The 62,614-nt window shown below is 37.4% G+C and overlaps 1 protein-coding gene across 2 annotated transcripts; it reads left to right on the top strand.

Annotated features, from left to right (window-relative positions):
• The first annotated feature begins 3,797 nt into the window (after nt 1-3,797).
• kdn (knockdown) lies at nt 3,798-50,018 on the top strand. 2 transcript variants are annotated; one of them, XM_067780185.1, is made up of 6 exons: nt 3,798-3,949; nt 4,371-4,464; nt 38,733-38,882; nt 47,751-48,110; nt 48,232-48,690; nt 48,759-50,018. In XM_067780185.1, exons 2-6 carry the CDS (start codon nt 4,420-4,422, stop codon nt 49,128-49,130), a joined length of 1,386 nt encoding a protein of 461 aa, XP_067636286.1. In that variant the 5' UTR covers nt 3,798-3,949; nt 4,371-4,419; the 3' UTR covers nt 49,131-50,018. The 2 variants fall into 2 exon arrangements, with proteins under 2 accessions (XP_067636286.1, XP_067636287.1); XM_067780186.1 differs by lacking the exon at nt 3,798-3,949 and adding an exon at nt 3,997-4,136.
• Nucleotides 50,019-62,614: the final 12,596 nt, after the last annotated feature.

Raw genomic sequence — 62,614 nt, 5'->3', positions numbered from 1 at the left:
GCAAAAGATACTAAAAATTTTACCGCCAGAGTTTTGCCGGTGATAAGAGGCCCACGCAAGTGAACAAAGCTTTAGGGAATTAAGCGAACGACCACAGCTAATATTTTTCGAGTGGCTGAAAGAACTCCATACTGACGAATGTTTCAGTCCAAGTATCTGAACATAGTTTAGGTTGTAAGGTAAATCTAAGGGGTCGAGAACACTGGCAGAGTTTGAATACCACGAGGTGGTGTTTCAAGCGGTGTGTTTTGGATCGATGGACTCGCAAATGGTATATAACTTCTTAATGATACAACTGTGTGTTGTTCCGGTCTGTGAAAAGCAACCATTTGTTCAAATTTATGATTTTTTTCACTTCATTGTTTCACAGAACGAAAATTCCTCTTTGTTATAGTATAACTCTAGTGATAAACATTGTCGATAAAACAAGTGTGATATCTTATACGTCAACTGCCTGACAGGATGTTCAAGATGGCCACTTTTTAGCGTTTTGGCAGCGTTTTGACAGGATGTTCAATATGGCGGCGCATACGGCCGGCTATCTTCAGCGGGTGATAGAAAGAGACCCAGAATGAGACCACGATAGCCAATTAAAAATTAGGTGATCAGTTCTATTTGTAATTTTAACGTCTATGCAGAAGTTATCACACTTGTCTTATCCACAATGGTGATTAGTTTGATTTTAGATTATACAATTCTTGGTGCCTTTTGTGTTTTCTCTTAGCGTTTACTCTTAACGACTGTGCATTGCCCTATTCATGCAGAGTGGCTCAGTATTGTGGAGAATCACAACTGTGTTATTTGCATGGAGAATGGCGGGGTAGGGATTTATAAGAATGCCTGGTGCACATTTTGGGCGTCGGTGTTTGAAATATTCGGAAGCATATCGTTGCTACGCAGAGATTTATTTCATGATAAGAAATCAGTGTCGCCGTTGATTAATATGGTGACACAACGGACCATAAAATAGATAAAGTGAGTTGCTTCCAGCTAGTTGGAGCAGTCGCCACCCAACACGACCGAGATTCTCTAACTTTTACCGTTTCTAAAATCTGGATTTTTAACGTAGACAATTATTGGTTGCATAGTCGATTGAGTGACTCACTGACTTGTGAAGTATTTATTCAATTTGAGAAACAGTGGTATCTATTGTAGTGGAATGTCAAGCAGTGTGGACAGTCAAGCAGCAATTAAGGCAATAATCTCGCATAGCACAGCATCTAAATGCGTGTTAGAGTGTAAGCAGTCTCTGGAGAGAATTGGGGCAGGGAGAAGCATACATCTATATTGGGTCCCAGGGCATATGGGAATAGATGGGAAAGAAAAAGCGGACAAACTAGCTAAAAAGGGCGCATCCCTTGAAGTTTGCTCGGTAGACGTCCCAATTAGATTGGGCGAGATTAAGTGAAGGCGAGAGGTCCACATGATCGGCCAAGCGGGAGAGGCGTGGGTTCAAGCACGGGGCTGTAAAGTGTCGCAGATTATGTGTAGGTCTTACAACCTTAGACTAACACAGTTGCTTCTATCATTAAAAAGAGAGGAATGTAGACTCTTGACGGGTATTCTGACCGGACACTGCCTTCTGGCGTCACATGCCTTTAAATAAGTCTTGGTCAGTGATAGCAGATATAAGAAGTCGGGTTGGAGGAGAAAACGATCGAGCACGTTCTGTGCTCGTGCCCTGCACTTGCCAGGCTAAGATTCCAGCTATTAGGAGTGATACAGCTTTCAGATCTATAAGCCGCAAGTGGATTAAGTCCTAGGAAGCTACTAGTATTTGCCAAGAGGACGGAGTTATTTTATAACATAGGTCCTGGTTTTTGATAGGGTTTGGTCGTTAAAACAAACTTCTGGTAACACTACGGACTCAATCAGTCTACGTGAGGTCCTCATGGACTGGCCAGTTCAACCTAACCTAACCATTGTAGTGGAATGTCAAAGTTTACGAAAAGGTTACGGAGAAATAAAAAAAAATAAATAAAAATCAGCTACCATTTGTTCGCCCAACAAATTTTGTGCAGCATTAAGCAAAGGTAAGTATATTTGATATTATTTATGTAATTTCAAAATTTACAGCCCTTTTTTATAATATTTGTTTTTAAGATTGGCGTCCACCAGTAAAACTTTACGCCACAAACTCAAATACTAAAAAAAAACATCATATAATAATCACATAATGATTTGGGTGTTTAAGTCAGCAAATAAATTTTATCAACTTTCCCGACAGCTTGACTACATCGCCAAAAATCACGATAAATTGTCAATTGTCAGCATCGACAACGATAACAGCAGCGTTTATTTTATCGTGTTTTGGGGTTGACAAAGAGAAGTGAATAGCAAAATTGTTTAAATGGTTGTTAAGCTAAGTTATAGCTGTCGAATGTTGTTTAAAAAGTTTCTGAATAGCGCTACTGAGTTCAAATCTCACGAGAAAAGTTTGTGAAACCTATCATCATTTAAAGAGGAAAGTGAGAAAGTAGAGCAGAATGGCATAAGTATGAGCAGCTTAATAATGGAAGGTTTCCATCCTGGGCAAAGTTCTGTAAAAACGAAAAGAACTGGCCGATACCCAGGGAGTTTTTATACTATGGAGAAAGCAAAAGTATGTCCTTTTAAATGCAGCAATGTATCTTAGCCCACCATGAAAGGTAATGGAATTTATGGCTGGAGAGGTACCATTAGCAATACCGCCATTAATAAGCAATAAAAAGTTTGCCTGCTAAGCTGATAAAGTATCACGGCGCGAAATTGGTAACGCGCCCACATCAGCTTCTTTGCAGAATATGTTGGGACGAGTGTATGTCTCACGATTCGTATTTTAGTGTTATGTGTCCAACCTACAAGAAAGTAGATCTTGCAAACTATAACGGAATCATTCTTCTTAGTATTACCTATAAGGTGCCAACAAGGATATTCTGCGAAACATTGAAGCTAACCGTCAACCGGCTGATTAGACCTTATAAGTATGGCTTCTGATTTGATAAATCTACAACACCAACAAATTCAGCCTAGGAATTCAACAAAGAGTTACTCTTGGCAACAAATGCTACTTAAAGCTGAGTAAGCAATTGAGAAGTAAAGAACTCCATCGGGAAATACAAATCGCTTTGGTAACCGATCCACTATTTGGTACAGAAGCCTGGACTCTAACGAAATCAGAAGAGATAAGTCTAGAAGCATTCGAGAGAGCATTTCTGCGAACGATTTATGGACATTTACGCTTTAGCAATGGCGAGTACAGAATAAGGTTTACTAGTAAACCATAAATTATGCTGGCTGGGTCATGTTAAGCAAATTAATGGAGACACTTCGACCCTCATGATATCCTTAGGAGCACTTATCTGCAGAAGCAAATGAAGTTGGCGGCTTCTTTAAGTTCGTGGGATGAATACTGCTTGGTATTTCAGATTGACACCAGATAGTGGTGCAAAGAAACGAGTGGCGTGCTTTGATGGATGGCTAAAATAATTTGAACATTTAAGGGACAATTAAGTAAATAAGTAGGAGCGAAATCTATCTTATTTCTTTTCATTGTCAAAACATGGAGAATAGGACTTGCGGCGATACTTTTTAACAATCATTTTGTAATTCCATCACAATGCAGTTCAATTATTTTATATATTTTACCCACTTCCGCCTCGAAAAGACAACACTTCCTTCTTGTACTATATTATCGACTGCCAACTTAAATTCCACAAATTCTCAGCGGCGCCAGATCGTTTTCAAATTTCACGCAAATAAATGTGGCAACACCACCGCATGCTAACATTAAAATCAAACACCCCTCTATACCGTAAACCAACAAACTAACATGACATTAGCCAGCGCGTATAGTGGCCGCGCTAATAACACAGATACAAGCAGTTTGTTATTTTCCTAGTCAGTCGTCGTTTGGTCGAACCGTGTAGTCGCTCCGGTCTCCAACAATAGACAGTTCCATTACAAGGCAGTAAGTTTAATCCAAAATGTTTGGTTAATCGAATAATTCAGCCAGTCTGTTTGGTAAATTCAAGTGTGATTCTTGTACCTGTGCTGTGTGCGTGTTTTTTAGAGTGGCAGTGGCGCATCCATAATCCGTTTTCCAACATACATACATAGATATCAATTTAGTTCCGTGAGCGCACATACATACATATGTACGTTTAGTTGTAAGAATTGTGTTTCAGAAAAAAGTATACATATTTGCAAAATTAGAAATTAAGTGAATTTAAGCGCGTGTGCAGTAAATCTATTAATTTTGGGTAGAATTTTGTTTGTAAAATATTTTGGGAGCAAAAATTCGATTTTTAGAGATTTTTTTGTTCCTACCTACACTCATTGGAAAATTATGCTAATCTCTTGTTTTTTTTTTTCTTCTAACTTAAAAAAAGAGTTAAGATTTACACGCCGCTGCTGACGCATTTTAATTGAACGTGAACAATGTCGATGTATCGTATCTCAACGCGTAAGCTGCCCGAGGCGCAGGTGAGTAATACAAAAAAAACCTTATTAAATATTATATAATGCTCAAAACTATAAATATGAGGGGAAAACCATTTAAAATTAAGAAAAGAAAAGATTCAAACTAAAATTAATCAAACGAAAAAAGTCTAGGATGTAAAATCACCCAAACGCTGTTACCAACGTCAACGTCGCTGTCGACGCCGCAGTAGCGCCATAACCCAAGTGTCTTTCATAGCACATGGACGAGTGTTTTGGAAAATATAGGGATGTGTATGTGTGCATATGTGAAATCGTTGTTGTTGGTTTTCTTTTGCTATAACCGCCCTATTGACCTCCAAATAGGTATACGTAAAAGGGAAAAAAATAATTGAAAGTGCATATACGCGATCGGCACCGAAATTTTCATAACCCTACGCATTTGTAAAAAGTACAGAAAGGAAGAAGAAGCAGCAATGACAGTTGTAGTTAACAAAACCACTTTACATAAATGGTAAAAGGAGATTTTTTTGTCATCTTTGAAAGATGTTTTAAGCGCAAAAGTGGTTGAATGGCAGCGCAGTGCCTGTTATTGTGACGTAACAGTGATGAATGGCAGAGCGCGTTGCACTGTGGGGTTTTTTTTTGACGAAGGCTGTGTCAAAAACAATTACCTATGTATGTGCCTACAAGGCAGGCTGATAGAGTAGTAAAAAAAATTGTATCTCTTTAATCCTAAGTCCATCATTAGCATTTTTTCTCTCCACCCCCTTACTTAGATTTTAAGTAATATTTCGTCTTATTCACATACATCTTGTTTACATTCCTGTTGTCGACAAGTTTTGCTTTTATGGGTGTATGACTGTCTACTTTTATAGTTTCGTTCAGTAGTATTTTCAATAGAGAAGTTCAGGATTTTGTGCAAATGGTCTAGCATCATTTTATTTGCAAAAAGTGATGGTATTTTTTTTTCACAAAATACTTATCAATTTGCTACGTAAATTTTATAGATAGCGGCCTTAAACATTTATTTTTGTTGTGTTACATTTAATTTTTTTATATATATTTTTACTTTTATTTGCATTTCATTGCTCTTTTTTCTGTTTTTGTTGTTGTATTTCTGTTTTCTATTTCAAATTTTTGTTATAATTTTTTTAAACGTCATTGAGAAATGCCGCACATGAGGGATAATTTAGGAGGATTCGCTTTGTCTTGCAAACGGTGCACGGATAGCAAAAAATGCACGGATTGTAAAGTTACAACAACAAAATGCACGCAAAAAATTATATGCGATCCGTGCAATTTATAGTATCTCAAAGCTACGTATATTTTTGGCCATCGTATGGTAGGAAATGAAAACCAACCCTGCTTCAACGGTATTCCTCTCATTTTGCTCATGAGGGGTTTTTGTCATATCTTCCTCCATTTATCAGATAGGAACTTCAAATTGTAACAAATGCTTAAAAGTTATGAAATTTGTGTATGATTGTCTTAAAAATTCGTTGAGATCGGTCGTATATATAGTATATATCCCATTAAACCGCTTGGTCAGATAAGAAGCTTTTTGTCATTTCTGCGCCATTGAAACAGGTAGAACCTCAACATTTTACAGGGGCTTACGTATATGGCGTACATTGTTGTCTAAAAAAATCGTCAAGATCTGTCATGTACAACTGTGTTCGAAATAATAGCCGTGGCAAGTAAGTAGGCACCGAAATCGCAATATACGATCCGTGATCGAATGCCGTTTTTCAAATCATAATAGATCCGAAATGGTGGATCGCATTAATGAAATGCGAACTTGGGACAACACGTACTCACTATATCCATAATATAATATTATTTTTTGAAATAGTTGGATATCCTATTTTTACCACCATTCCAGAGCAGGATTTCAAACGAAGAAAAAACAACTGTGTAGGTCCTTTCCAGTTTTATTCTTTATTTAGTTTAATTTACGAATTGTAAAGCTTGCAAGAAGTATAGTTAAGTTTGTAAGTAAAATTAAAGTAAACAACAACTGCGTAGCACAAAAGGTCACGGGACTTCATGAATAGGACAACTGCATCATACCTAAACTTATTTATAAAGGCAGGTAGTATTTCGGCTTATGTTCAGCTAGTTTAGTGTAAGAAAAAATTAATTACTAAAATTTTCATAGGCCATTGATATTATTTCGAACACAGTTTTATATAATATATGTGACCTGGAATCATGAAACACTATTGTGCGAAAACAAGTTTTTGGAAAAAAACGCGTTTAAAGTTTTTGTTTACCTTGACTCTGTGTAGCGGCTGGCTTGTGAACGAATTTTGTTTTTTAAATTTAATTAACTTCCCGATAAGATACAAGCTTGAAACTTGGAATATAGTTCAGAACCCGATGACAATGCAATAATAAGAAAAACTCCGATAGGTGGCGCATGGATCGAAATATTTAAAAAAACATATTTGTGGTCCGATTCGGCTTTAAATGCGATTTGAAAGTTGTTCCATTGGAAAGAGCGTTAAATTTCCTATAAGAATCACTCGAAAAGTGAAGAACGGTATTTTCGCACAATAGGGTCGTTTCATAATTCCAGGTCACATATTATACTACATAGGGTAATAGGGTTTTGTAATTTCGTCCTCATTTCAACAGCTACAAACTTGAACCATTAAATTTCGTTTGCAGATTATCAATCAATTCTTTTAGAATATATGTATAATATAATACGAATATTTGAAATTTGATCAGCCCCATTCATGAAAGGTGGGTATGGCAAGAAGACAGTACCGTCCTTACTTGTTCAGTCTTAAAATAAACCCTTTTCTTTGCCGAACTCGCATTTGAGAAAAAAATCAACTAAGACTTTCAAAGAATTTTGCAACATAATTTTTAAATTTGTTTCACTGTGCGCCAACGCGGGCAGATACCACCGTTGTTAACATTAATAAAAAAAGGGGGCAGATTTAGTTGCAATTGTTGTTTTTATTTATTTAGAATGAATTGTGTAAATATTTGTGTAGTCTGTACTATATTACGATATTGGCGTTATCAAAAGCGCAATTTTATCAATATTTTTTTTTCTTTGTTGTTAAACAAACAAGAAATGGAAAAATTTCATAATCTACGCTCGCTGCAGCACGTACGCATTGACTTTGCGTCGCTCTTTCGTATACAAAGAGTACACTCGCTCACACAGCACAGCAGTGTACAAAGGCTGAAGGTAGAGTTACAGCAACAAACTTCGTTTGATTATGGCGCTTTCTTTGCTAGCGCCAGTTTCGGTTTTCATTTACGTTAATTTCTTATTCTCTAACAAGTGTTAGTATTGATTAATAATGCAACAAAAAATTAAGCGTTAAAATTGTGGGAAATTTGTTTATTTATTACAATACAAAGTGCGCGAGTATCATCTTTATTCTTGTAAAAATCTAATAGCATTGCATGCCCGTGCGTGACTAAGAAGTCAAAAAACAAAAACAACAAAGCGATTAAAGCGAACGCCTTCGTTGACGTCCTATTTTAACAACAGCAATAGATAGCGACGTCTCTGCCGCTGCCTTTAACGTTGGTTGCGTGCAGCGGCGTAATGCTGCTACAGTCAAAGCAAGCAAACAAAGTATCTTAAGGTTACGAAAGTTGTGTAAAAAGAAACATTCTATGCGCGAAGATTACTAAATTTAAATTCTTATAAAATAATTGTTTTTTCTTATCAATAAATTTTATATTTGTCTTATTTTTTGCGCCATGAAAATAAGTATTATTAGACGTACATTAGAGTGGGTCAAATTGTATGGATGATTTTTTTTTCTGTTACAGCAGAAAGTCGTGAAAAACAACCACGAAAGGAGAGAAAAAACATTTTTTTTAAATAATAACATAACATTACTTTTATTTTGAAAAATACTAAAATGGTCTATTCTAAGTAAAAAAATAATTTTTTAAATAAATTACATTAAAATTATAAAAATTGTGTTTTTTTTTTTGCTTATTGAAAATATAGGTTGTTTTTGAAAAATCTTTTCCACTAAAACGAATTCGGAAACAGAAAAACTGCCTGAATGGAAGTTGTTGTAAATGTTCTGAACTTATTTTAGCTGTAAAGAAAAAAAAATTGTCCATAACAAATTTGTTAAAAATGATAATATAGTAGGTATTTAAAAGTTCATTTTAGGCTAACTTCTCATTATTTAAGCCTGATATCTACTAAAATTCAAAAACGCTATAGATATTAATACATATTCTGAAATGTACGTAAAATACCTTTAAAGTAAGCCCAATATGATATTTTTCCTATAATTTTATCAGAAGCTATGAAGATTTTTTGGCGGAACCCTACATTCGTATGGCAAAATATCTATTTTGCAAAAGTGGGGGACTCGAAATCGGACTTAGAGCTATGTTGTATTCAGCAATTTTTCTTAGAATCATCTGTGATTACGTTTTTGCTATACTCCTGATGGAAAAAAATTTGATCCGCTCTAACGTATACATGTACATGCATGTGTGTGTGCTGTCACGCCCATGTTGTTGTTGTTGTTTAGCGATAAGGTTGCTCCCCGAAGGCTTTGGGGAGTGTTATCGATGTGATGGTCCTTTGCCAGATACAGATCCGGTACGCTCCGGTAACACGCCCATTGTTGCCGTTTTTGGTTACTTGTAACCAAATTTGGTTGCCGAAATTTCGTTTGGTTACGTGGTTACCGCTTGCCTATTTTGGTTACCGTTTAAACTTTGATACCTATAAATTATATATTCGGGCGTTATTTTGCAACAAGTAACATGTATAGTGATTTTGATATATTAAGGGAAATTTGATTTAAAATTCGATGGTGTATCCCAGGGATGGGCCTATTTTCGGCTCCTAAATCAGTTTCAGTGCCAGCGAGTGCTAGGTGAGGCGTTTGTGTGTTTTGTTGTGTTAGGGGAGTAAAAAAATACATTGGAAATATCGTACGCTTCATCTCAAATGATATTCATCGCAAGAAGGTTGCGGAAACACTAAAAAAAACTGAAATAAAAATATTCTCTCTCAACCTCGAAAACCAATTTCCAAACTGTGTTGCAATAGTACGGAAACAAAAACATACATTTTTTTGGCAAGAAATACAAAAAACGGAATAACCATAGACTGAAGTCGACTTTATGTTAAGCAGCGCATTATTTACATTCATTTCGCCTTCACATACATTTAATTATATGCAAGCCGATTCATTTTGCAATATATACATAAAAGTATTTAAAAAAGTATTTTTAAAGTAGTAGCATTAGAGGAAGTAGTAGTAGAAAAACGTACTAATGCACGTTTCGTATACAATCGTGGGAAAACGAAACCCTTTTCAGACTTGTTGGCAGTGTTGCCGTGAGCCTAGAAAGAAATGTATCAGTTTACAAATAAAAAAGGTACTAATCGCATAAACAACGACTAATTTTACCAGTTTTATTATACACACAACTGCTTTCATTTATAAATTTCAAATTATGGAGGAATATTCAAATTTCTTCAGCTCACATACATATAACGTTAAATCCACACTGCAAAAATTGTTGGATCATGTGTTGCATGTGTGTTTAATTTACGACGACCATTTTTCTAATTTTAAAACTTGCTTTTTTTATGATTTGAATCATAAAGCAACTTCTAAAATTGCAACTGAAAATTCAGTTCGAGTTGTGAATCACAAAAGTGACATTAAATATTTGTGGCCTTTTTTTTATTTAAGAGCGGTGGCAGCTCTATTTTCCACATATCTTGGTAACTGTTAAATATGTATTAAGCAAGATGATCAAAGTTGTTGATGATGTTTACAAATACTCTCTCTTTATCAATCTTATGTGTGTTTGTATATTATTCTCTTCCTGTGTTCTTCGCCCCACATACCTGCACTTGATCGTCCCTCACCTAGCACTTAAATGTGCAAAGCGTGCTCATACGAGCCGTTTTGCCCATCGCTGTTGTAGCCTCTATGTAAAGCGGCGACACTGCCATCTATAGATATTCGTTATCGCAAATTTAAGTACCGATCCTTGCGAAATTCTTGTCAACGGTGGTTATTATCGGTTTGTTTGGGAAAAAGTTGCATGTTAAAAGAATGGGATTAGGAGAGACCTGTTTTAAGAATATTACGCGATTTGTAATGACGTTATTGTCATTGCCACATAGTTCAGCGGCGACAGAAAGAAAGTTTTCCGACTTAGCCTTAATTAACACGAAGCTAAGAAACAATCTAGATTTTAAAACTATAAACAGCACAATGCCATAAAAAGCGTTGTGTCCAAAAGGAAATGAAAAGAATTACTTATGGTCGGCTAAATATTATTTTTAATCGAGTGTATTTATTATTACTTGTAATTGCATTTGCTTTTGATCTCATGACACATTTAGGTATGTAATTACTTCTAATGTTAAAAAAATTTAATTTCATACTCATGCGCACAGCATGTAACATGATTTTATGTTTTTGTTTTATCAAATTTTAAGTAACTGTTACCATTTTCCACTTTTGGTTACTTTTTGGGAATATTCTGGTTACTAAAAATTTAAATTAGCGGCAACCCTGGTCACGCCACTCACTTTACAAATGCAAATCTCATTGACTTTATCTCATCACTTGACCAAGTTTATCTTTATGTACGGGTCTACGCTGTGTAATTCCTTTGCTTCCTGTAGCGTACCACTTCTCTAAATTGAATTGTGGTTTATTATAAGTAAAATTAATTGATAAGATAATACGCAGACACACACACACACACACACGCTTCTTCATATATATGTGTGTATGTACATACGTGCTGAGTGCAAAGGTGTATATTAGCAAATTTGTTTTTGTTATTTGCCTTTCTTTTGCTGCCCGCTTTGGACTCTTTCTTTGGTGTTGCATAACTGCTGGCCTACTTACTTTTTTCTTTTCTAAATTCCGTCCAAAGTGATTTTCTCTTATTTTCATTGAGCACTCGCTGTTGCCGTTTTGGCTCGTGCGCAGTGACTTGTATGTAAGTATGTAGGTACTACTGACAGCGCTGATTAAAAAAAAAACAACATGTTCGTTCTTTAAAAACTTTCTGCGTTTACTGCTCTATGCCTCTCATTTTTCTTATCTTAATATTTTCGACAATTTAATGAAATCTTGTTATAACGGAAGCTGCGTAGAAAAAGATACCGTTGTTGTTGCTGTGCTAACAGTGCTTCGCCCCATTCAAAAGGTGCGACCACTTACAAATTTTGATCAGTCCTCTAACGGAATTTCAAGGAAACTAGCAGTTTCAACAGGGTTGACCCATGGGGATGCTGGTGTTAGAAGCGTACGTTCCACATTACAACTGAAAAGATGTATGGTGTATGTGGTGGCTGATACTGGACAAGTTAGAGTTTAACCAGTTACAGTATCCAAAAGGAAGTTGACTTATGTCTCCGTTGTTAGTCTAATTTCTTCTTCTGCAAGTGTTGGGTTATGTATATTGAAATCGGCGGTCCAACGGGCGCAACCCAGCGAAGGTGTTTCCGACTCATTGCGGATTAGGCTTAGGGCCTCCTTACGCTTAAGTGGATCAAGGAGCTGAGTAGGCAGATTTTGAAACTTATATTGTTTGCGGAATGTTTCTTTACCTCTCTTAGAAACAGTTGTTTGCTGGGATGTCCAGGTTTGTGCCTGTTCAGGCATTTCATTATGCTAGGCTTTTTTGTCACACTATGTAGATGGTGTTCAGGGGCCATAAGAAGAGACCGTCAACAAAGCCATCAACAAGACGAATGTTCATTTCCAGTGTCAAGCGTAGCAAGTTGAAACTGCAAGTCGTATCGAACAACCTAGGCGAAGTGAAGCAACTACAGATCTTCGATTGAATGTTGCATCGCAGAGGGTAAGACAGTTGAAGCTATTCTAAGGTTACTGAGCGTTCAAAAGGAAAACTAAAAACCTTGTACAATGACGTATTAAAAAAAAGTCCTATCTAGGCGTAAAATAGTGAAGATACTCTAAGATATGTGTGCGCGCAAAAGAACTACTGGTACTATGACAAACTTCGAGCTGTTTCGGCAGCCGCTGTGGTGTGGGTTTAGCGTGCTCCACCTACCACACCGAAGATCCTTAGTTCAAGCCGCAAAGCAGCATGGGAAATTTAGAAACAAGGTTTTCTAAGAGGGATCGCCTCTTGGCAGTGGTTTGGCAAACACTTCGAGTGAATTTCTGCCATACAAAGCTTCTCAGTGGAAACTCATCTGCCTTGCAGATACCGCTCGAAGTCGGCGTGAAATATGTAGATCCCGTGCCGTCAATTTGTAGTCGATCTTAAACCTCTTCGGTGGTTATTGCGCCTTGTACATCTTTATTCAGTAAGTGGTTAAAGACTTTTCGCTCTGTCGAATATAGATCTAGTACGCCTCGGAGCTAGCAGCTCTTTGTACTAGACCGACTATATCGGAAATAATTTCATATCACCACGTCGAACTTTCTAGGTTATGCAAAAAAGTTAAAGCAGGAAAACCTGGACCAATATTTCAGAATCAGCCTTCTCTCTATCACATATATATATGATTCTAGCAGCTGTATTATGCGGAATACTGCTATCGATACACCATTTCGGAGCTATTGTGATAAAAATAAGACCGCATTCGATCACGGATGGTAAGTTACGATTCGGCCCCTAAATCTCTCCAACAACGAACTTATAAATCATATCAGCATATTATATTTAAACATGAAAAGGTTTCTAACGATAGGATTTTCACGATACGTCCAACATTTGAGAATAACTAGAGCAATGTAAAACTTGTCTTGACAACTACAAACTCTCCCTCGTTTAGATTTAGAGACCCTTGAGCAGCAATAGTGCAAATGTGTCTAGAGCAGAGCCGGCCACACAAATACTAAAACAATTGCATAAGTGTGTGTAAAAATTGAGTGACAACTCCACACAGTGTGCTAAAAGAAAATGTGGACTGTGAAGTTCGAAATTAAAAAGGACTCTGGTTATTTGATTTGAAGCTTATCCTAACAATACTTACTTATATTCATATAACTAAGAACGCGGAGGTCGAGCTAGCCAGATAAAACTTTTTTATAAAAGAAGGTATGGTGTTTCTTCAATGCAAAATTTACTTAAAAAATCACTTTTTCATCAAGAAAGAACTATAAAATAAAGTAAATGTAAAGATAGAAATATATATTTTCAAAACATAAAGTTATTCAATAAAAAAAAATGTATAAAAATTAATAAAACTAAGTAGAACATATAAAAAGCTACTTATATTAAATTTTCAATATTTATTAATAATTAATTAATTATTATTAATTATTAATATTTAAATTGTCAATATTAATATGTATGTTCAAAGGAACTTAATAATACTAACTAAAACGTATTAAAAGTCACTTTAACCTTGCAGCATATTGTTTTTATTATGTGCCCAGAAAGTAGCATGGACTTTTCTTTTTGCATTCACTGTTGATTTTAGTGAGTGACCAGCGAAAGCAAATGATCGTGATCACACATCGTTAGTGTCTGTGTGAAAATACGAGCTCAAATTGCACAATGTGCAACTTTTGGCCGGCTCTGGTCTAGAGCATTATCTTGTATTATGTCATAAGGACCAGACCGGCAAATGGACTACATAAAGAAAATAGTGGTTCCCGCCAACTAAGTACCCACCCTAAGCCGTATTGATTGAATGCGACCGGGGCCCGAATCGTAACATACGATCACGGATCGGCAACCATACGAAAGAAAATTACGTGAGACGTCAAACGTATAAACAAAATGGGATTATAACATACGATAGCAAACGGAACGTAATTTATTTTCAATTTACAATAAATTCTACGATCCACATTGGGTTGGATTGTATTTTTAGCTCACAATAGATTTTGAACTGTCAAATTGGTTGCCAAAATATAAAAAATAAAGTAAATAGCTGCGATGGATCAAATTTTATTGTTTTGTTTGAGCTCCAGTAATAGCGAAGGCGATGAAAGGTGGTCCAAAGGCAGTTAAGAGAGTGCAGTAACCCTTTGAACTTATCGAACAAAGCGCAAGCATAATATTTATGTATTATATCTTTGTAACAAAAAATTATTGCAGTTTCTTGAAGAGATTGCGCTTAACTTAAGAAGCTTTTAGTTACTTTATGGAGAAGTTAAATTTAAAGCAAGCCGATACCAAAAGCGGGTGTCTTGCCATGAATTCCGCCAATATTCCCTCTTGGATTGGATTAAGCTTGTTTAATTTCGACCTTTGTTAATAATAAGAGTTTGAAATTTGTTATTATATTTTACTTGGTCATCTATTTTAACAATTTTCTTACATTTTCATTGAAATTTGTGTGTATACGATCGCCTGAAAGTGGAACGGAACGTGTACGTTCAGCCACTCGTCACGTATGTTGCGATACAAAATTACGATCGAAGTAGTACGTCCACGTATGTCATAATCCGAAAATCATATTTTTACGTGACGAGTTATACGATCACGGATGTTACGATTTGGCCCCCTGTTTACATTAACCAGCTGGCAGCTAATGAAAAGCTTTTAATTAATACAAATTCAATACAAACGATAATAAAAATATATAAATATAAAATGCTTTTATTTGTATATTGACGTCATTGAGAAAATATTAAATAATTTCTTTGTTGCGTTGCACGCGCCAACGATTTTTTCTAATTACAATGCATTTCTAGCGTCTGTATGTAATGAAAAAAAAAAAAATGTTTTTGCATTTACTATATAAATGCCACGCAGATGTGCTAAAGTGCTTAGGAGTTTATTTTATTTTTTATTTTTTTTTTAAATGCCGTTACTGGCGCCAACAACAAAACCAGCAATTCATAATAATTTTAAGCTTATGTCAAAGTAAATTTACCGAAGCGAAATATTTCACGAAGCAAATTATTAGGCGCAATCGCATGTGGCGAGCTACAACAACAAAACATCAGTTAAAATGTCACGCGTGACAAAATAATTGCAAGTTATCAATTATATCGTGACAGCGCTTGGCACATTGAACTGACAATTCTTTAAAATTAGAGAATTGAAAAATTATTTAGAATTAAATTCAGAACAATAGAAAAAAGAAACAAAATTCAATAATAAAAAATAGAATAACCAGGCAAATAAAAGGTAATAAGGAAATCAAAATAAAATGAAATGGAATAAAAAAACTACATATTTTTATTTAAAAAATATATATATATATTTTACATATAAGTAAAATTAGCAATAAATTTTAATTAAAGTAAATTAAGTAATAAGATACAATTAAACAAAATATAAACAAATAAATAAATTCGAATTAGAAAAGTCAAATTAAAAAAAGATTTAATCATAAAAAACCAAATACATACATATATGCAATAAAATAGCCTAAATTTTTATTGAAATAAAAAAATTTTAATATTTAAAATATTAAAACGATAAAATTAAAATATCAAGAAGACAGTTAAAAACAAAAATAAAATTAAATAAGATTTAACAAAAATAAAAAAAATTGTAAAAAATAAATTCAATAAATTACATTAATTTCAAAAAGGTTTAAAAATTAATTGATAAACAAAATTTTTTAAATATATTAAATTAAATATATTTATTTAAAAAAATAAAAAAATAATTAAAATCGTTACACTACTTTTAAAAGTTAGTAAAGAGCTTTAAAGAAAAGAAAGTTGGAACAAAAATTAACAACGGACGCCTTGCAAATAAACGCTTTCGTATAAAAAACATTGTCAATGATCAAGTTCTGTTGAACGGGCCTAAAAATATTCCACACAGTTTGATATTTAAAGATATAATATTAAATTTAGTATACATACACATGTACCTGATTGGGTATAAAAAAAATAGCTACAAAAAGGTAATAAATACTAAGAGACAAATTACAAAGCGTGCAGGGGTATTAAAATGCCTTTACACCAGTATGAATGTAGGAGATTTGGTGTTCAAACTCGCAACCAACGCCGTGTGCAAATTTCTTAATTTTTCTCGAATGTCAATAACAAAAAAAGTTTAATAAACCAATAAAAAAAATATTATAAATACATTTTTGTTAAAATAAATATGTATGTATCAAAAAGTGAAAAGTAAAATAAAATGTAAAAACCTTGAGAATTAAATTAAAAACTAAAGCTTCAAAATAATAATAAATTAAAAATGTTAAATTAAATAAAAATTCAATGCCTAAAAAAGTAAAATAAAAGATCGCGGGTTTGAATCGAGCTCAAGGCCTAACAATAATTATGTTATCATTATTATTGTTATTGTAACGAATTTACTGCAATTCCCCTTATTTGCAATCTTCTGCTAACGTTCGAATCACTAAACTCCACTATTCAATAATGCAAAATGGCCTTTATTAAAGTACTTTCAAAATAACACTACTATTGCTCGCCAGATAGCGTCTTAAATCAAACTGATTGTCGCGCCTCTACTGTTGCTGCATTTTATACTCTGTGATTTCCTCGTTGCGTCTTCTAGGCGCTTCCAGAATTTACTTAGTTACTGCTATAAAATTATAACTACAGATGCACGTGTATAGCTTCTCATATGCGCGTGTATTTGTGAGCAACACTTCCACAATTGTAATTGCATACTATTGGGACCATCTCAGATAAGATATCTGCGTGTATTTTTGCGTCTCTTCTCCGCTGCGTGTACGTACATACGTGTAGACATAATGATTGATTTATTGATGTGCATACAAGTCACTGCTTAGCATCGCCTTAGAGATGATAGTATCCCTTAATGTCGCTAATATTCGTCACATTATGATACATTTTTTCTTAATTGAAAAAATTTTTATTTAGAATGGAAGAAAGAAAAAATTTAGACAACTGCCAAAGCTCGTTGTATAGATCCATTTCGGGAACTGCTAAATTCCTTCATCGGCAACGTTTAGGCGCCGCTGCTATAACCATTCAGTTATCAAAGCGGTTGTTTGTTTTCATTATTTCTACTTCTATTCGGTTCTTGCCAATTGATATTCACAGCACTGCGACATCTGTTGCAGAATAGATGTGAAAATTGGACTTGTTTCATGGCAATGTTGCCATAGTGTCATATTTTATTGACAATTATAACAACAAAAATTGTAAAGTAAAAATACTTGACGCGATTTACATCCGAGTCGATCTAGGCCGAGCTTCTCTAACAATTTAATACAGTTTGGTCTCAATTGCCTTGCTTCTCAATTACTTATTGTTTCCCTAGTGTGTGCCTTTGTGAGTCCATAGTAGGACCATAGAATGCTACTAAAGCACCCTGCTCCCACTTTAACGTCATTAAATTTTTATCCATCCGTTAACCAGACCTCTGAGTATAGGGATACGCTGTTTCTCAAAGAGTTCGGTCCACAATGGACACCTCAAAAATCAGTGAATTCTGAGCGTGGGAGCCATTTCATCATTTGCAATATGGTTGGAATTTCCCATCAATTTCCTCATTACGTTCATAGGCCCCGCCATGTTTTCACTCTTTAGCTCAGAAGCATTAGTGCAGCAAGTGCTGCCTCTTTCTCTATGAGAATACGGAAGGGAATTATTCCCACCAATGCACTAAGTGCATCAGCAGGGGACGTTCTCATCGCCTTAGAAATGACTTTTGCGTTGTGAAATTGGTAGTCTGTCTTGTGTTTCTATAAAAGCGATACCCGATTTTAATAGTACGAAATCGGTTTTTTTTTTATTCAATGCGTAAATAAAATTCGTCCTGTGAAGCCGTCTCTAATTATACTACCACCACTGTACATAAACCTTGCAAATTAAATGATTTATGAATTAATAACGAGTACTGCCAATTATTCTATTAAAGTGACGGGATAAAAAGACTAAAATCGGTTGATGCGTGTAGACAGCAAAAAACTGGCTGGTGTTTTATTACCTGCTGACTAAGGCCTGGTTTTCAGTACAAGATAAACTCAGTTTGTCAGTTAAACTACGCCTAAACTTGTTTTGCAGGAATTTAGTCTGATTTAACTGAAATTTAGGCTGAGCCGGCCGCATAATTTTTTATAAAGCAAAAAGTGCTGTTACCTAAGTTCTCTAATTGGACTCAAATGTAAGATTTCAATACTACACTATTTTCACGAAAATTAAATAAAACATGTACAATTTATTTTTAATTAATAACACTTCATTACGGCTACCAACCAAAGATTTATTTCTCACAATAAATAGCTTTTGGTTTTGGTGCTACCACCTTGAAGAAGATTTTTTCTCAATCGCACCTCAACTCCATATCCAATGTAGAATATCAACTGGAAAAATGTAATGGTTATTAATTTGAAAGCTAAGCATTTCTCAAAACGTCTCAGAGATAGAGAAAAATTACATTTAATAAGTTTTAGAAAGTTTCTCACAGGTTGCATAGTGATTGGAGAATGATGTTAGATATCAGCTCCAGAACTAGATACATATATATATCTCTAAGGCTGGAGACATATTTTTGTTTTATGTTTGTTGAGTAAACAAAGTCCAGCTGTTTGCCGTATCTACAAATTATCTAGATAATAGAAAACTAATAGCCATCATCTGCCATCATCCGGTGGCAAAATCCTGAGCCAGATAAATAACTTTGCATGTAAATGCAACAACAACGATTTGAGTCAGATAAATCCAGATAGAAGTCTGGTTCAATTTGTGAGCCAGATAATTTGTTAATTACTTCTTTTTAGTTTGGCAACGCTGCCTTTAATAAACCTTCTTTTTCAAAAGTAGATGTCGCCGCTTAGCCTTTCGCCGTATGAGTTAAATGAAAAACAGCGGCGGCATCTGCCTATCACATTTCACATGTGCGAAAATTTCACGACATCTGCTTCTCAAGTCTCTCAATGATCCAGAGCATTCCCGTGAGAATTGAGCGTGAGCCGGAGCTGTAAAACTCACTGGAAGACGGCAATCATATTTTTGTACATGTGAATTGTGATAGGCAGGTGTCGCCGTTGTATTTCATTTACCGCTAAAGGTCAAGAAGCGACATCTATTTTTGAAAAAGTAGGGTTTATTAAAGGCTGCGTTGCCAAACTAAAGATAAGAAATTAACAAATTATCTGACTCACAAATTGAACTAGACTTCTATCTGGATTTATCTGGCTCAAATCGTTGTTGTTACATTAACATTCAAAATTATTTATGTGGCTCAGGATTTTTGCGACGGGATGATGGCTAATGTTGCCTTACACAAAGCCTACAGCAAAGGTCGCCTTAAACTGTGACTGAAAAACTGCGCTGTCTGCTTAACTAGAGTTTAAATATGATTAGAATTTAAGCAATCTTAGTTTAAGCTCAGCGTACCCAACTATTGAAAACCAGGCCTAAAATAATTTTGTTTTCTGTGTCTTGAGATTTTGGTTGTTTGTTTTGTATTTACAGGAGTAAATGCCGCGGCACAATGAAAATTTTCATATACATAGATGCGTTTAACACAAGCTTATGCATTACATTACGCCACAATCAACAAATACTGAAAGACTTGGCAATTGAAGTTTTCGCCTTGCGCATTCACATACAAAATTTCGCGAAGCACTGTATAAACATTCTCCCTATACAACAAAAATATTTGCTAACATAATTTGTGTCGTATTCATTGCAGTTTTAATTGTTAATTTAATGTTAGAAAAGTTACCAAGGAGTAGGAAAAATAACTTCACTTGCAAAGTGTGCCAGCACCCTTAGCCAAAGCAAATGTCAAATTCTTTTTCTTATGCTTTGCTTGTAACACAATTTGAGAGTTGGCAACTTTTTCACATCAGATGGCGCCAGTATCAGTCGATCTGTCGTTCGCTTTAAGAATACGCGCAAACAACACATCATACATAAGCTTGTGTTAAAGTCATCTATATGAAAAACTACTTATGTGACGGAGCTATAAGCTTAGACCAAATCACATCGGTAGCAACCAGTCATAAGACGCGCGTAAATGAGCGCCTGCGTTAACTGAATTGGATTTGAGAGCATTGGCGTGACCTTTAATTAATCTTTTCCATTAATATTTATGTAGTATTACAATTAGCTTATTTGAAATTTTAATACAATTTTTAAATGAATATTTGCATAAAAGTGTAATGTCTTTGTAGAAAAAAATTATGTAAACAATAAAATGGTTTACATGCAGCGGTCAATCACTTGGCGCAGTTCAGTGAACCGTTACATAAAGAGACAGCAATAAAATAATTTTATTATTTACATAATTTTATTATTTAAAAATTAAATAAATCAATTTGAGTGCAAATTACGTAATCAATTACTTTAAAATTTAATCAACCAATAATTGAGCACAAAATATCTTTCCTACTTGGCTTGAAGTGAAAAATTACTACAAAAAGCCGGTAACTTCTTTTTATGTTTTTATCTAACTTTTTTGCTCACTCAGATTCCTTGTATATTCACGAAATAACTATGTATGTTTTATTGATTTTTCGCCAAAATGCGAAAAATAACAACAATAATATTATATGCAGTGTATTTAGCGCAACAACATTGTCGCTGTTACGTAACCGTGACGTATGAAGGAATACAATTTAGAACTTTTTTTGTTTGTTGATTTTTCATTGTCGCTAATAAGAAAATGGGCACATAAAGGAAAAAAAAAAAATAAGTAAATAAACAAAACAAGCAATTCAAAGTGTATTTACTATCTAAACATTTTCGTTAGCGCATTTGTCATGTGATTTCAACGGTTTAGTGTTATTTCTTTGCTGCTTTATTTGAACATTAACTTTTTTGTAGCTATCACAGGCAGGCTGTGTTTTTATTTTATTATTTTTATTATTTTTTTTCTTTTTTAAATTATATGAAGGTAATATTTATAACTGACGTGTTTTGTTGCATAACAAAGTATGTCAGTTATTCATGCTTAGCGTTATCTGGGGCCAATTGGGAGCACGAAGAGAACTCAAATCTTCTCCATAACTCAGTGGAGGTCCCCCGCACTCTAGCGTCTATGCGGACACGTTCTGGGCGAAGCATCTTTAGCCATTCGTATAACAAAAAATGCTTGCGGTAGGGCACTACAAAAGGGATCATAAGCTTCCGAAAAATGTGCCTTTCACATACAAAAAACGTTCGACAGTGTCCAAAATCAAGACAGTTATGTGAGAGGTTTATACAGTCTGGCTTTAGTATGTCGAGCAAGGACCCTATCTACTGAGTCCAAGCTATTATTTGTTGACAAAAGTTATTCTCCATCTTGCTTTGGCCCTTAACACTAGTTTCTAATTATACTAAGGCTCGGTTTTTCAGTACAAGTTCAACTCAGTTTGTCAGGTAAACTACGTTTAAACATATTCTGGAGTTTTTCAGTCTACTTTAACTGAAGTTTAAGCTGAGCTTAAGTCGCCGATCTGGCAGGGTTAAACTCAAGTTAACCTATTAGTTTATTTACGTTCGTCCTCAATGGCAACAAATATTCTCACAAAGCATTTGGGTTTGAGTAACGTTAGAGCTAGTAGTTATTGTATTAACGATAAAGACACTCCCCGAAGATGCTCAAAGTATCCAGTCCGAAGTTGAGTCAAAGTAACGCGAGTCTCCCTGAGAAGTCTGGTTTCCTCTTCTCTAGGAAATGAGTATTCGACTTTGATAACGGAGTTCATATTTAAGGAAATGGAAACGAGGCAAACAAAAAAAAATTTGAGAAGAAACTTGGCCTATAACTTCTTATTCTACCGCGGAAATTTTTTTTTTAAATAATATAATATTTATTAAATTTATTTCAATGTAGATACAATCCACTAAAATAAAATAATGGAAAAGTAAAGTAGAAATGCTAGGAAAATTAAGAAATACAAACGAGGCTACGCCAACGCAACTGTTTTTGGACTCTCGCAGCTGGCCGAGTGCCACATTTGTTCTATTTTCTATTTTTAATATTAAACATACCATGCGACATAAATAACTTTCGTTTCAATATTTCGTAAACGCACAGTGGTATAGAACGCAATAAAATTGTTTGATTTGTTGGGCGTTGGGTGCTAGCAAACAAATATTTGAAGAAATCAAATAAATGCAAAATAGTTCTGCTGTTATGTAAATTAAAAATATCTTAAATAAAAACATAAAAAAAAATTGTTCTCATTGTCCTCTATTCAACTTTTGTCGTTAGAGGATAGAGGAAAGAAAAATGTAGCAAACAAAATGCACTTGTCATTCACATCTGTTGACCTTCACCGATGGCTAAATTAGCTGCCAACTATGACGTTTCTTTTACAAGGCATCGGTGAGTGACATCAAGAAAGACCATGAACTGAGAGAATGAGAAAAATATAAACCGCAAAGCTAGGTTGAGATTGCCAAGAAATTAGCGAAGTAAACGTAAACAATAATGAATAGATAATTATGTTGGAATCAAGAACCTCTAACTTCTACATCAAGTTCAGGCGGGTCGAAAATTTCAATTTCATCCAATATGGAATAAATTTTTCCACATGATTAACTGCAAACTAGAAACCAGCCAAAATCCATGTCACAATTTAAACACACTATACCGTTTATTAGTCTTTACACATTTATTAGTGTTTTTCCATATCGTGAAAACGAGGTGTGCAAAGTCACATGATATCGGTAATGAATATGAACTCGCAAGACTAATTTAGGGTATTTCAACAAAATGCGAGTTATCTTTATAGTATTCAAACAAAAAAACAAAACATGTATACAGTATGGCTGTCTTAAGACAGCTCTAACGTTCGTTATAATTAATGATCATTGTCACAAAGTAATTTTTCATATCATTCATGCTATTCGGTCTTTCACGCTTATCAACTGTTGTTAAAAAACAAAATCACATATTTTCAAGGCCATTTTATAGATTGCCTAAAATAAGCAAGTAAGCAGAGGTTACGGATGTAATCGAGCCGCTAAATAATAGAAGCAGGCGGACAGTCTGGCCAGAGAGCAGCAACGACGCGACCCATCGGTCCCGAGCCGTTCCTGCCAGTAGGCCCGGAGGAATTTAGGGGGCATTTATTAGTAGAAGGGAAAGAGGGAAGAACACTGGCACAATATGCCAGGCCTGAGACAATCTAAGTTACTGTTAGGGGGTTACAGCGCAACTCGATATAGGGCATTAATAGGCCTCTTGAAAGATTACCTAAGAATCCTAACAGCTATTCTTACAGGACATTGTAGGCTGAACATCCACATGCGGAAGCTGGACATACTATCGAACAACATATGCCGATTTTGTGACCGATCGGCGGAGGCGGCGGATCATATCCTCCCGGAATGTGACACAATCTCAAGACGCAGGGCTAAGTTTATGGGCACACCATGGCCAGAGCATTCTCACATTAAATCCCTCAAGCCAGTTGAACTGCTAGGGTTCATCAGAGATGCCGGCTTGGATGAGGTGCTGCGAAGCAGCTGAGGGCACAATAGACCAATGGTCGCAGTGTGATCCTCAATTAATTATCTATCTATCTAATAGAAGCAGTATTGCAGTAGTGCTACTTTATTGAGGGAATGTTTTTGATACTCAAGCATATAATGTGCTGCAATAGCGCACTCAATTTTTGTTGCTTTTGATTTGCTAGTGATGATAAATAGATTAGGCATCGTAAGGTCACCAAAATCCTGAGACAGATAAACAATTTTGCATGTAAATGCAACAACAACGATTTGAGGCAGATAAATCCAGATAGAAGTCTGGTTCAATTCGTCAACCAGATAATTTGTTTATTTCTTGTTTTTAGTTTGGGAACACAGTCTTTAATAAACCCAAATTTTTCAAAAATAGATGTCCTCCTTGGCTTTTAGCCTTATGTATTAAATGAAAAAACAGCCACATCTGCCTATCACAACTCATATGTACAAAAATATTATGAACTCTACTTCTTAAGTTTCCCAGTAATGCAGAGCATTCTCGTAAGAATTGAGCGTGATATAGAGTTAGAAAACTCACTTGATGATGGCTATTGTCAAGCTTTTATACAACGAGCGCACGATGTTGCCGCAGCTGTTCAGAATTTAAGAAGAAAGCGATTCTCTGTCATATAAAGTAATAGCCGAGCTACAATGAAGTTTTTCATATAGACGCGTTCAACGCAATCGTATGCATGATGAGTAGATTGCACGTATTTTTATGGAGAAATGCCGATCGAGCGACATTAGCGCCATCTGACATGAACAAGTAGCCACCTCTCAACTTATGTTGCAATCAAACATAAGAAGAATTCGACAGTGATTTCACACTTTGCAAGTGAAATACTTTTTCCCACTCGCTGGTACTTTTCTAACATTTTTCACAACTAAAAACGGCATTCTAACAAATGAATAGGAGACAAAATAAGTGTTTCTCGAAATTTTGTATGTGAATGGGCAACGAGAAATAATCTTCACTTGCTATGTCTGAAGTTCCTCTATATTTACATACGCAACATCCTCCGTGATTGTGCCGATGTAACTGGCATGCATACGACTACGTTGAACGAATCTATATGAAAAAGTTCATTATGACTCGGCCATAACACTACTTTAGCTCAGCGTTAGGTTTCAGCAGCCGGGTCATGGCTTGATGAAATCTCTAAAGCAACCACGAGGCCGCATGCAGCCTTAAACGAATTGCATTCGATATCTTCAAGCCCGGTGCTATCTAGGGTCGCAAAAAAATTCGTGGGAAAGTTTTTCTAAGTCTAGTTTTACGTGTGGAAAAACAATGCAAAGTTGTTATTTCTCTTTGTATGCTAACTTATACACTTGGTGCAATATAATTTATTTAGCAATATCTACACGCAAGAGAACATATTAAGCCCTGCGAAGCCTGCATGCTATTTACGTCGTTTTTTTTTATTATATTCCACTTCTGAATTAACCGAAAACTTCAAAATGCCATTTCATCTAATATTCCAGCAGCCAGCCACCTGTTTGTCTTCAGAGTTTGGGCTTCATTTCACAACTTCATTGTAAATAAAAGCAATTAGTTAAAGAGAATATTCAAGACACAAACTTACGATATAATTTTCATTGTTATGCATTTCACTTTACTAATAAGCATCTGTCGATTTGTTTAAAATACTTGTTTCAGGTTCTTTTTATAATTATGCGCTTAAGTGGTGCTATTAAGGGAGCAAATATGTAAAACCACAGTAGAAAATTATACATGTATACATATCAGCGTGTCAAATATTCAGAACGCAAACTATACCTACATATGTATGCACCGGTGTCATTTTGTTGCTTGCTATTTTTTTTAGTTTTTCCTTTCATACTATTTAGCAAATCCATACAAATGCATTTCAATGAAGTTGTCAATGCGCTTTCTGTTGCCTACATACGAGTACAACCGTCGAAGCGTAAATTTACTTGATTTACAAAGAACGCATTACATTAAATGTAAGAAAAATAATAAATTCGATATTGTCACCTGAGCACCGACATACGCGTTCATATTACAAACGTTTAAAGCCAAATTAAACTTCCTTAACCCTAACGCCATAGTCGTAACCATACCCATATCCATAACCATCTCAATGTGATCGATTAATGGTGCCTTAACCTAACAATCGTGAAAATTTCATAAAAATGAAGAAAACGAAAAAAATTACAAACATATTCCACAAAAAATAAGTCTCTTAGTCATAACGTATCCAAAACAATGAAGAAAAACTAAAAAAAGTTATTAAATTCACCAACTCAAATATATTTAGGTTATGGATATGGCGAGAAACCAAAAACAAATTGATTGGTTATGGCGTTAGCGTTATGGTATGGCACCATTAATCAATTACATTCCTTTCCATAAGGTAGGTTCGATCAGCTGATTTATCTGGTTATGGCTTTATGGTTATAAGTCACCATTAATTCGCCCTTTACATGGCGGAGGTTGCTTTATGGTGGCATTTGCTTTCCTTTTAAATGATATGTATGCTGTCAAGCGGCAAAACTATCAAATATGTAAATATTTTTGCACATTGACGCCTCATAAAGAATATGCTATCTAACATGCGACCCTTGGCATAAATCACTTAATTTTGATTATTCTGTAACCATGAGATGATGTTGCCTGATTTTTTTTTATTTAGTCTAGAGCAACCAAAAGTTTAGCGGTAATTGATATGATTGTGTGCTTTGTGCATTTTTTATTGAGCTCAACTTAATACTTTTTACTCGCCGTTATTAATATTTCATAAGCTATTCACTTGCCTTGATATCAGATTTTTTATGGTAATTTATGGGATTACAAAATATTTGCGAGAATAGGGGACAATTGTTCTATATTTTAAGCAGCGGATTAGAAGTGAGTGCTACGGTGAATTCTTTTAGGCTGTCAGTCTTGCAAGATATTCTCAAGTAGTTTAGTCAGATTTTCATTTGCAACGTGCAGCTCCAACATGTTGTTTAATAAGCTTTATTAGCGAAGATATACTAAATACATATGTACATGTTAGTCTTATAATTTGCTAAGTAGAGCATCCTAAGTGACACTTTATGAGGGCAGCGTAACTTCTTACCCTATTTTCGAACATGCATACATCCTTCGGTTAAATCGAGGCTTCTTCTGAAAATTTTCTTTGAAATCGCTTCGTCATTGTTAACATTAAGTTCAGGCTTTGTAGGAATTCTTTGTGGTTCAGAACGTTTTCACTCACCTAACCATGGAAGCCTTTCAGCGATACACGTCTAAATAAGAACCAAAAATGTTCCGTAAAATTATCTATCTAAATCGTCGTTCACACACAAAAAATTTTGTTGCTAATTATCGGCAACTTTTATTTTGAAGCTCCCTATCAAATTTACAGCCTCTTGTGCACGGCGAATTTGTTGGATTCGCCTTGCGCCGAGCACAAGTAAGTCGGTGGACGTCGTTTCCCTCGTCAACACATCTTTGCCATGTAACCATTGTGCATGATAACTAAGTGTGATATCTTCTGCATAGACGTCAAAATTTCAAAGTGATTGGATCACCTGATTTGTAATTGACTATCGCTGTCTCATTCTATATCTCTTTCTATCACCCGCTGAAGATAGGCGCCGCCATATTGAACACTCTGTCAAAACGCTAAAAAGTAGCCATATTGAACATCCTGTCAGGCAGTTGACAGATAAGATATCACACTTAGTCATCATTCACAATGCATGTAACGAGCTTCAGCAACACAAATATTTCTGTGTAAACAGCGTCTGATCATCAGCAGTTGCCTGACACCATGATGGAATCATGGAAGGTGGCGCATTGCGCATGTAAACATTATTTTATGGGCAATTTTTACGTCATTTTCCTTTAGCTCTTGTTTTTTCTCTCTTTCTTTTATTCGCTGAAGCAGTCAAGTGTGACGTAGATGCGCAGAACGAAACAATTTTGAACTCGTGAACGCACAATCTTCTGTGCATTTGTGCCTAACACAAATCACACACACAAGATTGCGCATTGCGCATGTAAACAAAAAATCAGCTGTTTTTTATGGGCAATTTTTACGTAATTTTCCTTTAGCTCTTGTTTTTTTCTCTCTTTCTTTCATTCTCTCAAGCAGTCAAGTGTGACGCGCTGAAAGAAATCGTGCTAGTAAAATCAACAAATCGGTTCTGTTGTTCTTGACTTAACGGAGATTCGGTGAAATTGATCGAATTATGGTTAATTCGACCGAGTTCTTGTCAAGCGAACAAATTAGTTTAGTCATTTCAACAGAAGAGAAATTGTCGCTCTTAAGCTAACAAAATTCTGTAAAATTGACAGATTCCTAATCAATCTAACTGATTTTTTTGTTAACACAACTGATCTCACTGGTCATTTCAACAGCGATCAACAGTCAATACATGAGCAAATTTCAAAGAGAATTTTACGCTCACTGCGCTCTCTACTTTGTACTTATGTATTCTGTGTACTATATGTATGCACATATTTACGTATGTATATGGCGGCCGCCGTGGTGTGATGGTAGCGTGCTCCGCCTACCACACCGAAGACCCTGGGTTCACACTCCGGGCAAAGCAACATAAAAATTTTAGAAATAAGGTTTGCCAATTAGAAGAAAATTTGTTTAAGCCGGTCGCCCTTGGCACTGTTCGGCAAGCACTCCGAGTGTATTTCTGCCATGAAAAGATCTCAGTGAAAACTCATCTGCCTTGCAAATGTCGCAACATAGGTACTTTCGTACAAATCTGTCGCAACAACTTTTTTGTTCATTTGACTACTAAAACGGTCAATTACGAAGCAACGATTTGTGCGCAATCGATTCAACATCTTGTTGCGATGGATAAAAATTGACAGAAATTTCGGTTGAATTGACCAGTATTTCGGTTGATTTTACCAGTTTCTTTCTTTCAGTGCGTAGATACGCAGAACGTAGCAATTTTGAACTAGTGAATGCGCAATCTTCTGTGTGTGATTTGTGGTTGCCTGATAAACAGATAAGGCTGTGTTTACACTTTAGCGAAAATCACTCTTTTTAATTCGCGAAAAATGTGTTCTTGATTTAAAATATAAAATTTATTTTATTACAAAGATCATTTATTTTTAAACTAGATAGCCATGATAATGATCTAATCTCTTCTCAAAAACTGTTTTATAATGATTTCCTATTCATTCTAAATCTTTTCATGTGATCATGCGAGTGTTTTAATTGAAATCGCATGTTCAATTTGTCAATCATTTTATGTGCCGAACTTTGAAAGCAATAGAAAAAAATGCAGGAAAAAATAACCGCATGAGCATCTTTTGATAAAAAAAAAATGCACGACGCAACAAATGCATAACTTTAGTACGAACATTACACGAAATCTGCTTGATTAGTAAGATCGGCGCTGATGCCTGTTTAAATCGTATTTATTGAACTGCATGTAAACAAGCATTCGCTTATCCCCATCACCACAATTTAGTGCGTGTCAGAGCGTTGTGTTTTGCTGCTCATTTTTCCCGCGCTCATACGTTTTCGTGTTTTTAGCGTCAAAAGTTCAAGTTCATGTTTATAGCTACATATTTGTAAGTCATGTTTAATGGCGTTCGAAGTTTGTATTATTGTTTTGCCAGTATTTGCTTAATCGCTTTGAATTTAAACTTGAGGGAACGGCAAAACAAGGCGATCATGTTTTTGTTTTAATAAATATAATTGCATTATTCACGGCATTTCCCATTAGTTAGCGATTCAAGTAATACAGTACGAAAATTAATTACAGCGATGTTGTTGAGTTCACTTTACTTTTAATTTTGTTTCTGTTATTTTACTTTTGCCTTGCTTGCGTCTTTCAAATCCTCTTACAACCAGTTTTTAATGCACATCACGCATCCGCAAGCTGTGGCTCCATCCACTTCTAAGGCCGCGGAAAAAACCTTAGAGCCTCAAACTGTAACTTCTGAAACTGTAACTTCTCATTCTGTGACTTCTTATTCAGTAGCACCGGCTAAGAAGCTGGTTGTAGTCCCGCTCAAAACATCTATTTTTGTATCTCGCTTTGACAAAGACACTTCCGTTGAGGATATCAAGTCTTATGTCACTTCGAAAATTAAGGCTGACGGCATGACTTTAAGAAAATTTAAATTTAATTACGAAAGGAACATTTCTTCATTTAGAATTGATGTCTACTCAGAAGATTTTGATAAACTTTTGGACAGCGCATTTTGGCCGCCAGGGGCTTTTGTTCGCGAATTTGTGCATAAGACTATTGAGATGACTCAAAATGTAGCAAAAATTCCTCCTCAAAGTTCCGATCCAAAAAACTTAATTTAATATCTTTCTTAAGCATTTACTATCAAAACGTTAGAGCCTTAAATACTAAATTAACTGACTTATATTTGAAAACCATTCACTGTAACTATAATATTATTGCTTTTACCGAAACATGGCTGAAACCCAATGTTTTAAATTCCGAAATTTTTTGTGGTGAGTATCAGACCTATAGAAATGATCGCTTAAATAGGACCGGAGGTGGTGTCTTGCTAGCTGTACATTCTTCAATTCCATCTGAAGATGTTAATTTAGCCGAAGTTGATTCCATCGAGTTTAAATGCATCCGAATCTTACTAGACTGGGGTCATATTTACTTAGCCGTTTGCTATATTCCACCGTCTTCTGATCTATCAGTGTATATGCACCATATTTCACTGTTACAATCAGTCAATTCGATGATAAAGTCCACGGCCTCAATGATTGTTTTAGGCGACTTTAACCTGCCACATATATCTTGGAATACCGTTGATCACAATATTGTCCCCGTATCATCCAAGATGCATAACAATGACTTTTTGGATGGAATTACTGATCTTTGCCTTAATCAGATCAACTTCTTTCCAAATAAGTATGGAAAATTCTTAGACTTAGCATTTGTTGACGACATATCTAAATTCTCTATAAATCGGTGTGAACCTCTTGTTTTGCCAGAAGACGCTTACCATCCTTCTCTTGAGATAACTTACGAAATCATAAGCAACGAAGTCGGCTGCACTAACAAAACATGTGTCTCTACCAGATGCTTTGATTTTTCCAAAACTAATTTCTACAATTTAAATAAAGAGCTTTCTGAGATAACTTGGCCTCGATATAAAGAGGATGTAGGGGAAAACGTTTTACATTTTAATAAAACCATTTATACTTTATTTGAAAAACATGTGCCCAAACGCAAATGCTCGTACATTGAACCAGTGCAAGCCTGGTTTACTAAAGATTTAAAAGCTTTAAAAAATAAGAAATCACGTTTATACATATTATATAAGAGAACCGGTTTACATTCTCATTATGCACAGTACGCTATTTTCCGTCATAAGTATTTTGAACTTAATAAAAAGTGTTATAAAGCTTACATATGTAAAATTAAAAGAAACATTATTTGCCACCCGAAGTATTTTTATGATTTCGTAAATTCTAAACGCAGAACTAACGGATTTCCTTCTGCCATGAAGTTTAGAAATAGCATTTCCAGCGACGATCAAGAGATTGCAAACTTCTTCGCTCAATTCTTTCACTCTAATTACTCTGCTGTGGTTGATTCATCACCTACAAGTTATCCGTATGAGCTCCATTCTAGTAACTCAATATATGCCCCACATTGGCTGCCTGAAGATGTTCTACTACATCTAAAGACCCTAAAAGAAGCCTTCAAATACGGTCCCGATTTGATCCCAACATGTTTTCTTAAAAAATGTGCGGAATACATTTACCAGCCCCTTACTGATCTGTTTAACCTCTCTTTAAAAAATGGCATTTTCCCGACGGCTTGGAAGGAATCTTTTCTTATCCCACTCCATAAAAAAGGAAGCAAGTCGTCTATTGAAAACTATCGTGGAATAGCAAAGCTCTCCGCTATCCCTAAGCTTTTCGAAGCAATCGTTACTAATCACCTTACATTTTCGATTTCTACATTGATAGATAGTTCTCAGCATGGCTTTTGTAGAGCCAAATCAACCACAACCAATTTGCTTGAATTTACAACTCACGTCTTTAATGGGTTTAGAAACAATCATCATACCGACGTTATATACACTGATTTCAGCAAAGCATTCGACAAAGTACGCCACTCATTACTTGTTTATAAACTCGAATTGCTTGGTTTTCAACCTGGCCTAACTCGCTGGATCTCCTCCTATCTTTGCGGTAGAACTCAAAGAGTAATTTTTAAAAAAATTTGTTCGAATGTCATCGATGTTCCCTCCGGTGTGCCTCAGGGCAGACATCTCGGTCCTATTCTGTTTTTGATCTTTATAAACGATGTTTCCACAACTATAAAATATTCTAAAATTTTAATGTATGCCGACGACGTAAAACTTTTTAAGTCATACGCGTCGGTTGAAGAACGTTCTGTACTCCAGGCGGATTTAAATCGTTTAGTTACTTGGTGTAATGCGAATTTTATGCCTCTCAACATGGAAAAATGTAAATCCATGTGTTTTTCACGTGGGAACATACAACCAGCTTCCTACACAATTAATGGCCAAACTCTGGAAAGCGTTTATGTTTTTGTCGACTTGGGAGTTACAATGAATTGCAAACTTAGTTTCAACCCTCATATTAATGCCACAGTCAATAAAGCGAGAGGAGTTTTAGCATTTGTGAAAAGATGGGCAAAGGAATTTAGTGATCCTTACGTTACAAAAACCCTTTTTACATCATTGGTGAGGCCGATATTAGAATATGGATCGATAATTTGGAATCCGCGTTATCAAGTTCATGTGGATAGACTAGAATCAATTCAAAAACAGTTTTTACTTTTCGCCTTTAGAAATCTTCAATGGGACTCTCCGTATAATCTTCCTCCTTACACTAATCGATTAAAACTAATAAATCTTCCTACCCTTGCAAGTCGTAGAGAAATGCTAGGTGTACTATTTATGGCTAGACTTTTAAATGGATCGATTTCAAGCCCATTTCTATTGAACGAAGTAAACTTGAATGTTCCATGCCGAGTTTCAAGGCATTATAAACCTATAATTCTTAAACAATGCAGAAGCAATTTCCAACTACACGAACCTTTTCTATGTTTGTGTGAAGATTATAACTCTCACTCGAGAATAATTGATGTTTCGGACTCGCTCTTTGCCATAAAAAAGACGGTTCTATCTTCTCTTAATAATTAAAAAATTATATTTATACTTTTAGTCTATTGTATTTTGTGAATCTATATTTCTCAGCTGATGAGTTTCTCTGTAGCTGAGCGGTTTTGGATCTCGGCGCTTAAGAAGCCACTGCCTCTCAAAGACTCGGTAACAAAAAAATTATAAGTAACACATAAATAAGAATTAGGTTACAAAAAAAAAAATAAAACAAACAAAAAAAAACAAAACAAAAAAAATAAAAACAAAAAAAGTATGTATGAATTAAAAAAAAAAAAAAAACAGGATTAGCCTGGTTTCATCGGGCCACTTGAGGGCAGTGCGCTGCCACAACGTCCGAGTTAAAAAAAAAAAAACAGCTTTTAAATGTAAAAACCGCGCCAAAAGTAAACTCGCTGAAAAAAATTCCATTCCAAAGCTACGCGTTCACTGTCACGGTCAATCATAAGCCTAGCGCTACATTGAAGTTTAGCATTTAATTAAATTTATTGACCCACTGCCGCTTGGTGACAAAAATGCCAACGAAGTCAACTGGCGTATACAAGCATTTCTACGCTTGACAGATGAATCTTAATTAACGCTTCGCATCACCATGCAGCTATTGTCTTGTTCACCGTTGCTGTTGGACTATTACCGATCCAGACAGCGCTGTGATGTCGTCATCGGTTACATGATGATTGTCAGCTCACAGCAGCCGTAATCTCACCCTCTATTGCTGGTTTTATTACTCTTCAATTCAATGTTCCGCACGTACTATTTTTTTGCTGCTGCGGCGAGCTCGTGCAAACGATCTTTGTCGTAAATAGCATGAGTTCGATCTTTCCATGGTGCAACGATACAAGGTGACAGCATGGAACAGCTGATTATAAACTTTTTTTATTTGATTTGATACATCAACTTCCAGTGCAGTACGATTTTGACATTTGTCCATCCAATTTACAAAAACAAGTACATGGAATTTTTATTTATGTTTGTAGGTATGTTACCATGCTGCCACCTTGTATCATTCCGCTATGTATCTTTCCTTTTTTTTTTTGTTTTTTCGTTATACCCTTGTATGTATTTTGCATATTCCATCTACTTGTGTATATTAAATTATCAGCAAAGGGATCACATTATGAATGTGCTTGCATTGAAAACGAGCGTCTTGCAATAAGACCAACACGTTTAAAGTGAGCGTACTTAATTGCTCTCTGATTGATTTGTTGTCTGCCGGAATCAAATGTCTTGGAAGCGATCAATTACAAAGAATGCCGACGGTTTGAGAAAAATAGCAAAAAATAGAAAATGCTTTTTAACATACATTTTGGCTAATAGTTTTTAAGTTGAACTGCGTAGTACGCTTAGCACCCTTTTAGGCATCTCTGCCATATACTAATTTTCTCCAGAATGAAAAGTCCCTGGAATAGTTTGGCAGAAACTTCTTTGGTTCTAATCATCGTAAGGACTTGGTTTCACATGCAACTGAATAAAGTTCTTACTTTCTTGGCATTCAGTATTAACAGCCTCATTCTCATTGTAAATTTTACCAAGTAGCGCAACTAACAGCTGATCGGTGAAAATTCGCACATTCACACGCACAGTTCTCGACTCAGTTTCAAAAAAAAACTTTAGATTATTTAATTCAAATTTTAAAGTGAGATAATCCTTACAAATTTATGTATATAGAATATATATGGCGTTTTTGTTGTTATTAAAACAATAGTTTTATTTATATTAAAGCTTTTATCATTTTTTTTTTAACTTTGAAAAATCTCCGAACACCATTCCTTCATTATATGACATTCGACTGCCTAGTCCACTGCCTTCCACTCTATTCGCAACATAACCTCTACTTAAGCTGCCAAACTATATAGTAAACAATGCTCATTCTGTTTGGCGAACGAGACGCTTAATGAACGATACCTGAAATGGCGATATCCTCTTGTAGTGGTACTCTAACAAGCCAACCTAATATAAACGCACGCAAGTGATTTTCTGTCAAAAATGGCGCATGCACATACAACTTGTATGAGAGCAACCCAAATTGAATTTGCTGCGTGAAAACCTAACTCGATTTCCAATTTTTGTTCTGCGTGACATTTAGATTTGACGTTTGCACACATGCTTTACATTGTCGCAACGCGGTATTAGACGGTCCATACATGACACAAAAGCCATGCGCAAATATAAAACGACGGAATTTTTGCAAATGAAAATTTTGACATACACGGCTCAAAAACACTGCGCAATATTCATTTTTAATGTAGCTCAACAAATGAAACATGTGTTTTAATTGTATAAAAAAGGCACTAATTGTATAAAAAAAACACTATTTATTTTCCACAGTGCTAGTAATTCACAGTATAAGTCGAAAAACTCGCACCAGAAGCGTTTATTTTCCATAGTATTTATAATTTTTATATTTTAGTTGCAAGACCAGCTCAACTCATTGCAGCACTGCGCAATATTCATTTTTCAACTAGCTCAACAAATGAAACGTTTTCTAATTGTATAAAAAATTAATATGTATTATTGAATTTGTGTGAATTCCTGTTGCAAGCTAAGATGGTCCTTACGCCTTCGATATTAACATTTTTAAGCAACAATTACTGATATTATATTATCAGAAACAACGGGTAAAATGTGTAACATTCACCACACACGAAGAAAAAAGCATGTGCAATATTTGCAGACATGCGTAAATATCAAAATCGTTTTGATTTTAGCGCAGTTCTCTGCGCAAATAGCGCAACCAGTGCACACACCGGGCAAATCCTTGTGCAAATTGGTAATTGGCACAAGGATACTTGAGCCGTGTAATTGGCGTATTAGGGCAAAAAAAACCGGTTGTTTGCGTGCGCTAAAGAAACGCAGTGCGGTTTTATTAGGTTGGCTTGTAAAGCTTGCGTTTTCGTTTAACGTCTAGCTTTACGGTATTCGTCAACAGCACGAAAGCAATTCTCAAATTTTGTGTTCGTCCTTTGTTTATGATATTTTGTATTCGCTTTCACAGCAGCTGTTCATGATAGAGAATGCCTAGATCATAGTACAGGTTTACAAGTATGATATGTATGAGAAGGAAACAATTCCTTTCTCTTTCTAACACACTGCAGTTTGACACTTCGGTCAGTGTCAAACTATCGCGGAACTCAGTGGAACCTGCGTGGAACTTGCGTTTGACACTGAACGAAGTGTCAAAATTACCGGGGTTGCTGTCGTGGAAAGCGACACAGGGAAACAAAAAATGGAGGGGAATATCAGATATGGGTTGCTGTGATGGTAAATTTTTTGGAACCAATTTAGTATGAAAATGTAGTACACCATTATGGGTCCTACAGAAAATTATACAAAAGTCTGGAATTGGGGTATCTGAGAACGCGTAGTTATTCCAGCATTAAGAATACAAACACGGGTGCTAAGTTTTTCTACCCGTTCAAAAGTGAAAACCATGGTCGACTGCAATAACCCGTCCAAAAATGTGGAAAGAGACATAAAAAGACGCGTTTTGTTCTGTTGTCACTAGTCCAAAGAGAAAAAGTATTCGAATTATTGCAAGCGAGGCAAAAACGCGTCTATTAATACCTCCCCCGACGGGTTTGGTCGTGTTTTAGCAATCGTCCCCGGTAATAAAGTAACACAATTTGTTAATTAAAATTGTCCAAAATATATGGATATTAAAGAGAGATGTAATTAAGTGCTTGTTTGAAAGTAAATAAGTATATTTCTTTGTAATATAACAATAAAAATTTTAAGCAGTTTTCGATAGCAGCTACTAAACTTTTTTTGGTCCTAAGAAGTACAACAGTGCCAAATAGCATCCACAAAAAAACCAACAACAACAAGCATTTTATCAGGTGAGCGTGGCTGTGTATGTGCGTGCTGCTACATATCCTACTTGTAGACCTGTACTATGACCTAAATTACGTAAGTCGTCTGATAACGCTTTGAATTTCGTTCTGGCTATCGTATAGCTAATCGTGCTACGAACAGGCGAACAACGATGGTTTTGAACACGATAGCGTCAAAAGTAATGATGCTGCAAATCTTCTTTGTCTCTTAAAGCAGTTCAAAAGGTGACTTTGCCCTAAAAAAACTTTCAATATTTGTCATTTCGCTGGGAAATTAATGTCGGATAAACATAGAACGTTTGGCCCTGTGCTTGTCTTTGATAGCGTCATAAGTTAACAATATCTCAACTTTTTGCTTCGTAATAAATTGTACTCAACTGGTTGGGTACTGTGATCTATGACTTCATCTTTACAGATGACTTTGCTCTTCTCTAGAGTGATTGTTGCAGGGTGATATTTTGTGTGTATTTATGCAAGCACGCATCTCTATAACCTCAAGTGGGGACCTGTTCGCATGCATTCGTACTTTTTTCGAATTTTTGCGCGCTCGTCTGTGAATTATAGAAAAGCGTGAATAACTACATTTTGAGATATAACCCAGTCTGCACTTAGTTAGGTATATGTAAGATCACCCCGCCCATCATACCGAGATTTGGTTCGCTTGTGAGCGCTATTCCATTATGTTCTAATAGTTTTTCTATTATCAATAAGCTACTAAGCAGCTAAATAAAAGTTAACGCAATCAGCGTATCTTATCAGCGTAAGCTTAAAAGCAATGATGACATCGGCAGTGGTTAAATAACTAGCTACAGAACATGTTATACCGAAAAGCGGAGACCCACACCTCTGTTGGCCATAGTGTATAACCTATAGCTGAATCGATTGCGGTGAATAGTGGACACACACGCTTTGTAGAGATAATAGATAGAGGTAGTGTAGAGGTGAAACATAGACACATATTTCAGTTGCATCTGAGTATAATGCGTATTGAAATTTAAGAGTACTAATTTTCTGCGTAGGAATTTCAAAAGTGTAGATAAAGTTTAACGCTTAGCAGTCCATATAATGTTTAAGCGTATATGTATGTAGATAAAAAAAACACACAGCTGTTATATCTGGAAGATTCTGCCAGATTTGCGTCCACCTAAAAATTTTACGATAATTCTTTTTGAGGGAGTTGAAGAGAGTATTTCAGGGGTAATTGAACATACGAATTGTATGAAAAAGTTGTACATTTCTTGAAGACGTGGGGCTAGTACGCATTGTTGGTATAAGTATTGCCTGCAACAGGAAAGGTCCTGGGTCCAGGTAACGCAAATAGCAAACTTCAAAATACTTTAGAAGAAGTCACGGGATCCCCACTCGGCAAACACTTCCGAGTGTATAACTGCTATGAAAAGCTTATCAAAAAAATTAATCTGCCTTGCAGCTGCCGTTCAAAGTTGACATACAACTTCTAGATCCGGTCCCGCCAATTTTTTAAAATAACAATAACAGTAGCACAACAAAAATTAGAAGAGAACTTACTTAATTGGCGCTTAACAGTTTTAACGGTTATGGCCGTCTAACAAGGCGAGCCAGTCACTCCTTCTCTCTGCCAACCGGCGCCAATTGGTCACACCAAGGGAGTTTAAATCGTTTTCCATCTGGTCCTTCCAGCGGAGTGGGGGCCGCCCTCTACCTCTGCTTCCATAGGCGTGTTCCGATAGAAACACTTTCTTGTAGCGTCATCTTTCATTCGCATAACATGGCTTAGCCAACGCAGCCGCTGCGTTTTAATTCGCTGGACTATGTTGATGGCTGCGTATAGTTCATCGTTAAATCTTCTTCGGTACTCGCCATCGCCAACGCGTACAGGAGAGAAGCTCGGCCTAAATATCCTCCGAGGTAAGTATATCGCGCTTTGTATTTATTTATTTTATAAGCATCGATTCTTTTGAAAAAAAAATGAGTGGTTGTTTTGTAATGGTTTTCCCCTCTAAAAAAATTATACTTATTCTCATCTCAACACATAACTCTTATCTTGTTCTTTTACAGAAATTAAATGGCCTTTTGGTGCGTTTCATCTCTGCCGATGCTAGCCTACGTAATGTGCTAGCTTCCAAAATTCCAGTCGAACAGGAGCGTGTAAAGAATTTCCGCAAGCAATATGGCGCCACCAAAACTGGTGAAACCACCATCGATATGGTAAGTAAAAGGGAAATGGATCGGATGGGATAGCGAGAAATTAAGTCAAAGTGAATAACACTGCCGTATCATATAATGCGACCAGATCATAAGAGCGGATGGGTGTAGGGGCTTAGAATATTCTCGCATGCCTGTCGTAAGAAGGGACTAAAATCCACTTACGAGAATGTTCTAAGGGGTTTAAAAAATGACTTCTCGAAGCTAACAGGGTGGTACCACAAAGCTATAACCGGAGTGTACCGGATTCAAATCGGCAAAGAATTGCTCATATCCACAACACTCCTTAGCCTTCGGCGAAGATTCTTGAAAATAGAAAATGCTCGCTAGAGGTACTTCTGAAAGCGCTAAGAGCACCGTTATACAGACAGCTTAGGTCTGTGCATACGATCTATAAAACTAACAGAATTGCTGCTATGGTTCTACTAGAAGATCGTTGCTGAAAGTAATACTAGAATTTCCTTGTATGAACGTACTGATCAACTCCAAATAAATAGCAATAAATGTGATTTTGCTGTTACAACAACAAAAAAGAAAAGTGTTTAGGTAAGGTTGAACTGGCCGGTCAATAAAGACCTCGCATAGACTGAATGTATCCATAGTGTTACCAGGATTTGTTTGACGACCAAACATAAAAATCTAAATCAGGTGCCAGGTCTTATGTTATAGAATAACTCCGTCCTCTTGGCAAATAGTTTTCTAGAACCTAGCTTCATTGCTGCCTCAAGACCTGATAGCTCTGCCGCCCCTTATAATTGGAGCCTTGTCCTGGTGACAGAAAAACACGAACATAGAACGTGTTCAAACGGTTGTTCGCACTTTCTACATCTGCTGTTACTGACGAGGCCTAACTTATAAACATGTGACGCTAGAAGGCAGTGTCCAGCTAGTATGCTCATCGTGAGCGTTAAGCCTTCTCTCTTAAGAGATATGAGACACATTGTGAGTCTAATATCGTAGGATTTGCATTTGATCTTAAAAACTTGGCAGCCGCGCGGCTTCCGTCCACGCCTGCTGGATCATATGCAACTCCTGTCTCCTTTCATTTCTCCTAAACGGATCGAGACGTTTACCGTCGATTCAGCGAGTTCTGCACCCTTCTTTGTCAACTCATCGGCCTTTTCGTTACCTCCTATCCCTTTATGACAGGGAACCAAGTACAGATGTATGGTCCGGTCTGAGCGAAGGAATTTTTCCAATGCTTCTTTGCATTTCAGGACACTTTTTGATGAAGTACTGTGTGAGATTATTGCCTTAATTGTCGCCTGACTATCAATATATATATTGACGCGACTGCAGCTTAAGCACCCTTCCTCCAGAATTTCTGCTGCTTTCTTCACGGCTATAATTTTCGCCTAAAAGACGCTGCAGTAATCTGGCAGCCTGTAGGATCTACTTATTTCTGGATCGACATAGTAAACAGCAGACCCGACCTCTGCCCTTCATATGGAACCATCGGTATACACCTGTATAGTATGTTCTGCCATTTCTGCACTGTGGCGCCAACCCTCTGGCTCAATTGTGGCCCCCAAATCTCTCTCGAAGCTCAGGCACAGAATCATATATTCCGTTTGCCCGTTATTAGATAGCGTTATACTGCTATGGCCATGCGGCCTGCACTTAAGCTGCCCCTTTAAGCCTTGTTGCAGTGGTTAATGCGATATTTCTGGCCATTAGGTCTGCAGTGTAGAAAGGCATGTAATGCTGCTGTGGGGTAGTTTTTAGGGATATCGTTTTACAAATCACTGATAATATGCATATCCCTCTAGTTCTTTGGTATACGTACTTTTTCGTGTGGCTGGCCACCAAACAAAGAGCACATAGTTAAGTATGGGTTTCACAATGAGGGAGTTTAGGTTGTAGACCCCACGTGCATCCTAGCATCCTCTTGAAATCATACAGTGTGGCGGAGGCTTTATACACTCTCTCTTTTTCTTATGGAGTTTTCACGACAACTTATTATCTAGGATGACTCCTAGATATTTTGTGCTACATTTTTCTTGTACAGTTACCCCTCCAAGCTTAGGCTCAGTTGAAATAGGGACTTTATATTTCTTAGCAAATAATACTAGATCGATTTTTTCCACGTTGGCGGTTAACACAACTTCAGATGCCCAGGCATGTACATCACGATGGTCCATCAGAGAGCTTATTGTTGTTAGGTATCTGCCGCTTATGACGACTGAAACGAAATCTGTATATGCCGTAAGTTTGAATGGTCCTCCGTCGAACCACCTAAGCAATTGGTTGATAACAAGCGTCCACAGAATTGGGGATAAAACACCACCCTGCGGCGTTCCTCTGTTTTGCTGTCTCGCATAGACCACATTGCGATGTGATGTTTCTGCAGCTTAATATGGCAATGTCCTGTAAAACACGTAGGCATATTTCTGGTCTTCCAGAGCTTTCTCTATATTCACGACCACCCTATGCCATGCAGTATCGCCTGACTTGCCTTTTGTGTATGCATGTTCTGCTGAAGAGAAGATTTCCTCATGGTCAGGTCATGTCGATCCTTTTGGGCGTTCGCCAGTATGAACGCGCCATTCCCCCAGCGGGTTAGGGGGTTAGAATATACCCGCGGTAGGTATGCCTGTCGCAAGAGGCGACTAAAATACCAAATAGATTCAAAGGGGTTGTGTAGGGCAACCCTTTCAGGTTGCCAGCACAATATATAGCTTCTCCAAACCAATTGTCAAACTCACCTATCCGTGGTGAACCCTGTTTCATTAACGGCCAAGGCTCTGGCGACCCCGAGCTCCTCATGAATCTAGGGAAGGGGAGGGCGAGATGGCCTAGAAGGTCGCATGTAGTCATAATAAATCGTTTCAGAGATGGTCGGGCTTGGTACCGGAACGTACCGGATCTGCATCCGGAAAAGGACGATCAACATCGATAACACTCCCCAAGGCCTTCGGGGAGTGTCCTTATCGCTACAACAACAACAACTGCATTTCCATAGAACTTTCACCTTTGAATAGATAGTAACCAAAGACATAGAGTATAAATTAATATAAGGATTTGTGTTGAAAAATTATAATTAGGGTTTCGACATATGCGATTCATTTTCGAAGTCACAATGGGTTTTGGACATATTTTCGCGGTAAGCAGTGATCTTTTCAAGAATGTTTCATTGTGATTTGACGTGAAAACTGTTGCAAGAGTTCCCAAGACACATTACCGCAACCGCTGGGGTGAGGAATACGACGAGCTGGAAATCAAAATCGAAATATAGAAAGATATAAAAAAACGAGAGAGTGTGAAGTCAGAGTGTAGAACGCAGAAAGCTTGCATATGCGTCGGATACTCAGCTGGTCTAAAAATCACGGAAGGCCTACGGGCTCATAAAACGTATTTGTTTATGACCGAAGTTTATAACATAAATTATGTCGCTTATCATTCATTTACTAATCGAACGATAATGAATGTACATACATACATACGTCAATATACATATAATGAAGGCTATTTTCTTGGACGTCAATAGCTTTTATTTATAGATAATGTTCTTACGACCTTGGCAAAACCATTATGCAATTTAAAATTGCTAAACAAGACGCTTTGAAGCGAACTTTTTTTTTGAAGCGAACAAGGAATCAGACAATGAGAATGAAATGAAAAGTGATTATTTGTTGCCATGTACAATAAGTCTGCAAATAATGATAGGCAATTTGTTAAGACAGCAAAAGGCTTACATTATAATAAAAAAAAAGAAAAGAAGAATAACCCCAGGTGTATCTCTAAAGCAAAAAACGTTGTGCAATCCAAAGCAAAAAATCACAGTACCATATTCTACAAAACAGTACTGCTAATACTTCCTACAAAAACCAAAGAAAATTCTATTATTTAATAGCTGGCATTTGGCCATAACAAAATCAATACAAAATGGCTTGCGAGGAGGAGGAAAGAAGCAAATTTAGAATAACTAAAAATATAATTATTTCATACAAAACAAAAAAATGGTGAAAAAATGCATTTAAACGCGTGAGAAAACGCTATGGCAATTCGTCATGCAACGAGTATCAAGAAAGTTAGCGGTGGGTGTGGTTTGTAGAAGCTAATATATATGTACGTTTGATCAAAATTGTCTTGACAGCCAAGTAATTACGGAGTTGAAGCCAGGAAACATGATAGGGCATATGCAAGTAATAAGAAAATTCATAGGAAATCCCACATTACAACTGCGTGACGTAATTTTTCCTAAGCTCAGAATCTCACGGAACTTTGAAGTGTCCAGTGTGGACAGGACCCACTGGGAAACAGGGAATCCTTATAATGACCCTGACTCAGAGATCTGATTCACGGATGGACCGAAATTCGATGACGGAAGAACGGGAGCTGGCATCTATGGGCCGAACTTCAAGAAATAGATACTGTCTAAGCTTTGGTGATTCGACGGGCGAATCGTTTTTTCTGTTATAATTATATTATTTGATTCAAGGTTCGATTCGAGCTCAAGGCCAGAAAAATAATTATTTTTCTATGATAATTATTGTTATTTTTTAATTTTCCTAAATTTGAAAAATTGTATTTTGTTTTTGGAATAGTAAGTAGAACATTTTTCAGACAACCTGCCATAGCTGCGCAGATAGATCCATTTCGAAGGGTGCTAAGCCTTCATCATCGAATCGAACCTTGAATCATTTATCAATAGGCCGATAAAAACAAAAACAATTGTTAATAAACCATGAGCACTTGGGAATGTCAAACAAAGTAATTGACAATAAACAAATCCAGCATTATCAGTGATTTGCAACAGATGGCGCAACACTGAATAAATATAGCTGATAAAAAGGAATAGAAGTAGCAATTTGCCAGTCAAGCAAACCACCGCTGGATAGCTAAATGGTTAGCGCAGCGTGCCTAAAGCGTTCTGATGATGAAGGCTTAGCACCCTTCGAAATGGATCTATCTGCGCAGCTATGGCAGGTTGTCTGAAAAATTGTCTACTTATTATTCCAAAAACAAAATACAACTTTTCTAATTTAGAAAAATTAAAAAATAACAATAATTATCATTAGAAAGAAAATTATTGTTCTGGCCTTGAGCTCGAATCGAACCTTGAATCATTTATCAATAGGCCGATAAAAACAAAAACAATTATTATATTATTTGTTATTTAAGTGGACTGTGTGTTATTTTAGAGAGAGAGTTCGCTATGCACCTGTTACACCTTATATGTATTCATTGGGGGCGAGCACTGTAGGCTCTAAGGTATTGGCTGCGGGTTTAGCCACCTTATTTTGCTTTGAAAACCCCGCTTTGGGATTAAAAATTTAAACTATGTCTTTAGAATATTTCAGTAACCAGTTGAGAATTACAAGCGCACTCAATGGCTAATGAAACAAACGAAAGAAAAATGCTCATAGTCTGTCACTTAAACAGATACCAATGGGATGCTACCCCACCATATTTCAGGCAAATCCATGCAATAGAAGTCTGCGGTAGAAAATGTCTGCGGAGAGGCTCATCCCTCGAAGAGCATCTACATTATGTCGGACAGCCAGGCGGCCCTGCGTGCCTTGCAATCGTACACAGTTACATCTAAGCTAGTAGATGACTACATTGAAATCCTTAATGATCTGGGAGCCAAAAACAAGGTTTTGTTAGGATGGGTTTCCGGACATCAGGGACATGAAAGTAATGAACATGCAGATTACCTAGCAAATCAGAGTGCTATAGCAGCATTCCAGAGCCCTTTTGTGGACTCACAAAAGTACACACCAGGGCAACTATAAGTAATGGGAAATAAAACAGTTCAGACGTCACTGGATTGACTGCCCAGGGCAAACACAGGCCAAACTGTTTATACTTCCGGCAACGAAAGTATCAGCCAAACTCATTAATCTAAGCAGGGAGGACCCAAGCACACTCACTGGGTACTACACGGGACACTGTCGTCTACAATATCATGAGTTAAATCTATCCCATGCTCAAATTTGTCGTTTCTGTGAGCTGGAGGATGAAACGCCGGTTCATATACTCTGCGAATGCGTCGCTCTGGCAAGGGTCAGACGCTTCCAGCTAGGTGGTGTGACTCTTAATCTTAAAAAGCCTGAAGAAGTACTTAGATACACCAAAAGCCTCCACATACAAAATTAGGCTGAAAGGTGATCCACAATAGATCTGCACAAAGTTCGCAGTGCTTACAGGCCTAATAGTAATAATAATAATTCTGTCTCATTAGTAAGACGTTCCTTGAAAAAGATGCCCTTAAACTAGTCCTCTTACTTAATTAACTACTTTAATAGTTTTGGTAATCCAACAAGTCGCGCCAGCCTTCTTCTTTGGGCTAACTGGTTCTAACACCAAGGAACTAGTACACTTACTTGCCTAATTTCCGCTTAACCGTTTAAATACTTATGGCCGTGCAATAAGACGCATCAGTCGCTTCTTCGATCTGCTAATTTGCGCCAATTAGTTACAACGAGGGTATTTAAATCGTTTTCCACCTGGTCCTTCCAGCGGAGTGTGGGCTGCCCACTTTACTTTTATAGGCAGGTTCCGATAAAAATTCTTTCTTAGCCGGATTAGCATATTTTAATCGCACATCATTGCCCAGCCAGTGTAGCCGCTGTGTTTTAATTCGCTGGACTTTGTTGACGCCTGCGTAAAACTCGCACTGCTCATCATTAGGTTAGGCTAGGTTAAGAGGGCGTGCGTGGGTCTTACCCATACTTCCACTCATAGACATGTTTGTCCATTGTGAGTGCCCTCAGTAAGTGCAGCGTGGCGGTACATTCGCCAAATTCTGTCAGGCTGTCGAAGAACCGTGAGCCCAGAAATCTGAGCCCTCTTCTTTGAAGCCCCGAACATCGTCAGAGAAAGAGATCGATTCCTCTTCCTCCTCATCGTGACAGCTTCTACAGAGGGAGTTTGTTGGTATTCGCCACAGCATTGGTGCGATAGCACAATGACACCCGTAAGTACCCTCACCGCGGATTTGTTCAGTTTGAGAAGGAAGCTGGTGCCTTTCCTATCCAAACATGGCCATAAGGACCTTGAGACTTCGCCGTCAACCCTTGTCCACTTCACTTTTGTCCAAATCGGATCCTTTCCTAGCCATCTCATCCGCGAGTTCATTCCCTTCAATACCGCAGTACCCAGAGACCCAACAAAGGGAGACATCGAGATGACTTATAGAAGCCAGCGAGGCTCGACACCTCCACACGATATCCGATTTTTATCATGTTGGGCTCTAATGCCCTTAAGGCGTCTTGACTGTCAACAAAGATTGATACGTCGGTGTGGGAGACTATACTATGAAGCAGCTTTGCTGTGTTGTCTATGGCATAGCCCTCGGCCTGGAATACACTGCATGCGTCAGGAATTCGGAATGATTGGCTTAACTGTAGATGTGTTGAGAGAGAGATTTGATATGGCACTACACTTCTTAGCAACAACGTACAAGCTACGGTTGCTAGCTCTACCGAAACTTAACGGTCTCACTCTAAGCTTTGCAAAAAAAATTTGAATTTTTGTTTGCCACAACTTCGAAATAAGTCATTAAATCTGTAGTGTGAAACTGTAGCTTTGCGTGACTGTCTCCCATTGTCTCTGCAGCGGAGCAGAACTCTTGCGAGGATCGCGTGAAAGCACAAGAGGCTGTGCAACTTTGATTTTGGACCTGGGTGGGTGGGTTACCAAACAGTGGCCCACACTATGCATCACTTATTCTTCATGCACACTGAATACAAAAATGCACCCTAACATTCTAGAAATGATCTTATCTGGGCACGATTTTACAAGGATTGAAAAATCCTATATGGCTGGCACGTATCCGCCGAAAGCGTTAGTATCTGCTTTGTTGACTAAAACGACTCGAGAGACTTGATAATGCGTTCCTTGCTCGCTTACTGAAACAGAGGCTTTTGGAATCATCATCAAAGGGTGATCTCTCCTACTTAGCTGATGATTTGAAACACTTTGTACTTTTCATATGCATATCTAGCTTTTCATTAGCGTTGAAATATTTTCATGGAAGCCTCTCCCTTGATATCCCCTTTTTAAAGTAGTTTGTAGTTTTATATGTACATACTGTATTTGGTCGAAGTCATCAAAATATTGCTAAAGCTTACCTTCGCTGCTGACAAGAAACTGTAGTAAAACTGATAAGATTATGAAAAAATTTAGGACAATGAAACCGTCAAGGTTATGTAGGTAGCTTATTCTCTCCAATAACAAAAAGTAATTAGGCCTTTATCTACATAGGTACAAAGTTTGATTCATACATGTTTAAAGTTTTGAGATACTCATGAAGGTCAATGCTATTTGGAGTTTGGAAACAAGTTTTCTGTTCGAACGTCCTCGTTTAGGTTAAAAGGGGAGTTGTTGTTGTTGTACCTAGGGCCTTAGAGAGTGTTATCCATGTTGATGGTCATTTGACGGATGCAGATCCGGTACGTTTCGATAACAAGTACCATTAAGGTACTAGCTCGACCATCTCGGGAATTGGTATGACCACATGAAACCTTCTAGGCCATCCGTCTTCCCACCCCCTAGATCGAGGAACTTGGGGTCGCCAGAGCCTCGGCTGTTAAAGAAACAGGATTCGCCACGGGTAGGTGAGGTTGACCATTGGGTTGGAGAAGCTATGTATTGCGCTACACAACCACTTGAATCAATTTGGTAATTTAGTCGCTTCCTGTGACAGGCATACCTGCCGCGGGTATATTCTAGGCCCCTAACCCGCAGCGGGGGGGGGGGGGTGTATTAAGCAAAATACAATGTTTTTTTTTTCTTTTTTACTCTCTTATTTTTATCTAAAGCATTTTTAGGCCCTTAGACGTCTGCGCCAATGAAAACCGGTATTATTACAAAAAAATGGGGAGTACATATTATAAAATAAAAATTATTCTTACCTTTTTTCAGATGTATGGTGGTATGCGTGGTATTAAGGGTCTCGTTTGCGAAACATCTGTATTGGACGCCGATGAAGGTATTCGTTTCCGTGGTCTCTCCATTCCCGAATGCCAAAAGTTATTGCCCAAAGCTGATGGCGGTAATGAGCCATTGCCTGAAGGTCTCTTCTGGTTGTTGCTTACTGGTGAAGTGCCAACCAGCGCACAAGTAAAACAATTGTCCAAGGAATGGGCTTCACGCGCTGCACTGCCACAACATGTAGTGACTATGTTGAATAACATGCCCACCACATTACATCCAATGTCACAATTTGCATGCGCCGTCACCGCACTGAATCATGACAGTAAATTTGCCAAGGCTTACTCAGAGGTGAGATGATATTAATAGCTACTAATTGATTGTCCGTTGTCGACCTAAGCGGCTATCGATTGCTGTGAAAAAGGAGTTTCTACTATTATCTACATTATTTTATTTCCTTTATTCGCTACAGGGTGTACACAAATCCAAGTACTGGGAATATGTATACGAGGACAGCATGGATCTAATTGCTAAATTGCCTGTCGTAGCCGCAACTATTTACTGTAATACCTATCGTGGCGGCAAAGGCTCCAAATCAGTTGATTCAAGTCAGGATTGGTCGGCTAACTTTGTCAAAATGTTGGGCTATGACAATCCCAAATTCACCGAACTGATGCGTCTTTACCTAACCATTCACAGCGATCACGAGGGCGGTAATGTCTCTGCACATACTGTACATTTAGTTGGTTCTGCATTGAGCGATCCTTATCTCTCATTCGCTGCCGGTCTGAATGGTTTGGCTGGTCCATTGCACGGTTTGGCCAATCAGGAAGTATTGGTGTGGTTGCGAAAATTGCAAAAAGAATTAGGCGCCAATCCATCAGAGGAACAATTGAAGGATTATGTCTGGAAGACGCTAAAGTCAGGACAGGTGGGTTATTTAGCTACAAAAAATACAGGATATTTGGTTCTTTTTTAACTATAACTTAATTCATTCAGGTTGTTCCCGGTTATGGTCACGCTGTGCTACGTAAAACCGATCCACGCTACACCTGCCAACGTGAGTTCGCGCTCAAACATCTGCCCGACGATGAACTTTTCCAAATGGTGTCGAAGATCTACAAGATCGTGCCACCAATTCTTACCGAAACCGGCAAAGTTAAGAACCCTTGGCCCAATGTGGATGCTCACTCTGGTGTGTTGTTGCAATATTATGGCATGAAGGAGATGAACTACTACACTGTGTTGTTTGGCGTATCACGTGCGCTCGGCGTGTTGGCTTCATTAGTTTGGGATCGCGCGTTAGGTTTGCCAATTGAGCGACCAAAATCATTGTCAACTGATATGTTGATGAAGATGGTGCAGAAGTAAATGGACGTTGAAGGGTTTGCGGAGCAAAAGCGGCGTGTTGGTAGTAGAGGAAGTGAATGGGCGAAAGCTCAAAAAAACAGTTAAAATAAAAATTTTAAGTAACAAAAACAATAAAATGTAGCAACATATGTAATTTGTATTTGTAAAACAACAAAAATTAAGTGACAAAAGTAATTTAGTAAATTTGTTGTTGGCACAACAAAATATATAACTTTCAAGCAATTTCACGTACAGAATAAGAACAATTTGTTGCTATAACAATAAACTATAACAACACTTAAACGCTTTTAATTTTAACTTAATTATTATTAGCTTTTAAGCGTATAGCGTACGTAAGACCAACAACAAGATTAGCAGCAACAGCTCAAATGAACACAAAGTAAAGCAAAACAAAAAACAAAAAGCAGCGGGAACCAATAGCAAAAACAACAACTAAAAAATCTATTTATGTAAATTTTATTTTAAATTTAATGGAGAGAAGTGAACACCAATATCGGGAGTTTGATTTAACTCAAATATTTTCAAACAACTAAAAGAAAATATCTAAAGCTATTAAAGCAATTATCTACATCAAAATAAATTCGTTTAAATATTTAAGTTTATAAGTAATACCAATTTTCACAAAACAAAAAACAAAAAAATTGACGGAAGCATTAAAAAATAAAATATTCTAACGTACATACTTACATACATATAACTAAAGTTATGTATACATAACATATAACACAAGTATCTTGTAAAACGGCATTATTACTTTTTGAGTTGTTGAAATGAAATCATCAGGATAAATATTTACATAAATAATTGTATTCGAGTTTAAGTTAAAAGGCCACATACTATAAATAAAAGCTGAAAACATATTAAAAGAAACAACAAAATTCAATAAAAGTATTTAATATTTAAAACATCGTCGATTGCGTGGAGGAAAGCCCTATCACGACTGCTGATTCAAAAACTACCAACTACATATTCAGTTCAAGGTTTTTGAAAAACGTCAGAGTTTTTGTCAGAATTGGTTTGAATCAGTTTAAAACGCGCTACTTCTGTAATTGAGGTATGCCTTTATCGAGGATCCATTTTTGAATCCTGCAGAAACGTTCTGCACGCACTCACACGGCTGCTACGCGCACACACTCTTCTATTAATTTTCTTCCTTCTTTAAATTAATAAAACTGTTTTTTTCTTTTAGTTATATTAAATTGTTATTTTCTGTAACCTTTATTCTCTCTTTTTTTTTAGTCTCTCTACTATTCTTATATAATGTACTTTTCTAAATTATAACTATATCAGAATTTTTCTCAAATCTGAAAAACAACCTATCTCAGAATTTGTCAAAAATGCTCTATTTCAGAATTTAGTTGAAAATACTATAGCGAATTTTGGGGACTTCTTGACTGTTTTGCAGCTTCTGTTAACGTTCGAATCTTTGAACTGTCGAATAAATAGCTCAAATATTTAGTATAGCAAAACGCTCTTTATTTAGACTACTTTGGGAGTAGTACTTCACAATTACAATTATCGCGTACTTCATTAATAACGTATTTAAATCAAACTGATTCATTATTCCTCAGCTTGCGCTGCTTTTATACTCTCAGATTCCTTTTTCACCCATTTCTCCTAAGGTCTAGACTTTTCGCGAACAGCTGCTTTTATATGTCTCATTTATGTATCTGATATTTACGTTCCTCTTATAGTGATATGCCTGTGTATATGTATGTATGTGAAATATTACATATCTTTGCTGTTAGCTTAGCGGTTTACATGTATCTGTGGCAGCTTGCCTTGATGTTTACATGTGCATGTGTGGCTGCTTACGTTACTGTTGTGCATTTATTTACTAGCAGCATAGTGATGTATAGAACTGCTAATTATCGCCACAATACTTTATCTAAAAAACTTCTGAAAATAACCCTTATTCAAGAGTCCGACTGGGAAATTCTGCCTAAAAACGCTCCATCTCAGGAAACCGTTGATAAACATTCATTTACAGAGCAGGCATGAATGAATAGCGGCCTATCTCGAAACCCGTAAAAACGTCCTATTCCAACAACCCTATTTGACAATTTGACAAAAGAATATATCGTTTCAGAAAGAGATTCAGGTACGCTCTCCTTCTGAACATGAACACTTTATTTGTGTATCAAAATTTTTTCAAAAACAAACGGTTGAATAAACTCTATTTCATGTTGGAAAACTTTTAATCCCCCTGCTAGACAGCTATCAGTCATTTGAGGCATCAATTGACAGATATGGCTGATGGAAATTTACATCACAGAGTAAAGCAAAGTTTCTATCGGGTTGTTAGAGGCGACATGACAAACTAGGGATGTTGTTGTTGTTGTTGTAGCAATGCTCGCCCCACCTAATAGCCGCGACCGATCACAAATTGTCATCAATATCCTCTAACGGGAGTCCAAGGAAACTTGCCGTTTCAACAGGGGTGGACCATAAGGAAAGGGGTGTTAGAGGCGTTGGTTCCACATTACAATTGAAGAGATGGTTGGTGTCATGTGGGGACACGTTGCAAGCGGGGCATACATTTTGTATGTCGGGGTTGATTCTGGATAGGTAAGAGTTTAACCTGTTACAGTATCCAGAACGAAGTTGAGCAAGAGTGACACGCGTTTCCCTGGGGAGTATGCGTTCCTCTTCCGCAAGTTTTGGATAATTTTCGTTAAGCACTGGATTTACCGGGCAATTCCCGGCATAAAGGTCCGACGCCTGTTTATGGAGTTCACCAAGGACCTGCTTGTGTTTTTTCACTTCATACGGCTGGGTTCTCAGGTGCCGTATTTCCTCAAAATGCTTACGGAGATGACTCCTTAAGCCCCTAGGCGGTGCTGGTTCATCAATCAGATGTCTGTTGGGATGCCCAGGTTTCTGGGTATTCAACAGGAACTGTTTGGTCAGCATCTCATTTCTCTCCCTGATGGGGAGTATTCTCGCCTCATTATGCAGATGGTGTTCTGGGGACATAAGAAGACAGCCCGTGGCGATTCTGAGAGCAGTATTTTGGCAGGCCTGTAGTTTCTTCCAGTGGGTGATTTTTAGGCTTGGCGACCATATGGGTGACGCGTAGCACGTAATCGGCTGGCTAATTGCTTTGTATGTAGTCATAAGCGTTTCTTTATCTTTTCCCCAAGTACTGCCAGAGAGGGATTTGAGGATTTTGTTACGGCTCTGAATTCTCGGAACAATTGCGGCTGCGTGCTCACCAAAATTTAGACCCTGATCAAACGTCACACCCAAGATTTTGGGGTGTAGGACAGTCGGTAGCGTAGTGCCATCGACGTGGATGTTCAAAGTGGTCGACATTTGGGGCGTCCATGTTGTAAATAAGGTCGCGGAAGATTTAGTCGGTGATAATGCCAGGTTTCGCGAGGCGAAAAAACTGGAGAGATCAGGGAGGTAGCCGTTTATTTTATTGCATAGCGCATCGATCTTTGGGCCTGGGCCTGTGGCCATTATTGTGCAGTCATCGGCGTAGGAAACGATTGTGACTCCTTCCGGTGGTGAAGTTAGCTTAGACATGTAGAAATTAAACAAAAGTGGGGATAGGACACCACCCTGTGGCACCCCTTGTTTAATTCTCCTTGGTTTTGATGCTTCGTTTCTAAATTGCACCGATGCCTGCCGACCACCCAGATAATTTGCGGTCCACCTTTTAAAACATGGGGGAAGGGAGACCCTTCCAGGTCCTGCAGTAACGAGCCATGGTTGACCGTATCGAAAGCTTTTGATAGGTCTAGCGCTACGAGTACTGTTCTAAGGTGGGGGTATTGATTTAAACCGTAATTTATCTGGGTGCTAATGGCATTTAGCGCGGTGGTAGTGCTATGGAGTTTTCTGAAGCCATGCTGATGAGGGGCTAGCTGCAAATTTGCTTGGAAATAAGGGAGCAAAATGGCTTCAAGCGTCTTTGCCACTGGCGATAGGAGAGATATCGGACGATACGACTCACCTATGTTAGCTGGTTTCCCAGGCTTTAGTAGCGGGACCACCTTGACCATTTTCCATTTCTCAGGTATGACAAAGGTGGAAAGAGACAGATTGAAGACATGCGCCAAATATTTGAAACACTCTTTCCCTAGGCTTTTAAGCATCGGCATGGCTATGCCGTCTGGGCCCACTGCTTTGGATGGTTTAGCACGACTAATGGCGTCCCCAACCTCTTTAGCGGTGATGGTGATTGGTGACGCGCTGAATTTGTGTTTATGTGCGTGTCTATTGGCTCTCCGTCTATCTTTGTCGACCGTAGGATGCATTATATATTGTCGGCAGAAAGCGCTCGCGCATTTTTTCGCGTCCGACAGCACTTTGTCGCCAAAGGCGATGGAAACTTTGTCTTTGTGCTTAGTCGGATTCGATAGGGACTTTACGGTGGACCAAAGTTTACCCACACCGGTAGAGAGGTTACAACCTCTTAGGTGCTCCTCCCATTTCGCCCGCTTGTGTTCATCCACAAGCAATCTGATGCGTTGGTTTATATCCCTTATTTGGGGGTCGCCTGGATCAAGCTGTCTTATAAGGTCACGTTCTCTCGCTAAGTTTGCGGCCTCCGCCGGGAAGTGGGCCGGATTTCGGGAATTCTCCCGGCGGGAATGAAATGTTCCGAGGCGGATTTAATGACCTTACGGAAGGCACGCTCTACTTGCGGGCATCAGTCGGGATAGGGAGGGCAGCAAAGCGGCTGTCTGTAAAGGATTTATATTCTTCCCACTTTCCTTTTTTGAAGTTTATGAAAGTGCGTTTTTCAGTGACGATGAAGTCGGCGGTACGCTCAAGCGAAATAAGTATGGGCAGGTGGTCGGATGCCAATGTTACCATCGGCTGCCAGTTGACGCAGTTTACGAGTTCTGCGCTCACGATTGAGATATCTGGCGAGCTGTGACAACTTCCTACCATACGTGTGGGGGCGTCTCCGTTTATTGTGCAGAACGTCGTTTCTTCTATTTGATCCGCCAACATCTCACCCCTACTGTCCGCCCGCAAGTTTGAATGCCATAGATCATGATGGGCATTGAAATCACCTAAGATAATGCGATTGTTGCCAGTGAGTAAGGGCCTGATATTAGGGCGGTATCCACTGGGGCAACAGGTGGCAGGAGGGATATAGATGTTGATGATTTCTAGGTTTGCATCGCCTGACCGGACAGATAGGCCTTGACGTTCTAAGACATTGTCCCTGCGGTCGATGCCAGGATCAAATATATAATATTGCACAGAGTGGTGTATTATAAACGCGAGACCGCCTCCATTTCCGCTCTCGCGGTCTTTCCTGTGGACGTTATACCCAGAGCAGGTCTGCAATGCAGATCTTGCTGTGTGTTTAGTCTCTTGAATCGCAGCAATGCGGATGTTGTGCCGCTTCATGAAATCGGCATGTGGGGGGGGGGGGGGGGGGGGGGGGGTGCTAAGGCGTAGACTACGGGACGCCCTTGGGCGTGAACAGCAAGGAGCCACAAAAGATTTATAAAAGTTACGTGGACGTCGGGTTTTGGGATCAAGCCCAGAACAACCTGTCCGATGCAACCATCCCTTGCACGAGACACACTGAACAGAGTATGACCGTCCTAAAAATATTCTTTTCCGGCAGATGCAGCAAAACCATTTCTCAGGACCGGGGTCAGGAGACGGACCCGGATTGAATTCGATGCTTTCCCGGAGTAAGAGAATATGGAGCAGTCCTGCTGCAAGGAGCTGCTGGGAGGATGACAATTTGTGGGAGGGACGAAACAAATTAGATGGGGTCACACTGAAATGACAGTCCTTGGTCGGGAAAAATCCCGAGTCGCTCCGGTACATAGAACCGACTGCCTTGGGAAGCGACAAACTAGGGCTCTTGGTATTCGGTTAGTCGATTAACCGAATTATTCTAATATGTCATTAGCCGACTACTAAAAGTGGACTACCAGTATTCGAGTAGTCAAAACATTTAGACTATTCGGTTTACCGCCCATTTACGGTTAGTCGATTAACCGCTCACTAGGGGTTAGTCGGTTAATGTATATTTCGGTTACAAATGCATTACGTATAAGTAGTATCTGTGATATTTGCTAATTAATTTGATTGGTTTCTTTTAAATATTCAATAAAATATATGAAAAGCTCAGAATTTTCGTGTAAGTAATTATGAATGAAATGAAATGAAATTAAAATTTTCTTTACAGTTTTGTGCAATAAAGTAAGACCCCAAATTAAAACTTATTAAATTTCGCCCATTTGATCAAAATTCGATTTATATCAATTCCTTATGTTATTGAGCAGTTAAACACGAGTCCGTTTCTCTGGTCGAGTCTCTGACGTTCATCCACCAATTGCCTTATAATTTTGGTTGAACGTCAAAATCGAATGACTCTTGCAAAACAATCTTTAGAAATAATTTTATTTACCTGTATAGTGATAGTTTAAAAAATATTATAGCGAATGATATCAAGTATAGCACATCACCAGGCCTGCCGAGAGGATGGGGGTGGTGGGGGGAGGGGGTTAGAGGTACTATGACATTTTTTTTTTCAATTCAGGAGGGTCTTTAGTTGTTACATGTGCAATTTTTAAGCCGAATTTCAAAAGCAACGAAAATCTGTATTTCATTTTAATATTACATAAAAGTGTGAAAAATAAAAATCTATATATACAAAAAGAAAGGCTAAAATGTGTGTTAGTTGGTCGCCGGTGTTTGAAGAGATGTGTCGGTCGATTTTGTTCAAACTTTCACACAAGTTGCAAACCTCACGCGGTGGTTACTATATAGGTTTGGTTGCGATCGACGTACAGGGTCTCGAGATATAGGCCGAAACGTGGACCCGAGTACTCCTAGAATGTGTTTATATGTGTTTATAGAATATGGATAACAAATCAAAGCGCTGTTGATGAGTGCTTTAGTATAGGGTAATTTTCATACCCCTGGGTGACTAGGGTCTGGAGATATAGGCCAAAACTTGGGTCAGTGAATGCCTAGACAGTGTTTATACAATATGGATATCAAATGAAAGCTGTTGATGATGAGTATATTATCCAGAGACGGACTGGGACTGGGATTAGGACTGGGACTGAGACTCGGAGTGGGACTGGAACTGAGACTCGGAGTGGGACTGGGACTGGGGCTGGAATAAAATACATACCACCCTCTGGGACAGGCAATAGGGGATGCAGAAGAATGAGAAGGAATTGAGAGAAGAGAAAAGAGAGAAGGAGATTGAGATTGAGAAAGAGATAGAATGAGACGAAGATGGATAGATGAAGCGAAAAAGACGGAGGGAGGAGTGAATAAAAGGATTAGGAAAAAGTGAAGAGGGGGAGAGCAGAGTCAGACGGAAAAAGCTTACTAAAATGTATGCACATAGCCCAAATTTAGTGCAGGACAACGTCTGCCGGTCTTCGAGTAAAATATAAAAAATGCTATTTCCCTGGACTCATGTCACATCATCTAAGACATGCGGCATTGTGTATTTTATTTCATTACCGATATCGAGAACTCAAATCTTTATTCATGCCTATCATGGTAAACGTCGGATGGGTTGCGGCGGGAGTTAACTCGATCCGCACTCGATTCACTTTCTTGCTAAAATGCTATCATTGAATCCGACGGATGCACCGCATTACAATCCGTAAACTGTATTATCAACATAATTAGCTGTGCAATAATTTCAAAACACAAATAAATATTTGTTCAATGCGTAATATGGATTCAATAGCGTTTTATTTAGATTTCGATGAAAACACAAATAACGATGCAAGACGAACCCGGAAGCAAGTAAGAGATAAAGCTGTTGAGGTACTCCGGTTACCTGATGATGTGTAAGTTCACGGAGAATATATATTTAAAACAGTTGACGTTGTCAATTTATGTGTACTCCTTAGATTTGTTAAACAGTTCCGGCTCAATAAGTTAGCCTTTCAATATGTTCTGGATATATTAAAGCAGGAAATGCCTCCCGCTCGCAACTCATGGTCAATATCACCAGAGCTTAAACTAGAATCCTGTCTAAGATTTTTTGCTGAGGGGGGCTATAAAAATGGTACTGGACAAGATTTAAATATTGGCATGGCGCAATCCACAGTTTCCACAGCACTGTCCGACGTTCTTAATATTTTAGAAGTAACACTATGTCCTAGATGGATAAGCCTGACAATGACGGAGACTGAAAAGCTTGAACCCAAAAGGTATTTTTTTGGAAAAACAAGAATTCCTGGTAAAGTTACGTGTGTAGATGGCACCCATATAAAAATTTTAAAACCTGCTGGGGACAATGTACACCTTTATTATAATAGGAAAGGATATTACAGTATTAATGCCATGATTGTAAATTTATTTCTACAATATAATTTACTACGAAAATAATTTCCTTTCTTACGGCGTTATTATGTATAACGCAAACCGACGCGAGGAGTCATTTTCACCTAAGTGAAACCAAATTCGTATCATATAACAGCATTCATTCACTTCGGTGACTCTCGGTGACTACAGGTGATTGTCTTACGTTTTTTCCATGGCGGAACGATACAAGGTGGCAGCATGGTGACATACCTACAAACATAAATAAAAGTTCCTTGTGCTTTGTTTTTGTAAATTCGATGGACAAATGTCAAAATCGTACTGCACCGGAAGTTGATGTATCAAATCAAATAAAAAAAGTTCATAATCAGCTGTCCCATGCCGCCACCTTGTATCGTTCCGCCATGGTTTTTTCCTATTATATAGCGACGCAAAGTGTCACGAACACTCATTTTTGCTGTCAAAATATTCACTTGCTTCTGGGTCGCGTTTGCTTCATTCACTTCACTTTTTTATTTTCGTTTTTTATAATTTTGAGTAAAAATTGAGAATCTTAAAATTTCGTGAAAAAAAGATTGAAGTTTTCCATAGACAGCCGATAAAGGTTATATTTAGAGCTTCGTTCAATGTGTATGCATATTTCGTCAAATTTTACAGGAATAAAAAAAAAGCGAAACCTATAAAATTATAGCCAGGGCCCCAAACTGTTATTCCTTTTATAATATAATTCCTTGCAAAACTATTAATTTTGGACTTTTAATATATTTGGACCAGGATAAAAATTATTTTCGGATTTTTATTTTTTGAGCCCGATAGAACTAGTTAAACTCGGACTTTTAAAAATAAAAGTCCGGAAATAAAAGTTAAATCCGGACTTTTATTTTTTAAGTCCAAAATAAAAGTCCCGCTTGATAACAAAGAAACGGCTTATCCGAAATAAAATTTTTTTTTAATTTTTATATAACAAAAAGGATGCATGATTCGACATGATATTGCTATAGCGATACCTGGGAACTCAAACATTTTCCCCTAGGACAATTTGTTGACCAGGACTTTTTCGACTCCGAAAAAAAAAATAATTATTATTTTCTGTCCCTGCTTATAAATCAGTGATTCTCCAACAACGTAGTAAATGAAAAGGTATATCGCAAATTATCTGTAGGCAAACATTGGTACAATTCAGGAACGCAACATCTAAGCCCATTAAACAAGTGGTACCACAGGGTGGTGTCCTATCCTCGCTTCTGTTTAACTTCTACATATCGAAGCTACCTTCACCACCAGAAGGAGTCACTATAGTTTCCTACGCCGATGACTGCACAATAAGGGCCACAGGGCCAGGCCCACCCATCGATGAGCTAGCTAATAAAATAAGCAACAATCTCCTTATTTACAACATGGCCCAGCCAAATGTCGACCATATTGAACATCCACGTCGATGGAATCACGCTACCGACTGTCTTACACCCAAAAATCCTAGGTGAGACGTTCGATCAGGATCTACATTTTGGAGAGCATGCAACCGCAATTATCCCTACGATCCAGAGCCGTAATAAAATCCTCAATTCTCTTGCCGGCAGCATTTGGGGTAAAAACAAAAAACACTCATTGCCACTTACAAAGCAATTGACCGGTCGATTGCATGCTACGCGTCGCCGATATGATCGCCAAGCCTAAAGGATACTCACTGGAAGAAAACAGAGGCCCAATATACTGCCCTCAGAACCGCTACGGTCTGTTTTCTTATGTCCCCAGAACACCATCTACATAATGAGGCGAGAGTACTCCCCATTAAGAGAAATGAGATGCTAACCAAACAGTTTGTGTTCAATACCCAGAAACCTGGCCATCCCAAGCCCAGGGGCTTAAGGGGTCATCTCCGTAAGCATTATGACGAAATACGGCACCTGAGAACACACCCGTATGAAGCAAAAAAGCACAAACAGGTCCTCAGAGATATCCTCAAACAGGCGTCGGACCTCTATGCCAGGACTTGCCCGGCAAATCCGGTACTCAAAGAAAAATTCCCAGAACTAGCAGAGGAGGAAATCACTATCCCTAGGAAAATACGCGTCACTCTAGCTAAACTTCGATCTGGGTACTGTATCAGGTTAAGCTCTACCTATCTAGAATCAACCCCGACATACAACTTGACAGAACATTGAGGGAATTTAGAAAAAATTCGAACACAAAATATTGAAAAAATAAATTAGAAATTTGGCAATACTCTAGAACAATCGACTGCTAATACGCGTCCAAAAATATCGTGATAGGTGTCAAACGAAAATAAAAATATTAACTCGTTCAAAATTTATAAACGAAAATACGAAAAATTACCCCGGGTGCCTCCGAAACCGGGGTTGGCATCCATATTATTTTTGCGCAGAACACCTTTCCGCGTTGGTAGTCTTCGGCCTCGCGTGGGATCAAAATTAAATGCGTGCAAAATCCCTTTGTCCACAAAATTTTTTTTAGTGCACGACATTACAACAACCACGTGAAAATTGCCGACTTCAACTGTAAATATTTACGGACAGAGAACACATTATCGGATTATTGTTGTCGAGGTCAATACGCGTCTTTTGACACCTCCCTCTATATTTTTGGACACATATTAGCAGTCGACCCCTGTTCTCGACTTTTAGCAGAAATTTTGTTTGTCGCAAAAAATTCTAAGTTTTATATTATGAGAAAGAACAGGTTAACATTACAAAAAGTGTAGCATTAACAACTGCAACGGGGCTATGCCTAGGGAAGCTTGGGCGTAGCTGCAATATTGCCAGCTCGTTGAAACGATATTATTCCGAAAAAATTTCACTGCAAAGTTTTCCGAAATAACAAAAGTAATAAGTGGCTATACTGGCTACGTATTTGGTTTGACAGTCTTAGTGAATACGTAGTGATTACGTAAGAGAACGAACGCGAATACGTAAGAAGTTATAAAATACGAATTCTGTGTGAATGTGAGTGAATGCGACGCAAACATTCACGGTGACATACATAATAAGGGCCTTAACTCTTTCCGCCACAGTTTTTCGTTCATAATGGTAGATTCGTAAATTTCAATATAATCTTGTCTATAGGCCCAAGCTAAGCCATGGATGCATTTTTTTTTAAATAGATCAGCATGGGGGTGAGTTGTGTGGTGGTTAGCTAAGGTAACCACTGTGAAATAAGTACGCACAATTTTGGAGTTTTTTTTTTATTTATTCAAAACTTTTTTTTTTTTTATTTGTTGTTTTTCGGCCTTCAATATTTAAATTATTAAATTTTTCGAGCTCAAGGCCACGCATAAATAAAAACCAAATATTTTATATCTTTCAATAAATATACTTGTTTAATGTTAATCGATATTTCGACCTCAATCTGAGATCATCCTCAGGACTAAAAAGATTACAAAACAATAAAAACCTCAAAAAGTGCATTTTACGTACATCCCTATAACACAACTTACACTCTTGGCTGTGCCTGATCGACTAATTTTAAAAGATTACATATTAAACGAATATAAACAATATAATGTAAACAAATAAATACCGTAAATATAAACAAATTTTGACAAAAACAACCATGTACAAATTTCTCCAACTGTACGTCGCGCTCAGCATACATATATATGTACATATATCAGCTATAGGTAAACTGTTGTTGTCTAACATTATAATACGAAAATTGGTGGGACATTAAACTAACAAATTGCTCTCAAAGCGCTTTTTTGTTTCTGCTTATTAGCTGCCTATAGGCCGAAGCACAATTTTCCGTGTCTGTTTTAAAATTTATCCGTTTGTCGCTCTCTATATTGATAATATGAAGCATTTCAAGTATGTATCTCTTGTTATATTGCTTCTCTTGTTGCAAAATTTTCACATTGTCTAAATCTGGACAATGTCCCGTAGCGATACAATGATGTGTTAAGGCTGTTTTGTTATCGTTCAAATTATTTCTGTTTTTATACCTTTCATGAAAATGAAATGGTATATTAATTTCGTCACGAAACCGAAAATTGTAAGTCCTTAAAGGAAAATAGATAGACCCACCATTAAGTATACCGAAATAATCAGGTTGAAGAGCTGAGTTGATTTAGCCATGTCCGTCTGTCCGTCTGTCTGTTTGTATGCAAACTAGTCCCTCAATTTTTGAGATATCTTGATAAAATTTGGTGAGCGGGTGTATTTGGGTGTCCGATTAGACATTTGTCGGAACCGACCGGATCGGACCACTATAGCATATATCCTCCATACAACCGATTTTTCAGAAAACGAGGATTTTTATAATATCTTACCCAATTTAACAGATTGAAGCTTCAAACTTCACCATATACTTTCGTATATAGCACGTATTGTTGCCTGAAAAAATTTATGAGATCGGTCGTATATATAGTATATATCCCCCACAACCGATTGTTCAGATAACGAACTTTTCGTAATTACTGCCCTATTTTAAGAGCTAGAGGCTTCAAATTTCAACGAATGCTTACGTATATAGCATATATTGTTGTCTGAAAAAATCATAAAGATCGGCGGTATATATAGTATATATCTCATACAACCGATTGTTCAGATAAGAAACTTTTCGCAATTTCTACCCCATTTTAACAGCTATAAGCTTCAAATTTCACCGATTGCTTACGTATATAGCATATATTGTTGTCTGAAAAAATCATAGAGATCGGTTGTATATATAGTATATATCTCATACAACCGATTGTTCAGATAAGAAACTTTTCGCAATTTCTACCCCATTTTAACAGCTATAAGCTTCAAATTTCACCGATTGCTTACGTATATAGCATATATTGTTGTCTGAAAAAATCATAGAGATCGGTTGCATATATAGTATATATCTCATACAACCGATTGTTCAGATAAGAAACTTTTCGCTATTTCTACCCCATTTAACAGCTATAAGCTTCAAATTTCACCGATTGCTTACGTATATAGTATGTATTGATGTGTCAAAAAATCATAGAGATCGGTGATATATATAATATATATATGATGGTATATATAGTATATATATATAGTATATATTTTTTTTTTTTGCGATTTCGGCCTCATTTTAACAGCTATAAGCTTCAAATTTCACCAAATGCTTACGTGTATAGCATATATTGATGTCTGAAAAAACCATTGAGATAGGTGGTATACATAGTATATATCTCATACAACCGATTGTTCAGATAAGAAACTTTGCGCAATTTCTGCCCC

This window comes from Eurosta solidaginis, chromosome 4 (genome assembly GCF_040869045.1).
Source record: "Eurosta solidaginis isolate ZX-2024a chromosome 4, ASM4086904v1, whole genome shotgun sequence".
NCBI classification, from domain to species: Eukaryota; Metazoa; Arthropoda; class Insecta; order Diptera; family Tephritidae; genus Eurosta; species Eurosta solidaginis.
Note: the sequence above shows the minus strand (reverse complement) of the source record. Positions and strands in the feature narration are given on the sequence as shown.

What these genes read in the sequence shown, in the direction of transcription:
- kdn (XM_067780185.1), top strand. Translation starts at nt 4,420, where the DNA reads ATGTCGATGTATCGTATCTCAACGCGTAAGCTGCCCGAGGCGCAG. An exon ending in TTGCCAAGGCTTACTCAGAG is followed by an intron (nt 48,111 to 48,231) that starts GTGAGATGATAT and finishes TATTCGCTACAG; the next exon opens with GGTGTACACAAATCCAAGTA. An exon ending in AGACGCTAAAGTCAGGACAG is followed by an intron (nt 48,691 to 48,758) that starts GTGGGTTATTTA and finishes TAATTCATTCAG; the next exon opens with GTTGTTCCCGGTTATGGTCA.